This window comes from Apium graveolens, chromosome 7 (assembly GCF_009905375.1).
Source record: "Apium graveolens cultivar Ventura chromosome 7, ASM990537v1, whole genome shotgun sequence".
Lineage (NCBI taxonomy): Eukaryota > Viridiplantae > Streptophyta > Magnoliopsida > Apiales > Apiaceae > Apium > Apium graveolens.
The window spans coordinates 176,122,503-176,194,591 of record NC_133653.1 but is presented as its reverse complement, the minus strand read 5'-3'; the positions used below and the strand labels follow the sequence as shown (position 1 = coordinate 176,194,591).

General features: G+C 35.4%; 3 protein-coding genes and 1 non-coding gene across 5 annotated transcripts; 2 read left to right on the top strand and 2 right to left on the bottom strand.

The window, feature by feature from the left end:
• Positions 1-32,278: 32,278 nt before the first annotated feature.
• On the top strand, positions 32,279-32,385 carry LOC141675747 (small nucleolar RNA R71). The gene has a single exon (XR_012556382.1). It is a non-coding gene; the product is annotated as a small nucleolar RNA R71 (small nucleolar RNA).
• A 14,973-nt stretch (positions 32,386-47,358) lies between these two features.
• Positions 47,359-49,236, bottom strand: LOC141672362 (uncharacterized). Its single transcript, XM_074478939.1, has 3 exons — positions 48,756-49,236; positions 48,418-48,485; positions 47,359-48,311 (listed from the first exon to the last, which is right to left on the bottom strand). Exons 1-3 carry the CDS (start codon positions 49,197-49,199, stop codon positions 47,870-47,872), a joined length of 954 nt encoding a protein of 317 aa, XP_074335040.1. The 5' UTR covers positions 49,200-49,236; the 3' UTR covers positions 47,359-47,869.
• A 584-nt stretch (positions 49,237-49,820) lies between these two features.
• LOC141671815 (pentatricopeptide repeat-containing protein At4g39952, mitochondrial) lies at positions 49,821-53,669 on the bottom strand. The gene is made up of 2 exons (XM_074478182.1): positions 50,307-53,669; positions 49,821-49,972 (listed from the first exon to the last, which is right to left on the bottom strand). Exon 1 carries the CDS (start codon positions 53,532-53,534, stop codon positions 51,555-51,557), a length of 1,980 nt encoding a protein of 659 aa, XP_074334283.1. The 5' UTR covers positions 53,535-53,669; the 3' UTR covers positions 49,821-49,972; positions 50,307-51,554.
• A 3,339-nt stretch (positions 53,670-57,008) lies between these two features.
• On the top strand, positions 57,009-67,540 carry LOC141671816 (putative LRR receptor-like serine/threonine-protein kinase At5g10290). Of its 2 annotated transcripts, XM_074478183.1 has the most exons (12): positions 57,010-57,278; positions 59,622-59,764; positions 60,742-60,874; positions 61,044-61,115; positions 61,412-61,555; positions 61,651-61,722; positions 62,122-62,187; positions 62,310-62,374; positions 62,470-62,613; positions 63,526-63,867; positions 65,244-65,638; positions 66,978-67,540. In XM_074478183.1, exons 2-12 carry the CDS (start codon positions 59,698-59,700, stop codon positions 67,290-67,292), a joined length of 1,815 nt encoding a protein of 604 aa, XP_074334284.1. In that variant the 5' UTR covers positions 57,010-57,278; positions 59,622-59,697; the 3' UTR covers positions 67,293-67,540. The 2 variants fall into 2 exon arrangements, with proteins under 2 accessions (XP_074334287.1, XP_074334284.1); XM_074478186.1 differs by lacking the exon at positions 61,044-61,115 and having other exon boundaries at positions 57,009-57,278.
• The last annotated feature ends 4,549 nt before the right edge of the window (positions 67,541-72,089 follow it).

Genomic DNA, 72,089 nt, shown 5'->3' with positions numbered 1-72,089 from the left:
GGAACTTTGTGTATATTATGCATGGAAGAGGACTTCCAAGATTTTGAAAAGTATATATGTATATATACTAAATATTTTGCGACTTCATCACATTAAAATATCAAACTTGGTTCATTTCTTTTGACCAAGACTTTCATGAGTACTATGAGAAGGCTCATATATTGTTAATCATTATACATATTATTTTGGTGGGCTTGTTGCTCACCCTTGCTTTCTTCTTTCATCACACAACATCAGATAGGCAAGATGAACAGGACCAAGCTCCCAATTCGTGAGCGGATAGGAAACATTCCGCAGTTTCCTATAGGCGTTGATGTCGCTGTAGCTGAGGTAGGAACTACCAATAGGCTAGGCTTTCAACTTTTGATGTACCAGATTTATGTATATTTATGAATTGTAATAATGGCAAAGAAATGTAAATTTATTCAGAAAACCTTTTAAGGTGTATTGGCAGATAATTGTGGAATAAAATGACTTGTGGTTATTTTTGGATGTTCATCTCTGAGACTATAACGTGTGGTGTGTGTGTTTATTGTGGGGTCACAGTACAGAGTAGTTGAGTAATTATTAAGATTGGGTGTTATTAAGGGAAATGGAACTTGTTACAACCCGGATCCCCGACCCCGGATTTGGGGGTGTTACAGAAATGGTATCAGAGCTAAGCGTTATAAACCTCAGAGATGATGTGACGTTAAGATAATAAGTTCGTTAAGATAATAAGAACTCTTGCCAAGTTCATAGTCGGGCTACCTAACGTAGCACCGACAGTTAAAACCCTTATGGGAACCCTTATAAATATCGTGATAGAAGCGTAGTTCGTTATCGTATATGGTAGCGGGACTCCGAACCCTGAGGTTGCGGAGCAACAACGCGATGATGTTTTATTACTTATTGGAGATTAGATTGTGGATCCGATGGAGCGTCCTAATGCAGGACCGGATAATGTTGATATTGAGGATATAGCGGTTGAGGATGTTGTTCTAGAAGGGATAGTTGCTGAGGAGGATCCCATGGAGGATCCTGACAAGAATGAATAAAGGACCACTGATGAATTGATGACCATGGTTAGGTCGACTACCAGAGGTAGGATTGGTCGATCACTACCGGAGGTTCGTTCAAGTTTGTAAAGATAGTAGCCCCCTTTAACGTGGCTTACTCGTAAGACTGAGAAGTTCGAATGGACAGAGAAATACGAGAACAACTTTCAAGAACTGAAGCAAAGGTTGGTGACGGCCCCTATGCTGGCGTTGCCGGATGGAAAAGGAGATTTTGTGAAGTGTAGTGACGCTTCGCACAAGGGCGTGCTTATGCAGCACGGTAAGGTAATCGCGTACACGTCAAGACAATTAAGGTAATATGAAATTCGATATCCCCACCCATGAGCTTGGGCTCGTGGCAATAATTTTGCCCTAAATATTGGAGGCACTACTTGTATGGAGAGAAGTGCGAGATTTACCTAAGCCATAAGTGCTCTAGTACATTTTCCCGTAGAGAGAGCTCAACATACGCCAGAGGAGGCGGTTAGAGCTAATCAAGAATTATGATTGAGAGATTCTTTATCATTCGGGGAAAGCCGATGTGGTGGCTGATGCCCTTAGTAGAAAGGAGAGACTCAAGATGATAATGTCCTTGGGAGAGTTATAAGAGATTTTGAGAAAATGGAAATAGAAGTGAAGGTAACCGGAGCCGGTACCGAAAAGCTGTTTGAGATTGCAATACAGACCGAATTATCGGAAAAGAACATATTGTGCCAGAAAAAGTGATGAATGAAGGCAGAGAGCCAACAAATAGATATGAGATTAATACCGAGAAAGATGATAAGGGAATAATGAGGTATTCCTATAGAATTTGGGTTCCAAATGTTCAAGAGCTTAAAGATGAGATCTTAGATGAAAGTCATAGTTCAAGGAATAAGATTAAGGGCAAACCCTGAATGTGATAGTCAGGGAGGACGCCATCAAGATAGAAGGAACCCATAACATAATGAAGTGGAAAATGAGGATTTTAACGTATAAGATAACCCCAAGTATGGGAGAAGGTTGAAACATTTCATACTAAGGAAACAGAAAGTCGAGTAAGGAAAGGAGACCCGAGACGGTACTCCTATACGGCAATTTATGGACCTGTCTAGACAGAACTTACACTATTATCCCCAACCACCACCTTGAGGAAACAATGTAGTGGGAAATTCTTTCAGGACCTTTAAGTCGCTAAGCTCTCAGAGTTCCAAGGAACAAGCTGACCCAGCCGAGGTAAGAGCCTGGCTAAAGGAAATAGAGGAATCATTTGAGATTCTGAATGATTGACGAATCACAAAAGACTGTTTTTGTCACTTACCCTCCTAAGAGAGAGACCACCCGCTGGTGAAAGGCCAAGGAAGGCACGGAGCAAGAGATTATAATAAACTGATTTAAGTTCAGTCAATTGTTTTCAGGAAAGTACTTCCCAAGGTTATGGAGATAGTGTAAAAGCTTTAGAGCCAGAACAAAGGCAGACGAGTATGATGAATTATGAATCTAAGATGTAAAAGTTGTCAAGATTCGTTCTGAAGACACGAATCCAGAATGACGGGATGTTTGAAATCAATGCTTATGTTGTGTTGGTTCATGAAATAATGATAAGAGAAAGGAATATAACGGCAATAGAGTTTGAGGAATGATAAGGGAGTTGGGTATGAGGAAACCCTAAAGACTCGTAGAAATAGAAATAGAAGAGTATATAATCGTCAGGATGAGGGTGATTCACCATGAGTTAAAATTGATGGTTGAGGGCATAAGAGATACATATATTTTATCCCCTGTAAGTTGGGAAGATTCGAGGAAACCTTGAGATAATTCGAAGAATAAATAATGAGACGCGGATAGACTGAGGAGACAAGAAAGTAAGAAATTAAGAAAATTGGATGAAGGAAGTGACCTTCAAGAAGGTGAAGTGTAAGACCAGTGGCATGATACCCAGAAAGGGAGACGCCAGATATGAAAGATATCCCAACATTGAGGTGACTGTTGAGATAAACAACAAAAGTAAATAAGGAATTATTAAGAAGAAGTTCACGTTGAACACGACCAATATCTTCCAGAACATCCTTGTTATCGTTACCAGATTAGGCAAGAAAAGCGGATAACCGTTGTTATCTTTAGGAGGCCATTTTGATTAACCTCATTTTGTATACAGATGTTATTGTGAAATTAGGCATATACTATCGAGGTGGGAATGATTGAATAAGACACCCTTATCAGGGATATATGACTTGATTTATCCATGGAAGGATGCAGGTACCTTTTAAAGGTGGAATTAAGAATAGAACATCGGTAACTTAAAATGAATCCTAGGGGAATGCATAAAGGTTGGCATTTCACCCTTAATAGGGACAGTATGAGTTTTGACAGTATGATTTGGAAAGGATTAAGGTAATAACGACCTTTAAGGATCAGTGGAGAAATTTTTCAGAAGTATATAGACAATAGTTTTAGTATTAGTAAATGGTATTTTGATATGCCCTGTATCTAGGGAATACAGGAGGAACGATTCAAGGATAACCTTAGAGGTTTTACAAGGAGAAAGGTAATATTCAAAATTCTCCAGAATAGAAATGTTGATAAAGGAAATGTGTCGTAATTATAATGATGCCAAGTGGGGTACGTGTTACACCACGAGAAAGTATGGATCGAACCAGTAATGGTCGAAATTGTTCAGGGCAATTAGGGCCTAGGATAAAAAATGTTCTAAGTATGATTGAGAGTCAGTCTTGACAGTGATTAGCCTCTAAAGACTGAGGCAATAACTTATGGAAAAATGGTGATATTTTTTTTTACCCATCTGATTTTAAGGAAAACATCTTCACATAAGTTGTGATTGAAATGAGGTAGAAAATTTATTTGGAGGTGGTTAAAATGACATTGACTGTAGGGAAATTTTACTATCAGGAAAGGCCAAAGAGGTGGCCGACACTTTAAAGGTAAGAGGATAATTATAGGCGCTTGTGCCAAAGGAATATAGTGATGATGGTTGAAGCCGTAAAGGTTGTATTATGGTTTGGAAGATTGACATTCCTTCTGATGACTGTGCAATACCCAACCGTAATAGTAGTTGGTAAAGGTTTAATTCGTGTAATTGCCATGAACGGGCTATCTATCTTAGAAGGTCCTATCTTGAGAATAATCCAGGACCATATTTCAAAAAGGACTAAACGAACCTTTGAGTTAAGTCTTCAATTGAAGGCATACGATTAAGAATGGTATTAACCTGCTATCGTTGCTTTGATTGAAACTCTTCTGCAATTTTATCTGCTTCATGTCATGAATGTATTTCAGGATCAGGAGTGTTCTTCATGAATCAGGAATGGTGATTATGTTACCTCCGTAGAAGGATTTGATACGACATGTATGGACTCCGTATGGTTAGATATTAAGATTTCATGGAAAATGAATGACGACAGTAAGTCAGTGGTGGACCATAGTAGTGCAGCAATGATTCTGCGAGTAATGAGTCGATTACAACCATGAGAGTTGTATTGGAATGGATGTTGAGATTAAGTACCACTAATCGGGTCATGGTGATGTATAAGTTATCATTGAATAGACTAATTAGGTAGATTATTTACCTATTGAATATTTATTCCTCCTTATCAATTGAGGGTCGTATGACTATACGAGGAAGGTTGCGATGCAAGCATAGAATTCTAGTAACGATGATGTCTAGAATGAGATCCCAGATTCGATTTTCAATGTCGAGGGAGTTTCAAAGGTGATTGTGTATAAGCTCGAGGAAGAGCATGGGTCCATAGAATGATGGACGGGATAGCGAAAATATTTAGGCATGTGAAATACGATGCTATAATACTTGATGTTGATATAAATACATATATGTTTTGTTCTCCTATGACAAACCTCTATAGTTCAGAGGTAGATTCTAAGCCAGATATTTTATGGCAATACTTTTTTTCATATATACAATTCTCTTTAGTTCGTTCTTTTCTCTTCTTTTCATTTCATGTAAGCTGAGAAGAACGACCCTTCCAGAAGGGGAGGTATTGCCGAATGACTATCTATCTTTGTGATAGAAGCCTAGTAGGATACCACATGTTGTTTAATTGCTTGTCAAGTACTAAAGGCTGGCCACCTTCTGTACTAACTATGCAATAGAACAAGTGTTCATGATCATAGTGATCTCTCAACAAATTCCTTTACTTCTATATGATTGATCAAACTTTGGGAAATAGAAACATCTGAAAAAGGAGTAGTAAAGTTATGGTGGTATTCAGAATGGAAGCACATTCATGATACTAAGGTTGACGTGGTTATTAAAAGGTTATAGAGCGCTAACAAGCAAAAGTATAACCAGTATAATATTAGGAACGGAAGGTAGTAGCGATTACGAGGTGAAAAAGAATAGGTATTAAGATGCAAAAGCTCTAATGCTAAAAGCTATAATAAGAGTCTGTGCAATAGACTTGAAAGAATTTGGAATGATCACTTAACACGGATTAAGTTTTCTTACGACAATAGATCATATGTCATTATCGAGATGTCGCCTTATGAGATCCTTGAGGGAAGACAATGTCGATCTCCCTTATGTTAGGATGAAGTTGTAGAGCGCAAGATGCTCAGACCCGCAGTAGCCCAAAGGGCCATGGATATAATAGATCTAATCAGAGGACGGCTGGTAGTAACCCAAGATGGACATAAGAGGTATGCTGATTTGACTCGAAAGGACAAAGAGTATGAAATAGGGGACCTAGAAATGTTATAGGTATCCCTTGGAAAGGATTGATGAGGTTCGGAAAGAAAGGAAAGCTAAGTCCACAAATTGTTGGACCCTTGGATATATTGAGACATTTTGGGAAGTTAGCATATGAGCTAGCCCTACCCCCGAACATGTAGTAAGTTCATAGCGTGTTCCACATATCAATGTTAAGGAAGTGTAATTCGGATGCCAGACAAATAGGGGCATATGAGTGCATAGACATGCAACCAGACGTAACCTATATGGAGCAACCAGGAAGGGTTATAGAGTGAAAAGGAACAAGTGCTTAGGAGAAGGATTATCAAACTAGGCAGAGTTTGGTGGTAGGACCACAATGTGGGAAAATTTACTCGAGAGTTAGAAAGTGCAATGCTAAGAGAGTATCCCTATTCATTTTCTATCTGATTCCGGGACGGAATCCTTTTAAGGAGGGGAGACTGTAATAACCCCAATTTTTGGAAATTTTTGAAACCCTTATGAATAGTGTTTTTGCTGAATGAGAAAACTTTTCATGCCACACTATGTAGGGGTTCTGTTATGGATATTCTAAGATCGTATTAGTATTCCATAAAGTAAATAAGTGTATGTAAAGATCGTCAGAATCCAATTCCGAACACTTTGATTTTTCTCGAAAATCCACCAGATACCGAAAGAATTGAGTATAAGGTAACATGATTAAAGGGATTTAAATTCAAGGATTATAAGAGAGGATTATAAAAAGGAATATAATGTATTGAGAAAGGTTAAGGGAACCCAAGTAATAAGATCCCGGGTATGATCCCTCAAACGATCAACGAGAAAGAGAGTTAAGCGAACCGTAAAACAAATAAACGTCCATGGGGCAAGCACATGCAAGTAACATGAGAAGGAAGCTTCTAATATAAGCTAAAACATGTGGTTAGAAGCAAGGTGACATCATCACACCACAAGAATGAGACATGTGGCAAAGTAGTGATGCAAGCAATGACATAAGCAAGTGAAAACAAGATATTTAGCCAATAATTAACCACAACCATGCATTCTTTGCACAAATATCAAGGCAAGACAAGCAAGCAAAAGCTCTCCCCCATTTCTTTCTTCTTCCATTCGACCTTTTCAAGAAATGAAGAAATATATTTTCAAAACTCAAGTTCTAGGCCATGGAAAATTACAAGGTTTGTTTCCTTGGATCCTATATTTCATAACTTAGTTATACCATGAGTTTAAGATCAAGATTCCATGGTTTGCATAGCTAATCCACTCATCAAAGATGATGATGAATAGTAGTGAATAGTAACTTACTTTGATTTTCTTGATTTTCATGAAAGCTTAAGGTTGATTAAGCATAGATCAAGGTTCCTAGAGGCTTGTTAGTGACTACCCACTCTCCAAGGAAGGTATAAACTCTTGAACCCTTAGTTTTAAGTTTGGTTTGTTTGGATGATAATAGTGCTTAGATGAATGGGTTTAGTTTGATGTTGATGGATGTTGGATTGTTGTTGAATTGGTGATGATTTGGTGTAGTTTAAACTTTGGAAATCGTTAGGTTATAGCTGTCGTAATGCCCGATTTTCTATAAACTGTTTTGTGATTAACTGTTGGACCCGAACACCCACTTCTATAAACTAACCACTTCCATTCTTAGATAGGTTATGTTTCAAGCTTCGTTTTGATATGTGGTTTGCTTGAATCCGATGTACGGTTTAGGAGAAACGACCGTTTTAAGTAACGGTGTTTCGCGAATGAACCTTTACCCCTCGCCTTACTTTGAAACCTTGGTTAAGGCCCTTAAATGACTAATTGGAGCATGAAACATTTATGTAGAGTGTGTTAGGCAGTTGATAAGACGCTCGCGAAAGAATCGCCTTAAAACTCGTAATGGGTAAATTATTAAAAATGGTGGAGCCGAGGGTACTCGAGCAACTTAAGTAAATCGTTAAGCGCAAAACGAGCGTTAGAGTCTGAGTTGGTTAGAGTATAGATTTACAAGTGACTTTGGTTTAATTCCAACTTACTTGTTGCTTATAGGTTACCAGACTCGTCCCGAGCCATTCGTAACCCCCAGTCGCTCAGGCAAGTATTCTATCCGTTATACTGTTGTTGTGATGTATACATTTGTATATGCATGATCTTGCGATAAATGCATGTTGGTTATTTAGCAAATTCTTGCGATATATTGTAGCATGTGATATGGTATATATGCATGCATGTTTCATATTCTTGAAATATATATCTGTTGGTTCAGTTGATAATACCTATGCTAGAGGATAGCGGTAACTTGCATATACCCTTAGTATAGGGACCCAAAGGTGAAAATATTTTCTAAAACCGGGAGTCGAGGATCCCGAGTAGATTTTGTATATATGGATATGGATATATATATATATTTATATATATATATGGTCATAGTTTTCAAAACTATTAATCGAATAAGGTTTATTCGATAACTTTAACTTTATTTTATTATTGAATATTATTTCGAATATTATTCGAAGGCGTATGACTCCTTTTATTTATTTATTTGAATATTATTTGAATATTCATTCGAGGGCTTATGACTCTTTTATATTATTTATTGAATATTATTTGAATATTCATTCGAGGACTTATGACTCTTTTATATTATTTATTGAATATTATTTGAATATTCATTCGAGGGCTTATGACTCTTTTATATTATTTATTGAATATTATTTGAATATTCATTCGAAGGCTTATGACTCAGTTTATATTATTTAATGAATATTATTTGAATATTCATTTGAGGATCTATGACTCCGATTATTTGCTGAAATATATTCTTTATTTTATTAAAGAATAAGGTGTTAATAATCAAACTTATTTTCGATTATTCAAATAAAGATAATACTTTCATATAAGTATATCTTTGGTTATTTAATACTCGTTTCAAGTATAAGTTTTAATACTTCTACTTCAATTATTTTTATAAAGATTATTCTTTATGGGAATATTATTTAAATAATAATATTCAGTCATTTTCTAAATATTCTGGGGACTGATTTACTTCATTAAATCAGCTTTACTCCAAACACTCTTTAAAATGTTTTCGAGTCTTCAAAATGATTTTTAAAGTCAGAGCGGATCCCAAAACTCATTTTTATATTTAAGATCTTCCTTTTTAAGGGGATTTAAATACTCGCTCAAAACCTGGGGAATCTGGCTCTGTGGTGTATTTTATATTCGCAACGAGGTTGCAGTTTTGGTAAATGAATTGATTACTTGCCCAACGTTCGGGAAGTAAGCCCATCTAATTGAGTCGGCATAAGCGACAGGCCGGGGTACGGTCTATGAAAGTGTAAGTGGCTGGGTGGCAGTCCATCAACGCGTGAGGGGCCGGGTAACGGTCTAGCGCGAGGTCCTAATGCGGCCAGGGTGATGACCGGTGAGGAATTCATCCATCTACAGTAGAAAAGGTTACTTATTGGTATCTTTGCCTGATCAGCAAGATATCAGGTTTATGCCAAAATTCTTTCCTTTCCAAATTTATTGGATATTGCAATTCTGTTCATACTTTACATGACAGAGGTTTTCAGGAAACGTATATATATATATAGGTGTATATATATATATCGGGACTTAATGAAGTATATCATAACTTCATTTTCTTCAAAATATTTCAAAGATTGAATCTATTCAAGTCTTATCTTGTAGTCTCATCAGTGTGATGAACTTTGGAAGTTAATTATAACTTGAACGGTGGTAGTTCAAGTAGTATGTGGTAGTTCAAGTTGTATTTGGAAAAAGATATAAGTATATTGGAGTATCTTGTAACTTCATCTTTTAAACTTATATCTAGTAAATGATTATCTTATGTATGACAAAGATTTTCAGAAAAACGTTGAGACAAGGTTAGATATATTAGATCACCTTGCAACGATATTTTTATACAGTTATAAACTGGAACTTTGTGTATATTATGCATGGAAGAGGACTTCCAAGATTTTGAAAAGTATATATGTATATATACTAAATATTTTGCGACTTCATCACATTAAAATATCAAACTTGGTTCATTTCTTTTGACCAAGACTTTCATGAGTACTATGAGAAGGCTCATATATTGTTAATCATTATACATATTATTTTGGTGGGCTTGTTGCTCACCCTTGCTTTCTTCTTTCATCACACAACATCAGATAGGCAAGATGAACAGGACCAAGCTCCCAATTCGTGAGCGGATAGGAAACATTCCGCAGTTTCCTATAGGCGTTGATGTCGCTGTAGCTGAGGTAGGAACTACCAATAGGCTAGGCTTTCAACTTTTGATGTACCAGATTTATGTATATTTATGAATTGTAATAATGGCAAAGAAATGTAAATTTATTCAGAAAACCTTTTAAGGTGTATTGGCAGATAATTGTGGAATAAAATGACTTGTGGTTATTTTTGGATGTTCATCTCTGAGACTATAACGTGTGGTGTGTGTGTTTATTGTGGGGTCACAGTACAGAGTAGTTGAGTAATTATTAAGATTGGGTGTTATTAAGGGAAATGGAACTTGTTACAACCCGGATCCCCGACCCCGGATTTGGGGGTGTTACAACCTTTTAGATGTTTAGTACTCAATGCAGTGACTCTAAGCTGGGTTTTGAAATGATCAGAATTTAACATTTCATCAGCTTTAGTCAAGTGCTCAGCAAGATGCTTTTCAGTTGGAACACAGGAAACTGAATTCCATTCCTTAGTCCACTCCTGTCCTGCAGGAGTTTCACTCCAAAGAACTGGTGCTTCTCCGGTAACAAACTTCTTAACAAGTTCAGACTTAAGAATAATTTGTTGAGGAGCATGTCCTGAAGGACCTGCTTCATCAGCATCTGCAGTTGGAGCAGCATTACCAGTATCTCCAGCATTTGCAGCATCAGAACTTACAGAATCAGTATCCTCTGATAAAACAACAGTGTGAGTAGCAATGGAGGCTTCAGCATCCTCTAATTGCTGATCTGGTTCTAAGTTCTGATCAACAGCCATATCCTGATGCTCACCTAAAGTCTGATCATCAGCATCTAGATGCGGAGAAGGTGTTGTAGATAACTCTGGAGTTTGAACAGCATCAGTTGCAGGTGTTGTTAAAGGATTAGTTGATGTTGGAGCTTCTAAGAGAATTACTTCAGGCACAACCAAGTTTTGAACATCAATATCAGCACTTGTGCCTGGATCAACAGGAGATACAGATGGTGTGATGACCTTTTCAGAAACAGCTTCCTTAGATGGAGTTGATGGAGAAGAAGTAACTTTAGCAAATTTCTTTTCTTGTGAGATCAGAGATTCCTGATCCCCTTCCTTAGCTGCTTCCTCTTCATCATCTGAAACTGGCCTATTTGCCCTCTGTTTCTTGTATCTCTTTGTAGATTTGGATTCCTTGGGAGTTTCAGGAACTGTCATTCTTCTAAGCCTCTTGAGAAGCCTAGATCCCCCAATTCCAGAATCCTTCTGAGAAATCTATTTTTCAGCTTCATAAACAACAGGTTCTGAAGAAGGAACATGTTCCTCAGTATCAGATTCATCTCTCAAAGCAATCCTCCTTCTCTTTTGAGGTGTTTGAGGAACAGTCTTTGTCCTCTTAGGTTTGGAAGAGGAAGGCTTCACAGTAGGTGCTGAGGATGAGGGTTGAACAGTCTGTGAAGTGGAGAGATAGGATTTGATATATTTCCTGAGGGTAGGTTGAGTAGAATGAGTGGTAGGTGCTGATGGTTGTTGTGATGTTTGGGAGGTTGTTGTTGGTTGGACATCAGAATAAACAGATCTATAAGTATCAGGATCAGCATTTACTAAGATCTGTTTTACAGACTGAGGAATCTGTAAAGGTCTAACCACTGATTTCTTAGTGTCAACATTTATTAGGTCATTAAAGTAGCGTTTTGCAACCTTAAAAGGTGGAGTTGAGGAACTGACTAATTGAGGTTCATCAGTACAAAAAGTATATATAAGTTGACATAATCTAGCAAAGTAAACAACATTCCTATCCTCTGTCATCCTATCCCCAATAAAACCAATTATAGCAGTTGCAAAATCAAAATGAGTTTGGTTTATAACAGCATACCCGATATGCTGACTCATAATTGGGATAGCATCAAAATTTGAACACTTGTTTCCAAAAGCTTTAGTGATGCAGTCGAAGAAGAAGCTCCATTCTCTTCTGATATGAGCCTGTTTCAACTGCCCAAGTTTTGTCAAACTGTTCATACCCCAAAGTGGCCATTAACTCCTGAAGAGCTGATTCCTCCGGAATTGAAAAGGTACATCCTTCTGGGAGATGTAGAGCCCTGCGTATTGTACCAGGAGTAACTGCATATGAAGAATCACCCACTTCGAAAACAATACTAGGAGTGCCATGTGTACCACCATTATCAAAGTGCCCACTCCGCCAAAATGTCAGAACTTGTTGGCTCGAAAAGACTGAAGGCTGGGTTAATGCATACCCAATCTCACTGTGTGCAAGAAGATCTTGCACAAAATGCAATTCAGATGGAGCTTCAACATGATCAAGAATTGCAGCATAGTTGTTTGGAACAAATTTAGCTCCATCAATGATTAAATCCTTAGGTGCCATGTGAAAAATTGAGATGTAAGAGTGCCTGTTAGGTATTTGATAAAATGTCTGTATGAAAAACAACGTTAGAAGAAGAAGGAGAGTAAAAACAAGTAGAGAGAAAAAGTATGAAGGGAAATAAAAGATAAAAAAAATCCTCTCTCTTTCTTATTTATACTCTGGAAAAAAATTGTTACCGTTGGACACCTGTCAGACATGCAGTAATAACGGATAGTTACTGGGCTCAAGAAAACAGTAATCATTACTTACCCACTTGCCTTTTTTCAAGGAAAAACCGTTCCACTTACCCAGATATTCCATTAATCAAGGTGAGACAGTTTTAATTCAAAATTGAAATCGTTCCCACTTGTTTAATTATTTTTCACTGCAACATTAATATTTTGAAAATAAATCAAGTGAAAATGACCAAGATAAATCAGATGAGTAAGTACTGATAAAGGAAAATCAGAACTTAAATTAAAACAGAATTTATATGGTTATTAGAATATGAAAATTTATCAGGATTTATCAATGCATTACAAAATATCTCAGAGACAAAATCTTGAAACAAAAACAAATTTCATTAATATATCAAGAGAATACATTCATGAAATTGAAATTACATCAGAATTTATACAAGATTTCCCTAAGCTGCTAAACCTAACATCAACAGCCTTAGTCCTAGCTCAAGAAGCAGGGCAAGGCTGACGATGAAGAAAAATAGGAAGAAGAAAATAAATCATTTCTTCTTCCTACTCTCGACAAACAGAATGGCGAGTCGAATGATTCGCTCTTGCTGGTGGAGAGCTTCTAGCCTTTCCTCCTCCAATCGCTCCAGATGGCGATGGTAATCCATAGAGAAGAACAGGAGGTGGGTGAGTACCTCCTGTGGGACAGAGTCCCATATCTCATCAGGAATGGCAGTGAGGTGCCATTCCTGCTGCCAATCGGCACAGCTTAGCTCCATATTGAATGTTTCGTAGTTCAAAAACATGTTGTATCTGACCATGGTGTTTTTGAAAGAAAAAGGATGAAGGTAAGATGAGTTTGTGAGAAAGGATTTGATGGGAAGGTTGATGTGAAGTGGTTGCTTATATAGGCAAGAGAATGCCAGGAGACGCAAAGAAATTTAATGCTGACAGGTAGAATTAATTCTACCTCGTCTCCCCAGACTTGGAAAAAGAAAAACATTCATTGGAAAGAGAAAACATGGTTTAATGCGCACAAGAAGCAAGTAAAAGTTGACTGTTCAAGTACGAATACCATTAACCCTAACCATAGTGACTATTAATCTTCCACTTCAACATATTCTAGTTTGAACCGAAACTGTTATCAAATTTTATCCACAGATAAGTCAAGTAAAGAATTAGACTGTAATATCAGAACTTAGACTTATATCAGAACTTAACAGTCATCAGAACATAATTTCTTAACTCGAAAAAGGAATGTCTATCTTAGTAAGTCCTCATACAAGTTCTGAGTTATATTCTTCAGAACTTAATCATTAGAACATGCAATCAGAACTTGTCCTCAGAATTTGTGCAAAGTGACACAATGACTGTTTATCTAAAACAACATAGACCACCACAGTAATTTTCATCATTCATATGGAGTGATTAGTGTGTGCATTAAGCTAAATGTCAGACAAAGAGTAAAGTCTAATTTACTTCAGTACATCTTAGAAATAAGGCATAACTAAAACTTTGCTAAAGAGCTGTCATAATTCTGAAACCTACTGTTGAATAAGTTCATGCTTGAGTCCACCTCAACTATTTTGTGCTAATTTTATGCATCTTTTTAAATTCCATTTCACAGTGGCTTCTCAGTGTAAGTGAGTCACGACTGCTTATCAGAATTTATGTTATTATCAGAGTATTTCTCCAGTAATCATAGAGTGTGAAAAGTCACCAAGAAAATATTTTGCTTTTCTAATGCATATTTACTTAATACCAGCAATGCACTTGGGTCATCCCTTCCACATTTTTACTCTAGATCTCAAAGGAGTACCTGGTTTTATTCTTTGATCCTTTTGTTTTTTCTTTTGATAAGTGAGGTTTATCAGCACTTAGTGCATTTAGCAGATTTACTAGTATCAGAACTTAACAGATGAGTAGCATTATTCTAATTTGTGACTTAGTAATAAGATAAACAAAGTAAACTCAACTAAGCTCAATTATCAGAATTTGCTTGTGTCAATAGATTTCCACAGAAATAATTACTTCTTACATGAGATCATTTGTTTATTGAAGACTACTAGGTCAGCATCTAGCACAGTTATCCTCATAGAATTGAATAGTTACTTAAACAGACATATCACTTATCAGAGTTTAGAAACATATATCAGACAACAGTCAGTACTTAAACACATTTATCAATTAAGCACAAAATACACAAAAAGATTAAATTCTGTAAATACTGATCATAAAGTCTGATATAACAGAACAAGACTAAGCAGATTTAGAGAAAGAACCTGAAACCATTCCAAGTTCATTTACCAATCTTGTAAAAGTGACTTCACACAATGGTTTTGTGAAGATATCTGCTAGTTGTTGATCTGTTGGAACAAAGTGCAATTCCACTGTACCTTCATCCACATGTTCCCTTATGAAGTGGTACCTGATGCTGATGTGCTTTGTCATAGAGTGTTGAACTGGATTACCTGTCATAGCAATAGTACTTTGATTATCACAGTAAATAGGGATTTTGAAATATGTTAACCCATAATCCAGTAACTGATTCTTCATCCAAAGAATTTGTGCACAACAGCTTCCTGCAGCAATATACTCTGTTTCTGCAGTTGATATGGAAATTGACTTTTGTTTCTTGCTGAACCAAGAAACCAATCTGCCTCCAAGAAATTGGCAGCTTCCACTTGTGCTTTTTCTGTCAATTTTGCAACCTGCAAAATCCTATTAGTTTTAAATCTGATTCTCTAGGATACCACAATCTCAGATCAACTGTTCCTTTAAGATACTTAAAAATTCTTTTCACAACTGTTAAGTGAGGTTCTCTTGCATCTGCTTGAAATCTTGCACAAAGACAGGTAGCATACATGATATCAGGTCTACTAGCAGTTAGATAGAGTAGAGAGCTAATCATACCTCTGTAATCAGTAATATCTACTGATTTTCCAGTATCCTTATCTAGTTTTTTTGCAGTGGCCATGGGAGTGGATGCACTTGAACAATCTTGCATTCCAAATTTCTTCAGCAAGTTTCTGGTGTACTTAGTTTGACAAATAAAAGTGCCTTCTTCATTCTTCTTGACTTGAAGGCCCAGAAAATAGCTAAGTTCCCCTATCATACTCATCTGATACCTTGACTGCATCAGTTTGGCAAACTTCTTGCAAAGTCTGTCATTTGTAGACCCAAAAATGATATCATCAACATAAATCTGGACCAGAAGTAAGTCTTTTCCATGTTTGAGGTAGAACAGTGTTTTGTCTATTGTTCCTCTGTTGAATCCACTTTCCAGAAGAAACTGAGCTAAAGTCTCATACCATGCTCTAGGAGCTTGCTTAAGTCCATAAAGTGCTTTATCAAGCCTGTAGACATAATCTGGATGTTTGGAGTCTACAAAGCCTGGAGGTTGTTCAACATATATTTCCTCCTCCAATTCTCCATTGAGCAAAGCACTTTTCACATCCATTTGAAAGACAGTAAACTTTTTGTGAGCAGCATAAGCCAAAAATATCCTTATGGCTTCTAACCTAGCAACTGGTGCAAACGTTTCATCATAATCAATTCCCTCATGTTGAGAATATCCTTTTGCAACCAGCCTTGCCTTATTCCTTGTAATTATGCCATCACTGTCAGTTTTGTTTCTGAATACCCACTTTGTACCAACAACAGATCTATTCTTTGGTCTTGGCACTAGGGTCCAGACTTTGTTTCTTTCAAATTCATTTAACTTTTCCTGCATTGCTTGCACCCAATCAGCATCTTGAAGAGCTTCTTCCACTTTCTTTGGCTCAGTCTGAGAGAGAAAAGAATTGTAAAGACATTCGTTTGAAGTACCTGTTCTAGATCTGACACCTGCATCAGGATTTCTAATTATCAAATCAGGTGTATGTGATTTTTTCCACTTCCTTGCAGATGGAAGGTTTTCTCTAGAACTGGATGCTCCCCCATGATCCATGCTGTCTTCATTTTCATTTTCTGATGCTCCCCCTGAAACTCTGCTCTCTGAGTTGGATTCTTCAGAATTTAGATTTTCAGCACTGTCAGAACTTGGCTTATCAGAACTTGACGAATCAGAACTTGAAGTTCCAAACGTATGTTCTGATGTTTCTTGAGATGTGGTAAGATCTTGAGTATGCTCCCCCTGCACAGGTGCATCTTCTTTTGGCGTAGTCACCATAGTTTCAATAACATCAGAGTTTAATCCATCAGAATTTACAGTATCAGGACTTAGACTGTCAGGATTTTCAGCATCAGAATTTGAGTCTTCATTTTCAAATCTCAGCTGATCATGGTCAATAAAATCTTCAAGACCAGTAATCTTCTTGTCATCAAAGGAGACATTGATAGATTCCATGACCACTTTTGTTCTCAAATTATAGACTCTGAAGGCTTTTGTGGAAAGTGGATATCCAACAAAGATTCCTTCATTAACTTTTAGATCAAACTTTGATAGCTGTTCAGGATGAGTCTTGAGAACAAAACACTTGCATCCAAATATATGAAAGTACTTCAGATTTGGCTTCTTTTTCTTCACCATCTCATATGGTTTTTTTCCTTGCTTGTTAATGAGTGTTACATTTTGAGTAAAACAAGCAGTCTGCACAGCTTCAGCCCAGAAATAGGTTGGAAGCTTTGCTTCTTCAAGCATTGTACGTGCAGCTTCAATGAGAGTTCTATTCTTCCTTTCAACAACTCCATTTTGCTGTGGAGTTCCAGGAGCAGAAAATTCCTGCTTTATTCCATGGTTTTTGCAGAACTCTTCCATTATCAAATTCTTGAACTCAGTTCCATTATCACTCCTTAAGGTTTTCACAGAATCTTTGACCAATTTATCCAGATGTTTGACATGATCAATCAAGATAGATGCAGTTTCACTTTTTGTGTGCAAGAAATACACCCATGTGTATCTAGTGAACTCATCCACTATGACCAATGCATATTTCTTCTTTGCAATAGACATGACATTTACTGGACCAAATAGATCAACATGTAGTAGATGATAAGGCTCAAGAATTGATGATTCAGTCTTGCTCTTGAATGAAGATTTTCTTTGTTTGGCCTTCTGACAAGAATCACAAAGGCCATCAGGAGCAAATACTGACTTTGGAAGTCCTCTCACAAGATCTTTCTTGACAAGTTCATTTATATTGTTGAAATTTAAATGAGAGAGTTTCTTGTGCCAATTCCAGCTTTCTTCAATTGATGCTCTACTCATCAGACAGATTGTAGAACCATAAGTACTTGTTGAAAGCTTAGCTTCATAAATGTTACCACGCCTGTATCCTTTCAGAACAACTTTGCCTTTAGATTTACTCACAACTTCACATTGTTCTTCAAAGAAATCAACATGATAACCTCTGTCACAGATTTGACTTATACTCAGCAGATTGTGTTTAAGTCCTGAGACCAGAGCTACTTCTTTAATGATGACATTCCCAAGATTGATATTGCCATATCCCAATATTTTTCCAATGTTGCCATCTCCATAAGAAACACTTGGGCCAGCTTTCTCCACAAAGTCTGATAGCAGGGCCTTATTTCCAGTCATATGTCCTGAACATCCACTGTCCAGAACTAGAATATTTTTCCTGTTGCCCTGCAATCACAAAGACCACTAATTATTAGTTTTAAGGACCCAGACTTGCTTGGATCCTTTGGCCTTATTAAGTTTGTTAACATTTGCAGCGGATTTAGCATCAGAGTTTATGTTAACATTTTTCTTATCAGAACTTACACTATCAGACTTTGAATCAGAATTTACACTAAAAGGAACAATGGAAAATTTCTTCAAAGAAGGTTTTAATTGATAATAATCAAAGTACAAACTATGATATTCCTTACAAGTATAAATGGAATGTCATAAACTACCACAATGAAAACAAGGATTTTGTGGTTTATATCTAACAGACTGACTCTTAACTCCTGATTTTGAAGGGTAAGGAGTTAATGTTCTTATTCTTCCTGCAAAAAGAAGCCAGATGGTTAGAACTTCCACAGTTATGACATGTTTTCCTAGGAGCATCAGGAACAGGTTTATAATCATTGCTTTTATTCACACCTTCCTTTCCATTCCTATTTTTCCTAGGTGATTTTACCTTGTTTGCATTCTTAACATCTTTCAGCTTATGCTTAAGCTGCTTCTTAGTCATTAAGCCTATGTTTACTTCAGCTGTCTTTTCCTATTTTAGTTTGTCAGAAGTTAATCCCTCTCTAACTTCTGATTTATCATTATCAGACTTTTCAGTTACAAACTTAACAGATTTTAACTTTGGCTTTTTCTTAACAACAGGCTTAATTTCTACAGTTCCTTTATCATTCTTATCCTCTCCATAACCTAAACCCTCTTTCCAATTTTCACTACTTAGCAAATTTTGAGTTGTTCTGCCGGAGTTAGTCCAAGTCCTGATTATTTCTCTTTCCTTTTCTAACTCAGTTTTTAGAGATTCATTCATTTTTAGCACTTCATCCCTAACAAAAAGAGCATCATCTCTATCCTTCTGAGTTTGATGGAACATAACTAACTCTTTTTCTAAGAAATCATTTCTTTTCTTAAAAGCAAGATTTTCAGAAGTTAATCTTTCACATGTTAAAGTTTGATCTCTATAACTAACAAACATGGTTTTAAGATATCTTCTCAACTCATTAATATCATCAGTATGAAAAGCATAAGTAGTCTGAGGTACCTTTGTTTCAGCAGTTTCAGAACTGCTCTCAGCACTTTCTTTATCAGCATTTGCCATCAATGCATAGTTCTCCTCACTTTCAGAGTCTGAGGTGTCTGTCCAGCTTTTCTGCTTTGTGACAAGAGCCTTGCCTTTGTCACCCTTTACCTTCTTACAGTCAGGAGATATGTGGCCTTTCTCACCACAGTTATAACATTTGACATTGGTATAATCTCCTCTATCAGACTTTCCTCCTCTGCCTTCAGATCTTCTGAAATTCTTCTTATCAGAACTTATGCCTTTCCTGGAAAACTTCTTTCCCTTCCTGAACTTCCTGTATGCAATCTTTGTGATCCCTTTCACCATAAGAGCACACAGCTTCATCATCTCTTCATCAGCATCAGTCTCAGGCAAGCTTTCAGAATCTGAGTCATCATCACTTTCAGAACTTGATGACTCAGTATCAGACTTTGTTAAAAGAGCTTTACCCTTGTCTTTCCTTGAGGTAGCTGCCTTGGGGGATTCTTCTTCAGCCTTAAGAGCAACTGTTCTTGACTTTCCTCCTTTTCTCTTGCTTCTTTGTTCCATCTCAAGTTCATGAGTCTTGAGCATTCCATAAATTTCATCAAGAGTTGTTTCATCAAGATTGTAATTGTCTCTTATTGTTATTGCCTTCAAATCCCAACATTCAGGAGGAGCTAACAGGAATTTAAGGTTTGAATCTTCAAGATCATACTCCTTATTAACCAGTGACAGATCATTCAAGAGTTTGACAAATCTATCATATAAATCAGTCAATGATTCATTAGCCTTTGAATCAAAGTGTTCATACTCTTGAGTGAGTATTGTCTTCCTGTTCTTTTTAATCGTATCAGTTCCCTGATACCTTGTTTCCAGGGCATCCCATATCTCTTTAGCAGTCTTGCAGTTAATTACCATGTTTGACATTACATTATCAATGGCACTATGCAGTAAGTGTCGTACCTGAGCATCCATAGCAATTGATGCGATATCTTCAGCAGTATAATCACTCCTTTCCTTTGGTACCTTTTTGTTGCTTCACCTGCAACTGCAACAGCGAGCTTGGTTGGTTTGTGAGGCCCTTCCTTGATTCTATCAAGATATTCTGGATCTGTAGCTTCCAGAAACATGGTCATCCTCACCTTCCATATGGCATATTCAGATGGTCTCAGTATGGGAACTCTGATGGTTTCATACCGACTTTGAATTTGTGTCTTTGGAGGTTCTTCAGTTTTGGTAGGCTTAGTTGGAGTTTCTATGTCAGACATGATTGTGTTTGGATCTTTAACTGTATGTGTGTTAACAGATAGGCTTTGATACCACTTGTTAGGTCACACACACTGTAGAGGGGGTGAATATAGTGTATAATACAATCAAATCGAACTTTAATATCTTGAGTAACAGAAAACAAAATTTATTGAAACAATAAACTCTGTTACAGTATGGAATTGTTACCTCTCAGTGATGAACAAATATCACGAGAGCTGCTAGGGTTACAATGAATAATCTTATCGAATATGATAAAACTTGTAGTGTAAACCCTATGTCTGTGTTTATATACTACACAGTTACAAGATAATCGCTAATTGATATGGAATATAATTCTGCTTCCTAAAATATATCAATCAGATATCTTTTCTTCCAAGTATTCCATTCTTCACGGAACTCCTTCTTCATGCATATCTCTTCTTATGTTTATCTCGATCTTCTTTCCTTTAATCAGCTACTTTCCTTATCTAATCGTCCTTCAGCACTTAAGTTCTGATATCCAACTTCTGATCATTATCTCCTGATAATATAAGTACTGATATCCTTAAGTCATGACTTCCAGTATAAGTACTGATTCCCAGTTAAGTACTGATTTGTCCTGTTAAGTAAGATCTGAAAACTAAACATAAATCGTATTAGCCATGACATTATCAAATATATCTAACAACACCAGATATATATATATATATATATATATATATCAAATGAGAACCCTGTGAAAATAGGCTTGCTTAGTTAATTGTTCTAAACTACTAAACTAAACTAAACTACAGAGAAATGCTTACTGAATACAGCTTAATATGTTTCTCTGAAAATAGGCTTGCTTAGTTAATTGTTCTACTTGCTACACTTGGTTTATATATCACCAAGTTTACATGACAATAAGACAAGATAATAAAACAAAACATATCTAGTCTAACTCTATGCTGCTTCACTACTATATTCCAGCATCTTTGAATATCTTCACAATTGCATGGAAATGGTAATGCTTCTTTGTTCTCAAATTCCTGCTTAACAGAATGCCACATTCCTTTTCCAAACACCCAATGCATGTGACTGTGTTGTCACTGTTAACAGCTATTTGAATTTGATCATCCGTCAGGACTATGCTTGTCATCCGTCAGGAGCTTTGTTGATCATCCGTCGGGAGTCTTGTAGATCATCATTCGGGAGTCTATCTGCCATTTGACTCTATTTCACTTATACAGAATTATAAGACATCTCATATTTATAATTAATCAACTTATTCTGCATATCAATCTAGTAGTCAACATGACTTACAAAACCCTAAGCAATCTACTTGACTAATACATGTTGTTTGCAGAAATCAGCTACAGTTCTTATTTGTTACATAAGCTACTCACTCGAAGGATGTCAATTTGTCATCCGTCGGGACCATAAAGTTTATCCATCGGGACTATATTATATCATCCGTCGAGTGCTACAAAATTCACTAAGTTAAATCCACTAAGGTATTTTGTTTAACTTATCATCAAGTTCACAACATATTCCTAACAATTAGAGAACTCGACAAGCCAAATTCTCTTATAAAGTACTCAGAGACTTCGATAAGTCAAAACAACTATAGAGTAATAAGAGATCTTGATAAGCCATTACACTTATCGAGATGTCAAGTTCTCTATATAACAAACTGGAGATCTCGATGTAAAACTCAAGTATAGAATGCAGATCAGCTAAATATCCAAGATTATCAATCAACAAAAAAATCAATTACTGATTTGAAAAGTCTACAAAAAGCAGCTTGAAGAGTACAAGATCAAAGGCCAAGATTAACTGACAAAGTAAAGTCACAGACATGCATAATTTGCAAAGATACATTAAGTCAGGAAATAGAAAGTTTTAGTTAACTTAAAGTAGGGTTTAGTACATGCTATTGTATGTTGTGTAAAACATGTGTTTATTGTTCAATAAAGTAAACACCGGATGCTTTGTTTTAGTTGTAACAAAATATATCTAAAAATCTTGTAACTCTCAAGAGAGAAGCTGAGTTCTTTATCAACAAAGAACCCAGAAATTTATAGCAAGACATACTTGATTTTAATATAAAATTAAGTGAGTTTTGAAAGATAGTGTGTTCATGTACATGTTTTATTATTCCTGTTAAAGCATATTATCTCTACAAGACATATTACTTTCTTAACCATTCATAACTGTTCAAAAAGCTAAAAATTAACCTAAAACACATTAACCCCCCCCCCCCCGTGTTGTATTCATTACCTAACAGACAAGATATCACCAGTTGAAAATCAAACCTGAAGTTATACCAAAGACTGCCTTTCGCACTAGGTATGGACATTATGAGTTCTTAGTCATGTCGTCCGGGTTAACAAATGCACCTGCAATCTTTATGGATTTGATGAACAGAGTGTTCAAGAAGTACCTAGACATATGTGGGATAGTCTTCACAGATTATATTCTAATCTACTCAAATATAGAGCAAGAACATGCAGAACATTTGAGGATAGTCTTAAAAATCTTGACAAATGAGAAGTTGTATGCCAAGTTCTCAAAATGTGAGTTTTGGTTAAAGGAAGTTCAGTTCTTAGGGAATGTGGTGAGTAGCAAAGGAGTTTTAGTCAACCCCTCCAAGATAGAGGTGGTATCCAATTGGGAAGACCGACTACCCCAACCGAGGTTAGGAGTTTTGTGGGCTTAGCAGGATATTACCGAAGATTCATGCAAGACTTTGCCAAGATAGTTGTTAGACACTAAAACACGCGCTAAAATTTACGCAAGTATACACGATCGCAAGTAATATAAAATAAATTCTAGTTTGTTCCCACAAGAATAGGTTTAGGTTAATTTCAATCAATGTATCTATGCAACACTAGTATGGTTATTATCCAATGCTAAGACGAGTAACAATTTGTGGTTCTTTATACTAAGATTAACTAAAATATTATACTAAAGTACATAAACTAAGAGATTAAAAAGAATTCAATAATATATGACACAAACATGGAATTCTAACTTCATTAAATACTTCATTCAATAGCCTTTTCGTTCTTAACCTTAACATCTAATGGTGATGACACTAATCTAGATAACATGAAACTGATAAACGCCAACTTTCGTTGTACGAATACCATACTACCAGACATCCACAAAAGACATAGAAGCTTAATAGACACCAATTATATTGAGACCCTATATGTCTATAGAATTTGACAACATAACGGTTTAATGCACAAGTTATCCCTTGTGATTACATAAAACAAGTAAGATGGTTAAAATTACCTACAAATCATGCATAACGAATACATGAACCTATGCTAGCATGGCAAGTTCTAAACCCTTAATTTCACTTTCGTTTCATTAAAGATTAACACACTATCTTATAAGTTCGCGACGCTCATAAGACGAATAAGCACCACCAAAACTAGGTTATCATACAATCACCACACACTAAGGCATCGAAACAAATTAACTAAATAAATCCATAAATAAATCCGTTATAACCCCATAATAATGATTTGCACATGATCGGACTCATCATCAACGTGGGTTCCAATGAAAGCATGGTATAATAAACGTAGTCTTTATTCTTAATAAAACCAAGTACGAAACAAAAGTAAAGGTTCAAGAATAAGAAAACTAGCATCCAAAGTTACAACTTAAAACAAAGAATCACAAGAATAAACTAGATCTTCTTCGCCTTGGTTGAATTGTGCTCTACGGTCTTCTTACACCTTCTCCTTAGCTCCGATACGTCTCTTCCTTTAAAACGTCCTTTATTTATGTATATATAGGCTGTAAAATTAACCAGGGCTTCAAACTCTCAAAATCCCAATAGAAACAGAATTCTGTCACCCCGACTTGGCGCGACCGCGCGCTGCTTCAGCGCAGGCGTGCTGAGTTTTTGCTTCTTGGGCGCGGCCGCGCGCTACTTCAGCGCGGGCGCGCCATCCTTCTGAATAAAACTCTAATCTTTTTTCTTCTTGTTAATTTGAGCTGGTCTTTTCACGAGCCTTTATTCTAGACACCATCCTAACACCAAATTAGCACTAAAATCATGCTAATTCATCTGATTACCTGGTAAATGCCTGAAATGCAAAAACACTACTAAAACACGTTAAAACACTAAAAACTTGAGTACAAAACACTAATTCAAGCTTTACGGAGCATAATAAAGTGTCATAAATGCCACTCAACATACCCCCAAACTTGAATCAATGCTTTTTCTCAAACATAAACAGACTCAAAGAACAAGAAATAAAAATGCATGAATGCAAACTATATGAATGCAATGATCCCCATAGAATAACTAAACAAATCAACAAGCAATATCTTAAAAAATGCAATTATTCGCACAAAGATCAATCAAACCCCACAAATCAACTAATAAGCCAGAAACGTGTGTGTGTGCAAATGCTTACAGATATATTATCACAACTAGATCAATAATCATGACTCACTACTCATAAAAGCAATTATAAAGTTATAAATAGAATGGAAGCTAGACTCAAAATAACTTATAACACTTCAATTCTTATATCGGAGGTTTACATGGATTCATACTTTTATTCACAACACAAAAACAACACAAATATGCTTATTTGATCGTGCAATTAGTGAGGTCCACAAAAGACTTATACAATAATACCCATGTAACGAGCGTTAGGTTAGTGGATCCCAGACTATAAAAACCCTTAGGTCACTAGGCACAAAGTCTCCTAAGAACTTAATAACTCGAGTATTAAAGAGCCCACCCGTGATCAATTATGCATAAACACATATATATTTTTTCTTTTTTTTAATTTTTTTTTCTTTTTCTATATCTTCTTTTTTTCACAAATTTCTGAACGAGTGCGTTTCGCTCCATCTCGTTCAACCTTAGACTACTTATATAAAATGAGCTGGCTACTAGACATTTGACACCTAGCCATAACAACTAGCAATGAAATCCAATTTTCTCCAATTTTTAAATATCCATGTTAATTTATTATTAAGAGAATATCCTAAATTCAAAATATAACAAGCGATTAAACCTCGACAAACAAATAAACCATGACTATGATTTAACACTCAAGCAACCTATAAGACTTAGTGAAATACAATTGTCTCTAGCATGCAAATTAACTCGATAAGACTTAACAGCACTAAATACAACATCACTACACTAGCATCAATATCACAAATCAATCGGAAAAATCATCTAAGGGATCATGTTATAATACAAATGCATGAACTATATGAACAAATTATCATAAAAACTACAAAAATAAAAAAAACTACTACATGGAAAATATGCAACTATATAAACTGAACTAGCATGAATATGCAAACTACATGCGACTCACACAAAACACATACTCCTTAACTACTAACCCCAAACTTAAAATATTCACTATCCTCAGTGAAGGTAATAGCAAGGAATCAGGCATACCTAATCCGAACCAGGATCATCACCCTCAAGGGATGGAGTGTCAGGAGTGTCTGGAGGTGGATACACCGAGTCCTCACTGAATACTGGCCACTGGATGTCAACTCCTGCGGCTTTAAAAGCAGTCCCCAATGCCTGGGTGAGATCATATGCAAACCTACTTTGAATGTCATGCATAACATCCATCCTCCTAGCTAGACGCCTATACTGCGTCGAATTCAAACCAACAATACCGTGTGCTTCCTCCTGCTACTGCTGTTGCGATCCCGAAGGACCAGCCTTCACTCTCAACTGAGCTCTCCAAGCTGCTCTCCTTGCCTGCTGCGTCTCACCAGCAAAAGTATGATCCGCTAGCCTACCACCTAGCAGATGATCATATGAATAACCAAGCCCATTAGGATCGAGCTTTCCGCCATACCACTTAGTCTTGTTCAACAATATCGAACTGTCAATCGGAGCACTAGGGAGCTGCAGCTGCTCATGTGCGGGCCAACGAACTCCAACCGCCACACACAACTTCGTCACAATGGATGCATAGGGTATCGAACCCGTATTACTCCCTCGCAAGAACCTCAGAATACCTTAATGGATAACCATCCCAAGATCAACATTATCTCCCTGTAAAATACACCACGGTAAATGAGCACGCTTAACAGTAATCTCATGCATGTGAGAAGATGGCATGATGTTAGCACAAATAAAAGCATTACATGCACGTGCAAACCTGTTCATGCACGATGCCGGAAACGTGGTATACTCGTTTGTTCCCTTCATGAACTTCCAATGAGTCTCAGGCATACAAAGGGTCGTAACAATAAAATCCAAGTTAAACTCCTACAGAGTCTTCTCGTTCCAGTTCTCCTGATCATCCCTCCTCTCGGGCTGCTCAATCACCCTACGAATCACCTTCGCACTGTAATCCACTATCATCCCCCTCACCACCATGAAGTCGTTCTTCTCCGCCTTAGCATTAGCATAGAACTCACGCACCACACTCATGGGCACAGCAACGGGTGTCTCGCGGAAAATCACCCAACCCATCTCCAAGATCATCTCCAACAACTTACCATCTTTCCCCGATGGCAGAAAACCATGCTCCTTGGCTATAGACTTCGAAAGTGCCTCACATACTGTGCCTCCGCATCGGGAGTTGAAAACCTTGGCCTCAAACCACCCGTACTCGAAGAATCGGTGGTATTGCTGCTAACTAGAGTTCGTTGTCTTTTTGGTGCCATTGAGATTGAAAGAGATTGAGAGAATATGAGTTTATAAGAGAGATTGTGTGTTTGAGAGTTTTGAGAAGTGATGGAGAAGTTTGTGTATAAGTATGTATATATATAAGAGATTGGGAGAGAATTAATTATGGAAAAGGAGTAGGAATTGATTATGGGAACAATGGGAATAATGGGTTTGATTTGGAGAGGGAAATTTGGGATGTGGAAGAGTAAAAATCGGGTGGGAATTGATTTTGTATTAAAACCCCGATTTTCTCTTCAAAATCTGACTTATATTTTTTTCTGAATCCGGACCCCAGCGCGGCCGCGCGCTGTCTTGGCGTGGGCACGCCCAGTTTCTGGAGTTTCAGCGCGGGCGCGCCCAGTTACTGGAAAAACAGTGCGGTTGCCCCGCTTTTAAGCGCAGGCGCGCCGTGCTACTGAAGTTGACCCTGAATTTTTTTGTTTTTCTGATTTTTTTTATATTTTTCTCTTTTCTTTCTGCTTCCTCTACCTACTAATGTACAACAAACTTGGGTTGCCTCCCAAAAAGCGCTTGGTTTACGTCGTTAGCTCGATGTAGAATCTCGAGATCAAGTAGTCAATAAAACGGCACTAACCACCACACGGTTTTCCGTATCCCCATAGTAGTGCTTCAACCTTTCCCCATTTACCTTAAATGCTTGGCCTGGATCATTCTAAAAAATCTCCACAGCTCCATGCGTAAACACAGTTTTGATTATGAAAGGCCCTGACCATCTCGAATGACTTAAGCACTAAACCTCTATCGTGCCATCTCTTGACTTTCTCCTTGTACATTTTATTGTTTTCATACGCTTGAAGCCAAAACTCTTCGAGTTCATTCAATTGAAGCATTCTCTTCTTACCAGCTGCATCCCAATCAAGGTTCAACTTTTTCAAAGCCCAATATGCTTTATGCTCGAGCTCTACCAGCAAATGAAACCCCTTACAATAAACTAACTGAAACGGCGACATTCCCAATGGAGTCTTGTATAATGTTCTATATGCCCAAACAGGTTCATCAAGCTTCAAAGACCAATCCTTCCTTGATGGACACACAACTTTCTCTAAGATATGCTTGATCTCTCTGATAGACACCTCTGCTTGACCATTAGTCTACGAATGGTAGGCTGTTGCAATGCGATAATTCACATTATACCTTTTTATCATGGCAGTGAATTTGTAATTGTAAAAATGCAATCCCTAATCACTGATTATGACTCTTGGAGTCCCAAATCTTGTGAATATCTGCGTATGAAAAAAATTAAGCACCACCTTCGCATCGTTTGTCGGCAAAACCTTGACTTCAAACCATTTCGACACATAATCGACCGCCAACGAGATATACTGATTATTGCAAGATGAGACAAACGGCCCCATGAAGTCGATTCCCCTAACATTGAAGACTTCAACCTCGAGAAGCACATTAAGAGGCATCTCATCCCTCTTTGACATATTACCCATACGATGGCATCGATCACACTTCAAAACAAAGTGATGCACATCCTTAAACAATGTAGGCCAGAAGAATCCCGCTTGAAGGAAATGAGTTGATGTCTTCTCTCCACCATAGTGGCCTCCATAAACAGTTGAATGACAGTCTCGCAAGATCCCCCCCCTCTATTTCGCTGTACGGAATACATCTCCTGATGATTTGGTCAGCTCCTTGCCTAAATAGATATGGTTCATCCCATATGTACCACTTCACCTCATGAAGAAACTTCTTCCTTTGAGCATAGGACAAGTCGGGAGGCATGATATTACTCACAAGGTAGTTCACAATGTCTGCAAACCACGGTTCTTCCTCTTGCACTCCAAACAGCTGCTTATCGAGAAAAGACTCATTTATTAATGTCTTATCCAGTGAAGTTGCACTTGGATCTTCTAAACGAGAGAGATGATTAGCAACTTGATTCTCAATACCTTTTCTTTCCTTGATCTCCAACTCAAATTCCTGAAGCAAAAAAACCCATCTAATCAATCTAGGCTTCGAGTCCTTTTTCGAGACGAGATATCGGATTGCAGCGTGATTAGTGAAAGCTGTCACCTTCGTCCCAAGTAGATAAGATCGAAATTTCTTGAAATCGTAGACAAAAGCCAAAAGTTCTTTCTCAGTAGTAGTATAGTTCAGTTGAGCACCATTTAGGGTCTTACTAGCATAGTAGACCACATGAAATATGTTGTTCTTTCTTTGCCCAAGAATTGCTCCAGCTGCATAGTCACTTGCATCGCACATCATCTCAAAAAGTTCATTCCAATCAGGTGCAGTTATGACAGGTGCCGTGATTAAAATCTTCTTCAAGCACTCAAAAGCAGTTAGGCACTCATCATCAAACTTGAACGGGACATCCTTCTCCAGAAGATTGCACAAAGGTTTAGAAATTTTTGAGAAGTCTTTGATGAACCGCCTGTAGAAGCCCGCATGACCAAGGAAACTGCGAACTCCCTTAACAGAAATTGGTGGAGGAAGATTTTCAATGACCCCCACTTTGGCTTTGTCCACCTCAAGACCCTTATTAGAGACCTTGTGCCCAAGAATAATGCCCTGTCGCACCATAAAGTGACATTTCTCCCAGTTGAGAACCAGATTGGTCTCAACACACCTTTTAAGAATGTCGCCAAGATTCTGCAAGCACTCATCAAATGAATCGCCAAACATAGAGAAATCGTTCATGAACACCTCCACATTCTAACCAATCATGTGTGAGAAGATAGCCATCATACATCTCTGAAATGTGGTAGGTGTCCCACATAAACCAAAAGAAACCCTTCTAAAGGCAAAAGTACTGAATGGACAAGTGAAAGTAGTCTTCTCCTAATCTTCTGGGGCAATGTAAATCTGATTATACCCCAAATAGCCATCCAGAAGACAGTAGTACTCATGCCCAGCCAATCTGTCAAGCATCTGATCAATAAACGACAGAGGGAAGTGATCTTTTCTCGTGGCCTTGTTCAGCTTCCTGTAATCCATGCAAACTCTCCACACCAAGACTGTTCGAGTAGGAATTAATTCATTCTTCTCATTAGCAACAACTGTGATACCTCTTTTCTTTGGTACACACTGAACTGGACTTACCCAAGAACTATCAGAAATGGGATAGATGATCCCTGCATCCAACCACTTAAGAATTTCCTTCTTCACAACTTCCTTCATAATGGGATTGAGCCTTCTTTGTTGCTCAATGGTAGGTTTGCTACTTTCCTCTAGCAGAATTTTATGCATACAATAAGAAGGGCTGATTCCCTTAATATCGGCTATCGTCCATCCAATTGCCGATTTGAACTCTCTCAGAATTCTTAAGAGTTTTTCCTCACCACTACCTGAAAGGTCAGATACAATAATAACAGGAAACCTAGATGCATCACCTAAAAAATCATACCTTAAGTGTTCAGGCAATGGTTTAAGCTCAAGTGTAGGAGCTTCCTCAATAGATGGCTTGAGGCGCTTAGGAGATTTGTTCAGCTCCTTCATTCCAAGAGATTCAAATGGCATATCCATGTTCCTCTTCCAGGGAGAAGCATTCAGATATTGTAACTGCTCATCACCTTCATCATCTTCGCTATCAGAATTCCCCAACAAGGCCTTTTCTAAGGCATCAAACCTTAGCAATTGATCAAGTTCTGAAGTAACCTCATAATCGACCAACTCCACCTTTAAGCACTCCTCATTTTCCGTAGGGAACTTCATAGCATTGAACATATTAAAAGTTACATCCTGATCCAACACTCACATGGTGAGCTCACCTTTCTGCACATCTATCAAGGTTCAGCCAGTAGCCAAAAAAGGTCTTCCCAAGATTATGGGAATCTTTTTATCCTCCTCGAAATCAAGAATTACAAATCAGCAGGAAAGATGAGTTTATCCACCTTGACCAAAACATCCTCAACAATGCATCGTGGATAAGTAATAGAATGATTGGCCAACTGCAAAGTCATATAAGTAGGCTTTGGATCCGGTAAGTCCAACTTCTTGAAGATTGACAAAGGAATCATATTGATGCTAGCTCCCAAGTTACATAAGTATTTGTCAAATGACACATTTCCAATGGTGCAAGGAATAGTGAAGCTTTCAGGATCTTTAAGCTGCGGAGGCAACTTCTGTTGCAGCACAATAGTGCATTCCTCCGTGAGAACAACTGTCTCTAAGTCATCAAGCTTTACCTTCCGAGAGAGAATACCTTTCATAAACTTCACATAACTAGGCATCTGCTCAAGAGCTTCAGCGAAAGGTATTTTGATGTGAAGTTTCTTGAACACCTCCATAAACATCTCAAACTGCTTATCCAGCTTTTTCTTCTGTAGCCTCCTAGGAAGGGGAGGTGGAGGATAGATTTGTTTCTCCCCTGTATTACCCTCAGGAGGAGTGTGTTCAACATTAATCTTCCTTGGTTCCACTTCAGCTTCCTTTTGCACCTTTTCTTCAGCCACAGCTTCTTCATCCGAACCATGAGTATGTTCAGGGTTTGCAACCTTCCCAGACCTTAATGTAATTGTCTTTACCTGCTCCTTTGTTTCCCTCTTTCCTGGTACTTCAGTGTCACTAGGAAGTGTACCAGGTTGACGATTTAATAAGGCATTGGCAATTTGCCCAATTTGATTTTCCAAGGTCTTGATAGAAACCGCTTGGCTCCGCACATGAGCCTCAACTCCTCCAATTCAGATTTTGCATTCGACTGTTGCAGCTGGAGTTGTTGCCTTGGTGCATATTGCGGTTGCTGAAAGCCAGGGGGTTGTACTGCTTTGCTGGGTACTGCTGATAAAGCTGCTGAACTGCATTCTGAGTGTTTCTCCAGCTAAAGTTAGAATGATTGTGGTTGTTAGGATGATAGGTGGCTGGTACAGGTTGCTGCGACCTCTGAAAGTTGCTCACGAACTGAGCTAATTCACTAGAAATGGCACACTGATCAATCTCGTGGGCACCAGCATAAAGCTCACACACACTAGTGATCTGATTAACTCCATAATTAGATAGAGAATCCACCTTCATCGTTAAAGCCTTAAGTTGAGCAGCTATAGCAGTAGCTGCATCCAAATCCAGAATTCCTGCTACCTTACCCTGAGATATTCGCTGAGTAGGATTCCGGTATTCATTAGCAGCCATCAGTTCAATCAATTCATAAGCTTCATCGTAGCTTTTAGCCCACAAGGTTCCTCCTGATGCTACATCAAGCATGGGTCTAGAAGTAGCACCCAAACTATTATAGAAATAGTTAATGATCATCCAGTCAGGCATCCCATGATGAGAACACTTCCTAAGCATCTCCTTATATCGATCCCAAGTCTCGCATAAAGATTCTCCAGATTGCTGAGCAAATTGAGTACGTGCGTTTCTGATTATAGCAGTCTTCGCCATAGGAAAGAATTTGGTTAAGAACTTTTGAGCAAGATCCTCCCATTTGGTGATAGAACCTGGTGGTAAAGAGTAACCAGCACTTAGCTTTATCTCGCAGAGAGAATGGGAAAAGCCTCAACTTAATAGCATCTTCTGAAACTCCATTGAACTTGAAAGTGTCGCAGATCTCGATGAAATCTCTGATGTGCATGTTGGGGTCTTCTATCGGAGAACCCCCAAACTGAACTGAGTTCTATATAATCTGAATCGTGCTCGACTTGATCTCAAAGATATTAGCCGAGATGGCTGGGCGAACAATGCTAGACTGAATATCATCGATCTTCGGTTGAGAATAGTCCATCAAAGCCTTTGGATTTGCTTCTGGTTCTCCCATTGCAACAAGAGCTTCCTCTTCCTTTTAAAATAAGATTTCTTCTTCAACTTTCTCCTCGACTACAACTTCTTCCTCAGCTTGATCCAGTGTCCTCTTACGAGACCGAGAACGCGTATGCATACACGCTCGCTAGAGTACCTGAAACACGACAAGGAATTAAGTAAGTGACAATGTCTGAGTCACTGAACTTTAACGACCAATGATGATAAACACATAAACTAAAAATTAACACTGAATTCCCCGGCAGCGGTGCCAAAAACTTGTTAGTCGCTAAAACACGCACTAAAATTCACGCAAGTATACGCTATCGCAAGTAATATAGAATAAATTCTAGTTCGTTCCCACAGGAATAGGTTTAGATTAATTTCAATCAATGTATTTATGCAATACTAGTATGATTATTATACAATGCTAAGATGAGTAACAATTTGTGGTTGTTTATACTAAAATTTAACTAAGAGATTATACTAAAGAACATAAACTAAGAGATTGAAAAGAATTGAATAATATATGACACAAACATGGGATTCTAACTTCATTAAATACTTTATTCAATAGCCTTTTCATTCTTGATCTTAGCATGTAATGGTGATGACACTAATCAGATAACACGAAACTGATAAATGTCAACTTTCGTTGTACGAATACCATACTACCAGACACCCATAAAAGAGATAGAAGCTGAATAGACACCAATTATATTGAGACACTATATGTCTATAGAATTTGACAACATAACGGTTTAATACACAAGTTATCCCTCGTGATTACATAGGGCAAGTAAGATGGTTAAAATTACCTACAAATTATGCATAATGAATATATGAACCTATGCTAGCATGGCAAGTTCTAAACCCTTAATTTTACTTTCATTTTATTAAAGATTAACACACTATCTTATAAGTTCGCGACGCTCATAAGATGAATAAGCACCACCAAAACTAGGTTATCATACAATCACCACACACTAAGGCATCGAAACAAATTAACTAAAGAAATCCATAAATAAATCCGTTAGAACCCCACGGTAACGATTAGCCCATGATCGGACTCATCATCAACGTGGGTTCCAATGAAAGCATGGTATAAAAAACATAGTCTTTATACTTAATAAAACCAAGTACGAAACAAAAGCAAAGGTACAAGAATAAGAAAACTAGCATCCAAAGTTACAACTTAAAACAAAGAATCATAAGAATAAACTAGATCTTCTTCGCCTTGGTTAAATTGTGCTCTACGGTCTTCTTATGCCTTCTTCTTAGCTCTGGTACGTCTCTTCCTTTAAAACGACCTTTATTTATGTATATATATTTTTAGAATTAACCAGGTCTTCAAACTCTCAAAATCCCAATAGAAACAAAATTCTGCCATCCGGACCTGTCGTGGCCGCACGCTACTTCAGCGCGGGCGCGCTGAGTTTCTGCTTATTGGGCGCGGCCGCGCGCCACTTTCGCGTGGGCGCGCCATCCTTCTGGATAAAACTCTGATTTTTTTCTTCTTGTTGAATTGAGCTGGTCTTTTCACGAGCCTTTATTCTAGACACCATCCTAACACCAAATTAGCACTTAAACCATGCTAATTCACCTGATTACCTGGTAAATGCCTGAAATGCATAAACACTACAAAAACACATTAAAAACACTAACAACTTGAGTACAAAACAATAATTCAAAGCTTTATGGAGCATAATAAAGTGTCATAAATGCCACTCAACAATAGCCGCCCCATTGACTAGGCTTACCGGAAAATGAAAAAGTTTGTGTGGACAGAGAAATGTGAGGAAAGCTTTCAAGAGCTAAAAAGGAGACTGGTGTTAGCACTAGTACTCGCTCTTCCCGATGGAAAGGGAGAGTTTGTGATATACAACGATGCCTCGCACAAGAGGCTAGGATGTGTGCTTATGCAGCACGGAAAGGTTATTGCGTATGCCTCTCGGCATCTAAAAGAATATGAGATAAGGTACCATACCCGCGATCTAGAATTAGTAGCCATAGTGTTTGCCCTAAATATGAGACAGAGGAGATGGTTAGAGATGATTAAGGACTATGATTGTGAAATCTTGTATCACCCGAGTAAAGCCAATGTGGTGGCTGACGCCCTCAGTAGGAAAGAAAGACTCAAGATGATGATGACATCTGAGGAGTTAGTAAAAGAATTTGAGGAGACGGAGATCTATGTGAGAATAACCGGTAAATGATCAGAAGGACTATTTGAAATCAGATTCGTACCGGAACTAGCTGAGAAAATATGAGTATGTCAGGAAAACAAAATGGATGAAGAAAGAGAAACCTTGACTGGTGAGGAGGTCATATATGAGAAAGATGAGAGAGGGATCTTGAGGTATGCATCCCGGATTTGGGTTCCGAATGTGCAAGAACTAAGAGAGGAGCTGCTACACGAAGGGCACAACTCCAGATATTCAATCCACCCAGGAAGTAATGAAAATGTACCGTGACCTTAAGGAATATTATTGGTGGCCTAACATGAAAATAGATTAGCAGAGTGGGTCAGCAAATGCTTGACATGTTAGAGAGTGAAGGCTGAAAATCAGCGACCGAGTGGACTATTAAGGCCCCTGGAAATTTCGGAATGGAAATGGGAGCATATAGCCATGGATTTTGTGATAGGCCTACCAAGGACTAAAACCAATCACGATGCCATATGGGTTATCATAGATAGACTGACCAAGCCTATGCACTTCTTGCCAATTAACGAAAGGTACACCGTAGACAAGTTAGTGGATATTTACCTGAGAGAAATCTTAGTGAAGCACGGGATTCTCGTTGTCATAGTGTCATTGACTTTAAAGGAAATTGGAATGATCACTTACCCCTGATCAATTTTTCCTACAATTATAGCTATCACGCTAGCATAGGAATGCCCGCGTATGAAGCTCTTTACGGAAGAAGATGTCGTTGTCCCTTACGTTGGGATGAAGTTGGAGAACATAAGATAATAAGACCTGAGTTGGTCCAGCAAACCCAAGAGATGGTGGGACTCATCAGAGAGAGGCTGGTAGCGGCTCAATACAGACAGAAGAAGTACGCCGACCAGACCAGGAAAGATAGAGAGTATGAAGTGGGAGATTCAATGTTGTTGAAAGTATCTCCATGGAAAAGAGTGATGAGATTTGGGAAGAAAGGGAAACTGAGTCCCAGATTCATAGGATCCTTTGAGATCTTGAGGAGGATAGGACCTCTAGCTTACGAGCTCACCTTGCCTCCTAATATGTAACAAGTGCACAACGTGTTCCATGTGTCAATGATAAGAAAGTACCATACCGATGTGCGACATGTGATAGAGTATGAACAGGTAGACTTACAACCAGACCTGACTTATGTTGAGCAACCAGTAAGAGTAATGGACCAGAAGGATCAAGTGTTGAGGAACAAGACTGTAAAGCTGGTCAGAATCTTGTGGAGAAATCAGAATATTGAAGAGTTAACTTGGGAACTAGAGGACGCAATGAAGGAAAGATATCCCCACTTGTTTTCTATTTGATTCCGGGACATAATCCTTTTTAGAGGGGAATACTGTAATAACTCGAATTTTTGAGACTTTGTAAAATATTTGATGAATAGTAACGCTGACAATCGGGGAAAACTTTTTAGTCCACACTATGTTGTGCATGGGAAAATTAGTTTCCGAGTCGATAACATGATTATACGTACCAAATAAGTGTATGTAAACGCTATTAGTTTTCAAAGAAAATGAACTTTGAAAAACGACTGTATCTACGAACCGTCAAGGAATACGAGAATCACAATATAATTAAAAATCTAAAATCCTTCAAATTCAAACCCAAGTACGAGGTTTCAAAATGTAAAGGACGTATAAGAAAGGATTTACCCCTCGAACCGCTTATGAAGATTTATTACGAAAATGAATAAGCGACAGAGCGAACGCATAAGCGAATAAATAAAGCGTATCAAGCCATGCTAACCATGAAATATAACTAAGTTAATAAATTAACCATGGTTAATAACCAAATGGTAGCCTACATAGAGAACATGATGACCTAGCTAGTAAATAGTGACATGAATAGTAATCAAGGTACTAAGCTAGCAAGGTAGCTTGGAAAATAGTTTGGATAGCAAGATTTTTACAAGATTTGACAGGAATATATAAAAAGAAAGATTTTTACAAGATTTGACAGGAATATATAAAACGATTATACATCATTATACAAGAAGCATCCAAGCAAGAACCATAAAAACACTCTCTTCTCTATCTTAAAAGCTCTATTCGACAATTTCAAGAAAGGAGAAGAAATCAAATTCAAAAACTCCACTTCAAGCTATGAAAAAATTCTATAATTAATTCCTAAGCTTCCTACATACTAAACTAAGGTAAGATAAATTTTTTAGAGCATTTCATTAAGGTTTGAATGGTGAAATAATTTCATGAAAGTGATGATGAATATTGTAGAATAATAACTTTTCTTGGTTTCTTGATTTTCATGGATTGATTTAGGGTTCTTAAGCTCACCCAAGCATCCCCAAGATTCCACCATCAAGGAGAACACATCCTAAGCTTTCAAGAAAGGTATAAATCTTTGACCAAACTTTATTTAAGGTTTAAGTTTCAAGAAAATTTAAGATCTTAGTTGTAAACCTAGTTTTGATGGTTAATATGTTATTATCTTGATGTTTAGCTAGTTAGTACTAAGGTTGATGATTTTTGCCTCAAGAACATGATGTTCTTGAGAGGAGTTAGTGTTGAGACGATAATATGATGGTTGTTGGTTCTTGATTTATGATTTAGAGCGAAAACAAAACTCGGATCGTAGTTGTAACTTTGTTAAAATGAACAAATCGCAACCTTTAGTTTTCTGCAGAATTATAGAAAGTATAAATTATAGATTATTGAGAAATAAGACTTTATTATGATATACAATGTTATGAGGATTTTTTAGGCGCTTGAACCGCTTAATTTCGATTTACGGATCCAAAGTTATGACAGTTTTAGTACAAATGATTTACGCGATAAAAACTGCTACGAATTACGAACTTTGGAAATATAAATGACCGACTTAGGAATATTCAAAAATCATGAAATTTTTAAAGAGAGTAAGAAATAGATTTTATTAATTGCGATTAAAATTTTAAGTGAAATTATGGACTTTTCAATTTTATAAAAATGTTGGAGCCGAGACCGCGCAAATAGAAACCCTTAAGAATCGAGAGGGGAGCCGAGGCACGAAATGTGAAAGATATTAACGGACATAAGGGATTTCGAAAAGAAAGCGAATATGATAAGTACTTGTTCTTATTGGAATAATAAGAGTAAAGTGAGTTGCGTGAACGATTAATAAGTATCATGTATGTACACGTAACGATAAATATGAACGGAATCTAACGAAACAATAATTATTTATAATTATAGATTTCCGGGCGGACCCTAGAGCACCCTCCACTTCAAAGTACCCAGGCAAGTTTACAAACCCGACTCCATATACTGTTGTGTTATTATTTTACTGTTTTCGTATAAATGTCATGTTTTCCATGTTAATAATGATTGAGTTATGATGTATATATCGTAGAATATTTTAGCGCTACCCTACAGCGTGATGTATAAATCATAAGACCGAGAGTCGGTCGGAGATATAAAATAAAAACCCGGGAAACATCCCGGTGATATTTTGGATGATCAAAAGTCCGTACTTATTTTATTCTAAGGGGCTTGATATAACGACTCGTATATTTTCTATTATTCTTATTATTTTAAAGTGTAATATTTGAATAAATAATTAAATAAAATATGTGTATTGGTTTTGGCAGCAGTGTGTTGATTTTTATTATTTATCTGTGATCTATTGGTATATATTGGATTGTGTGATTTATTATTGAGTTATATGGTTTTGTCTCGCTTTTAAAAAGTGATTTTATTACAGTTTTAATTCCATAAATATTTGGATGGTCTCTAAAATTAGTTTTATGATTTTATAATTTCAATAATTATTTTTAGGATTATATAAAATTGAGAAATCAATATTTCATTAATTATTTATCTTTAAATGATTTTCTGATTGTGTTTATTTGTAAAATCCATATCTAAATCTAGAATTCTTCAAAAATCACGAAACTCATTTTTTATTAAGTTTATAATATTCTAAGAATTTTAAAATTATTTTGGAATTTTTTGGGATTGATTTTATCCGCGCGTTGATTCGTTTAATTGCTAAAAAGCGGGTATAAATTGCACTTCAAAAATTGTTTTAAAATTTTGAAATTTATGTTTTTGTTAACTTCGGGATATTTAAAATATTTTAAGACTATTATCGTAATTTTTCGAATTTGTTTTAAAAAGATGTCTCGGTTCGTTAATCTCAAGTTCGGGATAAAAATCCGGTCCCCTGGTATTCAGGGACACGTGTTAATAACTTATAATAAGAAGTTACCACGTATCCAATTTTGCAGGACACGTGTTGGCTGCATTATCACTTCCCCTAAACATCAATTTCCCTTTATTTTTGGCTGTGTCTCTCGATCAATCTCAATTCTCTCTCTGTTCTCTCTCTTGCTATTCGTTTTTCTTGTTTTCTTATCTCCTCCTCCTTCTTCGGCTCTTCTCGGTGCCGTCTGGTTGCCGCCGTGGTTCCATTACCGCCTTTTCCCGGTGAGCTTGGTGGTTTGTTAGTTGTATGTATATATATATATTCATATATATGTGCGTGCTGTGAGTGTTGTGGTGTGTTGCCTTCCTTGTGTCTCTGAGTTCCTGTGCAGCCTTGTTTTTGGGCCGTTTTTCCAGCTGCCCTATGTTTTCCCATTGTGTCTGTGTTGTGCGCGTGCTTGTGCGCGTGTGTTGTTGATTTTTATTTATTAATTTAATTATTCTCTGCAGGAATTTTCTTGATTGGATTTCGTGAAATAAAATACATAATTTCGTGCGGAAAATATTCCAAATAATCGGTTAAATTTATTTTAAATACGAGAAACGTACTATATATTACGAAACATATTACCCTTATTTGAATATGGACTATGTGATTATGTGATTGTGTGCATTTATATTATATACGAGTCGGGTTATCGAATTGGGATAATTGGGATTGAGGATATCAAGCATGTCGATATAACTGACTAAGATGTTCTGTTATTGTAGATCCCCGTCGAGTATCGCCAGGACCGAAGTCAGCGTAAAAGCTACTTAGGGTTTCCGAAAGCGTTGCAAGGCAAGTACCCTGACCATTCTTTTATGGTTTAGTACGTATGAATAGATTATTGTTTTATTCTCGTAAAGGAACATAAACGTTTTAAGTTACGTATCCCCTAAAGTTATAAATCATTGTTTTAAACCTGTTTTGGGGAAAAGTAACTTCAAAAAAGGGTACCTATCTCGAATGAAAATGTTTTGTGCACCAGTTTTATGTGTGTTGTTAAAATGAATGGTTTTGAAATGAGATAGGTACAAGTATTTTGAAAATTGGATAAAACGGTCAGATATGGGATACATAAGGGCCAGAGTAGGCTTATTGAGGTGGCGTAGAGGCTAATTCGGTTGCGTGCAATTCATAATCGATTAGTCCAGCAGGTCAGATACCTAGCTAGTCTCTGAGTTCTGGAACAGGTATATGGGATGGTAGTTGGAGCCGTCTGGTGTTGATAGCCTGATCAACTGTCTTCACATATCCGTTACCTCTCTGATTTGGCTTTGTGATTCCCGTAAGGGTATAAGTAATTGATACAGTGGATTTATAAATGTGAATAGCATGCTAAAATTGGACTCTGGTACTTGCACATCACACAACTACATTTGTTTTGTTAAAGGCATGCTAGTCAGTGATATCCAGTTATCTCAACTTTCCTTTATAAACTGTTGTTCAAAATGATTTACAGATTCAGATTTTATGTTGATTATAGTTCTGTTCCTATAACTGATTACATTACTGTTTTTATCTTGATATTCATATTTTGGTACTGCTGAGCGATTATGCTCACCCTTGTAACCTGTTATATATATATATATATATCGCAGATGCCTAGAAGATCAATCAGACCTTGGCAGAACCGTGTCTCCGCCCCTTCAGGACCCGACTCCTCAAAGGTAGTTAGTATCAGACCACATGTGGTCTGATGAGTTGCTGAATAAGTTAGTTTGTGTCAGACTTTTGAATAAATGAGTTGTAATAATGTGTAGCTTAGATCATACTTGAACCTGGATCGGATCTTGGTTCGGGGTCGAGTTAGTATATTATAATAATAATTTTGTTATTTATATTTCTAGTAATTGTGTTTAGTGACGTCAACTCCTGACCCCGGGATTGAGGCCGTCACACTCGATGTCCACTTGCGAAGTATTAAATACCTCGAATTTGATTTAAAGCGATTTCCAAAGATCATATTCCCTCAACTATATTTAACTACTCGAACAATGAATATTATTTCGGATATTCATTTTAATAGAAGAAGTATTCTCCAATAGTTATTTATTTCAAACTCAATTATTTATATTTATTAAAGATTACTTTAGTTATTTAAACATAATTAGTTGAGGAATATTATTTCAAATATTCTTTTAAAATATAATTATTCGAGGTTTAATTATTTTATAATTATTATTTAATTACTAAAAATTTATTAAATAATTTAATATGATTTAAAATTCATAAAACCTATTTTAAAATATTTTCCGAGTTTCAAAAAATCATTTTAATCCTTTCGGATCGGCGAAAATATTATCTCGACATATTTTAAATAATTTGATTATAATTTCAAAAGGAACTCCCCCTTATTTATTTATCTGTTGACAACGGTCAACTCACATTATCTTAGTACTTCCTCCGAAAATCCTCGAAAGTACTTATATACATATATGAGATTTGTTTCTATCACCAAGCAAAACGCTTGAGGAACTTCGACATGATTCGAGTTCCATTTTTATAATAAGATTCTTCAAAGGACATGAAGGGGTAGACTTTGGTACTTTGTGTACTGGAGCGACTACTAGTGTGCCACATGTAAACATGTGAAGTATGTGGAAAGCCTGTATGTATGTGCCACACATAATATGCCTGAATGCGGTAAGGGTGACAACTGGATGTGTGGGAGTCGTCCTTCTACTAGTAGAAAAGATTACAGATTTCCGTTATACGACTGATCATCGTATGTGATGGCTCCGGTGAATGTCCTATATTCTTCCAATTAAAATTGAGATGCAATATCATAACCCAAGCCTAGGTGCTCACTACTAGAAATATGGGATCAGACATCGGTTCTAAACCGATGTTAAAAAAAATCTGAACCGATGTCTTCGCGTGTGATGTTAAATTTCATAAGCCTTTGACATCGGTTAACAGCCGATATCTATTACAGTGCTATACATCGGTTTTAAGATTAAATGTGATGTCTTTGCAACAAATTTCACCTTATATTACACTATTTTTAGGTGAATATGAGCATATTATGAGGTATTTATTCATTAAAACATGAAACCTACAAGCTCTAAAAGTCATTTATTAAAATTCTTTCGAACAAACTGATGTGAAATGCTATATTAGACATCGGTTAGATTAGTTGGCCAATGTGAAATGTTTGATCAGACATCGGTTAAATTAGCCCACCAATGTGAAATGATGGATAAGACACAGGTGTTCTTCACGAAACCGATGTTAAATCTTTTTATTTAACATCAGCCAGTTTTTTTAACTGATGTTATTTGACTTAAAATACATTGAGTTTCTTTTCTATACTGATGTTAAATGACTATTTCACATCGGTTTTTTTAGTTCTTTTTCGTTTAATATTATTTTACCTGATGTTTTTTTATATTTTTTACATCGTTTTATATTTACCAATGTGATGTTAATGTTTTGTTAATTGTATGTCATCCTGATATTGTTCACATCCACATGAACCAATTATATTTACAAACAAAAAACTACCAAACAATGCAACATAAACATAAAGCTACTAATATCTACACTGCAGTGAACACCAGACTTAGAGTCTCGATTATTAGCTTCAGCTAAAAATTTATTAACGTAAAGTTACTATTATAATTTAGAGACATAATCTAAGGGGATATGACATCGAAGAATATAATCTGCATCCAGCATGCAAGCTTAATTTCTGAGTTTGTGAACTCAGTAACAAGAACTAAATATTGATGTGGCTCATGATCTTGTGTCAGTGAATAGGCTTGCGGTTGAGACATCCGATAGTAAGGTTCTTTAAGATCAAGATTGCAAGATGATGTTTGCAGAATTCCTCCTTGTTCAGCACCAGGGCCCCACATTTTAACTAATCAAAGATATTTGATAACACATCAGATTAGATCAAGTATATTGATCACACAAATACAGAAAATACCAACCTGGCATAGTTAGATTGATTGTGTAACTCTGAGCACTGTGAGCAATCATATGAAGATGACCAACTATTTCTTGTCCTGGCATGACATACAGTGGTTGAGAAAGAACGCAGTGTAGTTGGTACCAGTGGGTTGTAGGTGCACCAGGAGCAGTGGTCAGCTACCTCTGAACCGTGCTGTGGATCAAATATTTCAACTTCCGTAAGGAATTACAACTTTACGAAGTCCAATGACATGAAAAAGAATAGTAATCATGGAGAGAACCTTCCATCAAACAATATATCAAACCAGCAGGCCAATATGTGAATCCTGGTACCCGCGGATGAAGTATACTTTAATGGTACATTAATTTCATACAAATCTCCCTCCTGTAAGATGAAAACAAGTAATATAATTCATCATCTTTAACAAAGACGTTAATAATTCATTATTAACAATAAAACTAAATATGATTTACTTGTATTTCCAACAATAAAACAATACTACTTGAGGAAACTAAAGAATAAGAACACTCCTAATTTCCAATACTTAATCAGAATCTAAAACAATAAAACCAACCAAGATTTAATCAATTTGTAAAATATAAATTACCCAGATGCTAAAAATTCTATCTTTACATCTCAAAAGTTCTAAAAATCAATTATTTACCAAAACCAAGAAACCCCATATGAGTAAACATAAAACCACAGTCAAAAAACAATATTTAACAAGAGTTTAAACGTTTTGAGGCGTAAAATACAATTCATTTTCAGATATATATTACAAAATATAATTAATAGTACAATAGAAGAGCATGGATTTCAACTAAAAATTAACACTAAAAAAATACCAGAAGGATATCAGAAACACTAGTATAAATTATGACAATGGTTTAAGTGAGCCTTAAGCTATCACATGGAACATCTTATAGAATTTGCTTTAAAGATAAATATCAATAAATTTAAATTATATGGTTAATCATAAAAGACTGTCCCTGATTACCTGATTCAATATCCCCGCCAGTTTATTTTTCTACTTTTTAAACAAAGCTAACGGCATTCTTACATTTGCTCAATATAACATCTTCATCCAGTTGATTGCCATACACAGTTTGATATTCAGAAACTATTTTGTCCAATACATTTTAAGTTTAACTATAAATATAAATACACCTAAAGAGAGAACATCTTACGATATGTCAAGTGGAAAGCTAAATACACCTAAATATACCTATACATAGCACAGAGTATTACAATAGCCTGTGACAACTGACAAGCTAAAAAACCACGCAGTAATGATCACTAAAGAGAAATGTATACCCCTGAGGCCCTAGAGGAGGTGTGACTCTTATCATCCTGAGGTCCGAACTTAGCTAGTCGGAGATGTGAGATTTTTGGTGTATTGTCCTGAACATTTTGGTAATTAGTAAAAATAAAAATTTGCGCATTAACTAAAGAACATGTACATCAAACCAAAGCAAGTTTATTGGAGAATCGAAGTTATAGATTACTGACATTGTCGAGAAGAATGTTAGAAGACTTCATATCACGGTGAATGACTGATGAGCTTGTTCCGTGCAGATACTCTAAACCTTTGGCAGAGCCAACTGCTATTTTGAGTCTTGTTCTCCAGTTCAGGTCATTGTCTCTTCCTGGCTTGTGCCAAATAACACTTCTTTACTTATTCCAGTTTTTGTGCCTAAGTTATTGTATTTCACCTTAAGACTTACCTTCGAGTAGAAATTCCTCTAAGCTTCCTTCAACAATTCGTAAAGAAAACTATCAAAATAATAATTTAGTTCCGAAAAATAAGGTACAAATCATTACACCCTCCTTCCAAAAAGTAACAAGTCTATATACCAACATAATTGATAAACCAAGATAGTAAATCAAACAACATCTAAGTTTTGTCAAAGGCAGCACAAGCAAAAGAAACCCCCAAAACAAAGTAGTATGTATGAGCAACCCCCAAAAAACACATACTAAAACACCCAAAAAACACTTACTTATTGAAAACACATAATTAAGAACACATTATGATAAAAACCCCCAAGAAGAAACCACCCAAAAGAAACAAACCAGAACAAAATAAACCCCCAAAAACAAAATATAAAACCCCCCAAAAGACGTTTCTTATATACATGCACAGAGAATATAAACAGGATATAAATTGTAAAAAAGGGGGAGATAAACCATAAGAAGAATATACCTCCAGATGCTCTTGAGTGTTACAACACTCGAGATGCTCGAAAACCTCAATGTTTAATTTGCTCCAACTTCCAGATGCTCGAAAGCCTTTACCTCTACTTAATTCGAAGCTTAATTTGCTCTAATTTGAAGCTCCAACGCTTGAATTTGAATTGGGACTGAAATTAGGGTTTAGGAGAAAGGAGAGAAAGAGACGGGGAGAAGATGAGAGATGAGATGAGAGGTGAGAAGACGGTAAGAAAGAAAGAGGGGAGAGATGAGAGAGATATGAGAGGTGAGAGAGACGAGAGAGACGAGAGAGATGAGGGTAGTGGGAGAGACGAGGGTCGCGGGAGAGATATTTTGGAAAAATGGGGAATAAAGATAAAGTGAATAATTTGTTAAAATTAAAGGGGGAAAGTGTACTAAAACCGGGGAATAAAAGACAAGTAATTTTTTTTTTAAATGGCCAGAGATAACGGTTAACAAAATCAACTGATGTCATAGTTAAAAGCATATATTTGGCCTTTTTAATTTCTGAACATAGACAACGCTTACTATGTGAAACCGATGTCAGTATTCGTATTTAACATCGTTTTTTTCTAAACCGATGTTAAATAGGATTTTAACATCGGGTGCATTACATGCCGATGTCTAAGCACCGATATCGTATCTACTATTTCTAGTAGTGGCTTGGTTTACCATTAAGGTATTTGTAGACTAATAAGTCAGTAAAGGTATTATTTTGGAAAAAGGTGTGTATCACCGAGAATAACTATTTTTTTAAAACAAACATATTTATTGTATATGGAATCAGACATGAATTTCTCATACAGTCTTTTCATACTGTACAATATTATGCCGGGCATTATAGCTCACACTTATTTTCTTAAATTGACACAACACAACAGTGAACCAAGATGCCTATCATGAAACTCACGGCCAGGAAACGGGTAAGAAACGACCAGGTGTTCCGTAGGATGTTCAATGCAGTACCCCAGGTAGACCGTATAAGCTGGATTGGTTTTCAGTTGTTTTTAGTCCGGCTTATTTACAAGTATGACTTATGTAAGATAATAATGAAAAACGTATATTTGGCCGCTGGTCTAACCTTTAATAAAGGTTACACCCGTGGTAAGACTTATCCACTTTTGAGACTATAATAACTATCACTTTGTGGATTGATACACTTTAGTAATGAATTGTTCGTTTCCAAGACAATAACTTGTAAGTGTGTGTTGATAAATGTGAGGTCATAAATGTGTGATTATTTATATATTGTTGCACGAGATAAGTGTTATACATGATTCAAGATGGCGTGGCCTCCCAGATCCCTGACCCCGGATTTTGGGGCGTCACATGTTGGGTCGGTTTCGACAATTTAGTGACCCAACCCGTTTAGTTCGGGTTTGAAAATTTTCAACCCATTAATATCAAAAAATATTATAACCTAACCCTATTAAATGAGTGATGGTTTGGGTCGGGTAGGGTCGGGTTGAATGGGTTGAATCTATACTATACTATAATAGCCGGAATAGAGAAAATTTGGTTCAACGGTTTGGTTCAACGATAATTCCCTAATTTTGATTATTACAAAAATAGATAAATAGTGTTATATATCTAATAAACTACTAAATTATTAAACTACTACTAAATATAGTATACTTATCATACTAAACTACGAATACAAATTATCATATTATTAAAAGATATAAATTATAGTGTTACATATCTGCTAAACTACTAAATTGTTAAATTGCTAGAAATAGTCTATTTATTCTACTAAATTACGACCACAGGTGATTCTATTATTTTTATCAAAAATTTATAATCATTATATATTTATATAAATATTTTAAAAATATAATATAACTTGATAAATAAAAATTTAAAATATTAATGGAAACCCGTGCATCGCAGGGGATTTATGCTAGTAAAAATAATAGTAGACAATACAAAAAATGCTACATACAAGAAATAAATGATTGTTCAAATTATTACAGGTATATTAAAACAAGTATAAAGATATTTTATACCGCGAGTGTGAAGTTAAAGATAAACACAATTCTCGGATAAACAAGTGAAACGTTAAAGATACTGTCCCGATTCAAGAAATATAAATTCTTAATTTCACAACCTATCGTAATTTAATTTTGCTCTGCATAAATAAATGATAAGCATAAATACTATAACCAAACAAATTGGTTTAACATAATAGTTGGTTAAAATACCTTGTCATGGTGCAACTCATAGTCTGCTTCATATTACCCAAATTTAATGAAAATGAGCTGGTTCTTAACAATTAGACCGTGTTGGGTTGGGTTAGGGTTTTAAAGAGTTAAAATCTGAACCAACCCAATATAATCGGCCCAACGGAAATTTAACCCAACTAAACACAGATTTGGATGGTTCACTTTGATCGGCCCAATTAAGGGTTGGGTTGGATTGATTTGAACTGGTTCGCTAACCCACGAGCAGCCCTAATCATCCCACACCATAAACAGAAGGTTGCAAATGACATATCACACAACATAAACAGAAAGGTGCATGCATGCACAGTAGTACTATGATAGCTTCCCTTTGCGCCACACAAGGGTCGTGCATTACATGCTAAGTACTATGGTCTTTTCCCATAGCGCCTGTTTCGTTCTTGATATGATTTCAAGGCCCTTATGAAATCTTCTTCTTCAAAATCAGGGGAAAGAGTTTTTGTGAAGTATAGTTCAGCATAAGCTGATTGATACAAAAAGAAATTGCTTAACCTGAACTCCCCAGCAGGTCTTATCAGCAAATCCAAAGGATACTGAGCAATACTTGTCTCTAGTTCTTGTTCAAATATTTTTTCATCAATTTCTTCCTCTCCAATCAAACCATCTTTTACTCTTTTACACACGTTTTTGCAGGCTCGTACGATTTCATTTCGTCCGCCATATCCAATAGCAAGAATCAGATGGAGTCTTGAATTGACTTTTGTTATCTCCTCAGCTTCCGTGATCGCTTCAAGAAGTGATTCAGGCAGCTTTGTCCTATCACCAATTATTGATATCCGTATGCCCTCCCTGTATACATTGTGTCACGGACTCACGGTTATAGTATAAAAAAGATGAAATAGTTATTTTAAGAGATGGTATAAACATTTTTATAAAGTTTGGAATAATGACAAACTTGATGGATTTTTCGAGGTTTGATCTCATTCCCTCCTCAAACAAAATCATCAAATAGTCAACCTCATCCTGCAACAAGAAAAAAATCCAGTAAAAACAGTGTAAAAGTTACCAGTTACTTCAAATCCTCAAGTTGTTAAGAGGGGTTAACAGGATCCCGAGTAGTACGTCTTAACTAACAAACAGTTAACAGGGGGTGAACCTAGATAGGAGTCCTGGTTAAGCGAAAAAATTTAGTGGAAATCTAGATTTTTAGTTAAAAACTAGTAGAAAATTTGAAATCCTAGTTCCCTCACCCGCATATATGTACTCGAATAAAATGAAAATGCATGCACTAACTTTTGATCGATGCCAAGTTTCAGTAGAGGAAAGGTAAGAAGTCAGAACTTTGATTCCAAATTTGCAACAAAGACGACAAATAACTTCATTAACTGGTGCAAGTGTCTCATGTCCGAACTGTACTGGTTGACCTCTCTGCTTAGCCCATCGGCTATGGCCATCAGGAAGTATGGCCACGTGTTTAGGCATTGCTTCTTCTCTCAGACCAGCTGCTAACATGAGTTCCTCATCCACTTCTTGCTGCTGCATTATATCATGATCAATTGTGTCTGCAGGTTCTGTTGCTGCTTCCATTTGTATGTTGTTCCCCCGTATCTGTGTAATCACAGGAGATGATGAGACTGGAACAAATGCCGAGTTTCTTTGGCCTAAACAATTAGGAAAAGTACTTGATCTGTTTTTCAAACCAGCAAATATGAAATTTGTACTTCCCATAAGTGCCATGTTTCTTAATATTTTCTTTTGTTGAACTATCAAGTAGTAGTTCTATGCCTTATATATAGCATTTCGTGTGGAATGCAATTAGAATGCGTGGTGTTCTAAGGATCGAGACAATTATGTGCTCTCTTAGTAGTCTCTTTGGGAAACTGCATCGTAATTATTAAGGAAACAGAGGGAGTAGTTTTGTTTTGACTTAATTGCGATATTGTATACCCGAACAATAATTTTATTGCGCGGACTTGGCTAAATTATTAATATACGGCTAAATTATTATTTTTATATATCCAAGGGGCTCTGTATAATCTCTTTCATGCTGTGCTTAACGACAGTAACTTATCTAGTTGTGTTACTATAATTGACTGGATCACCCACTCAATAAGGGGTTGCTCCAGAAAGCTTACCTAGTGGTCTCTGCTGTTTTTAGTGTAATTTTCAAAGTATTATTAAACTAGTACAATTCTAATTATAAAAACTAATTTATTCATCAAAATTTTAATTTTTTTTAATGTGGAAAGATCTCTGTAAACCAATAATTATAATGGATTAAACAAAATATCTGTACATAAAATTTTAGAAGTTTTTACAGCTTGAGAGCTTCTGCGATGATCTGACATGTTTGATGCTTTAGAGTATGAAGAAGTGCAAGCAATTTCCTTGGAATATACACTTTAGTCCATCCGGACATCCTCAGCAAGGGCATCCTTCAAAGCCCTCTAGATAACTGAATGTAGTAAGACTTTAGGCCTCCCGGCAACATTTGCAGCAGAAGAACTCACCTAATCAAGAAAGGGGTTTCTCCGTTAAGCTTGTCTTAGATTAGGATTATTAGTTGCAATAGTTTTGATGAGAAAGAATTAAGAACTCCGTCAACCAGAGATTTATCATGCTTCGACTTGGAACATTTCCGCCCTAAAAGAAATACTTAAAAAAATGACAGAGAGAACACATTAAGTAAACAGAACTACTATAATAAGATCACTGGCCGTGCAACTATGCAAGCCTTATTCTAAATTCCTAATTAAAGGTGAGGCTTTATTTTACGAACAGGGCCTAATTTAACTGCTGCCTATAAAACACAAACTCACGGTTGCATCTTTTCACTTGGAATACCTTTGTTTGTATGGAATATTTTCTGAATGTTGGAGATATCTGAAGATGCAGTGATCTGATATGTTTGACTCTATTTTATGAAAGATATAGTCATAAGCTTGTGCAGTGATCTGACATGTTTGATGCTATAGAGCATAAAGTACTGAAAGCAATTTCCACCACTTCACCTCTCCAACATACACTTTACACCCTCTGAACATCCTCAGCAAGAGCATCCCTGACAGCACCCTAGATTCATTTTAGGCCAAGCTTATGGAAAGAAAGCATGAAATTTTTTAAATGGCTAGACAAAACAGAGCCCAACTTAGTAATCTGTGTCAATCATGGAGTGGAAGAAACTGGCTGCAGAGCTACCAGCATTGGAGGTTCACCTTTTACCAACATTGACAGAGTTATCAACGAAGTCTTCCTAGAACAGAAAGTTGAAGTGCATATTTCCGCGCTTCAATAACAGTTGCAGAGCATCACAAGGCCATACCAAACGAATGGGGAGTTTGCTGAACTGCTAATAATCTGGTATGAATTGCATTTAGCATGGTTGAAGCTTGAGGATGGACTAGGACACTTTCATAGATCCAGACCATATTTCATTATTCAGTCAAGTTAAACAATAAATCCAGACCATATTTCATTGTAGAGTGAAAAGAGGCCTGCAGTGAACAGTGGGGAACATTTGAAATTCATCATCGACCATGACCAATTTGTGGCAGTAAAGGTAGTCATTCTATACATTTACATTATGAACCAAAGGAAAAAAAGGAGTTAGCAGGTGACAACAAAATTAGAGAATATATCCTCACAAAATATAAGATCCTCTATGAGTAATAAAAAGATACTGTGAGTGCTATCTATTTACATTACTAGCTTAATTAGTAATCTGCACTTTCTTATGAACTACATCGCCAAAACATCTGCAATAACCTGATTTCTGTTACGACAGGTCATCATAGACCCCTCTCATTTTTGCAATTTTCGCTGATGCATGGCCAAAGTCCATTTAATCAACTTTTTCCAGCTAGTAGTATCCATCCGTCTCCTTAATTCTTTCAAGCAAGATCCACAAATCAAATATCTCATTGTAGGCTTGTGGCAAGTAGCAATCACTGTCTCTGAGATTTCCATATCAGATCCCCAGAAGTTTGAAGCCTCCTGCAGTTAATGTTCTTAGGACCTGAAACTCAAGTAACCACACTTGTAAAGAATCTTAAAATTTCAGACCAGAATACCGGGAACGCAATTTCACGTAAATTACACCATACTCCAACCAGCTTTCTTCTTCGAACCTTTTTCCTTTATGATCATTCTCATCCTCTCTGCGTCTTCGCCCATCCCTAAAGAGTTATAGAGGTCTGAAATAATGATATAGTATCCATCGTTGTCTGGATCAAGATTTATAGCATGTTTAGCAATTCTTATACCCATCTCTGCATTGTTGTGAATTTTACATGCACTTAGTAAAGCACCCCATAAACCCCCATCAGCAGCAATAGGCATAGAAAGAGCCAGATCTTCCGCTTCATGCAAATCGCCTGACCTAGCAAGAAGATCTACCATGCACGTATAGTGCTTTAATGTCGGTCTGAGAAAGTAATCTCTCATTCTACCAAAGACAATCTTCCCTTCTTCAACAAGCCCAGCATGATTACATGCTATAAGACCAGAAAGAAATGTAAGCTCATTCGGTCTTACATCTGACAGCTCCATCTGTGAGAAAAGCTCTAGTGCGGACTTTGCATCTCCATGCATTCCATATCCTAAGATCATGGCATTCCACAAAACAACATCCTTTTCTTTAATTAAATTAAAAATATCTCTTGATATTTCAAGTTTTCCACATTTCGCATACATATCTACCAATGCGGTAGCTAACGGTAGGTTTAATTCCACTTTCTCTTTCTTAATATAAGTATAGATACTTTCTCCTTTCTCTAAGGATGCAATATGAGAACAAGCAGAGAGCACGATTACCAAAGTAGCTGAATTAGGTTTTATGCCTTCTGAAACCATACGATCATAAAGGGATAAACTCTCAGCATAATGCCCTGAATGTGCATATGAAGAAATTAAAGTGTTCCATGTGACAGTATCCCTATGGCTTCTATTGAAAACATTCCACGCTTTGTTTAATTTACCAACTTTACCATACATATCTATGAGGGAATTAGCAATTGAGATATTCTCATGCATTACGTTCTTGATCACGTAGCAATGAAGATATTGCCCTTGATAAATTGCTCGCAACTCTGCGCACGAAGAAATAACAGATACTAAAGTGTTTAAGCTAGAGTGAATGCCTACAAGTTGCATTTCTCTAAACAGTTCTAAGCACTTGGCCAAACGTCCTACCTTAAAATAACCCTGAACTATCAAATTCCACACCTCATCATCTCTTTCACAAATTCTATCAACAAACTTCTCCGCAAGAGCTACAAGTCCAAACTTACAATACATTGATACCAATGCATTATGGACCATCTCATCATTTTTAAAGTCTGCCTTTATTATGAAAGCATGGAATGCCTTTCCTGCTAAGACACTCGTAGAATTACCGAAACATGAAAGCATGCAGCTAATAATCATCCCATCAGGATCTATACTGGCATTCTGCATTTCAAAAAACAAACCTAAACAGTCCCTAAAACATCCCACTCTAGCATAAACTCCAATAATCGAAGTCCATGACATGAGATCCTTACAACGAACTTCACCGAACGAAAGATAAGCTTCTTCACATGTCCCAAACTTACAATACATCGAAAAAATTGAAGATAAAATACTTTCAAAGCACCCAATCCCAGATTTTACAGCCAACCCATGTAAGCATTTACCTTCTAACATTGCCCCAGTATTGCCACAAGCCAAAAACCCACCTTCCAACGTCCGAAAATTGGGTCTCTCCTCGTAACCACCAACCCTATGCATTTCACACAAAACTTCCAACCCTTTTTCACATTCACCATTCTGCACATACCCAATTACAAGTGCAGTCCAAGACACCAAATCCTTAACACACATTTCATCAAACACTAAACCAGCATCACCCATACACCCACATTTCGAGTACATATACACATAAGAAGACCCAATAGCAGCATTGCTCTTAAAAAGATTGATTTTTGAGACCAACCCATGAATCTTTTTTCCAAAAAACAAAACCCCACGTTCAGCACAAGCAGAAACAACCATGGGAATAGTAAATTCATTAGGCAAAATATTAGACACACACATTTGTGTGTAATATTCCAATGCTTGTGCATAAAACCCATTTGAATAATGAGCTTTAATAATAGAATTCCAAAGAAAAGGGTCCTTAAATTTAACTAAATTGAAGACTTTAGTACAAGAATTGGGTTGATCAAAAGTAGCATATAAAGAAATGAGCTTTGCAGCTATAAAGATGTTATCTTTATGACCAAATGTAATAATGTAAGCATGGGATTGTAATAAAGTTTGTTTATTTGTGATTTCGTTGGAGAGAAAGTGGTTGATTTGAGTATGGAGGTAGTTATTAGAACATGAGGTTGAATATGTATACAAGCGTTTGTTTAGAGAGTTCTTGATTCTAAGCATAGCTGATCATCTGTCACAGCATGTTTTTTGCAATATATATATATATTTTCTCCGTCTCTTTAGTATTTCCTTTTACAAAAGTCAAATTTAGTAATTTTTGACTAACCATTAAATATTACTAGTATATTATTTCAAAAAAAATTATATTTTAAAGTAGATTAAATCTACTTTTCGGTAATGTAATTTTTTTATTTTCTTTAATTATAAATTATTAATAAATTTCAGTCAAACTTAAGTTAATTTAACTAGCACAAATTCAAAAAAGACACAAGTATACTATATGTATGCTGGAAAATGGAATCTAAATTTCATATTTATTTCACAAATTTAGCAACTCTAGTTTTTAGACACGTGAGTTGATAATAAAAAAGTTTAGCAAATATTTAAGAGAAAGAATTGAATATAAATCAAAATGTTTTTATCGGTTAAAACACATCTTAGTTAGTTGTTTAAAATATTTTTATTAACAGAATTTATGTGAATTTTAAAGGTTTTGTTATTATAAGTTAATTAAAGGGTTATTTTATATTTATGTCCCATTTTAAAAGTTGGTTTGTAAATCTATCCCATTTATAATTATATTTATAAACATTACCTATATTCAATTTTTTTGGCAATTTCAAACTAATTATGATTAATTTAACTATTTCAAATATCTAAATTACATATATAACCTTATACTCTCTTGAGATTATAAGTGAACCTGAATGTTTGATTTTTCGGACTGCCCTTGTAAACTTTTTTAAAGAAAGTTTAATTAAAAAAGAAAAGAAGTATTTATTTTTAAGAGTAAAATAGTATTAATTCTAAAATATCTATTAATTTTTTAATAAAAATAAAATACATTTTAATTTTTAATACTAATATGGCATTATTACTAAAATATGTAATGACTTTTAATAGAAATAAAGTATATATTAATTTAATTGAGAAACTGAATTTATACATATAATTAAATGGTAAATACAGGACTACAATCCAACTTCAGTGTTTTTGTAGTTCAAAAAATAAATTCACTACTTCTCTAAAAAGAAGAGAGGCATATAAAGAATATAGATATCACATTTATCATAAGAATATGATATTTGGTATAATGTTATCTACTTGGTTAAAGTTTTATCTACTTCAACTCATAATAAATATAATAATTATTTTCTAATTAGGTGATTTAGGTGTTTATTTCAAACAGACTCAATATTAAATTTTTTTTATGTTAATGACATCTTCTAAATTACTCTTTGATAGATAAGTTAATAGATATATAAAAAAACATACATAACAAGAATCATCTTAAATTTATTATTAATTTCTCAGGGTTATTCTTGTAATATTTGATAAATATATATTATTCTTATAACTAAAAAATTTATACTATGGTTATATATAAGTTAGATTTTAACCGTACGATATACTGATAAATTTTAATTAAAATAGAATATAATTATAAAGTGACCCATTAAAGTGATATATATTATACAAATTTTCTTAATTAAATTATAATTAATTATAAAAGATTCTGAGATCATTTTTGAAACCAATTAGAGACGGGGGCAAGTGAGAGGACGTGCAAATAGAGATGCACAAAAAACTCATCGGACGGGTTTTATCCGGGCTTTAAAAAGTCCGTTTTTTTTAAAAACGGATCGGGCCGGGCTTTTTTAAAAATCGGGCCGGGCCGGGCTTCCTAAGAAATATAAGGCCCGTTTTAGGCCCGCGAGCCGGGCCGGATCGGGCCGAACCGGGTTTTATCCGGGTTTTTTATTTATATATTAAAAAAATATTTTAATATTTTAAAACTTGAATTATGAGTAGTTTAAATACCAGAGAAAATAATATCTTGATATATTAGATAGAGTAGTTTAGATACCGAAATAAATAATTATTTTTAATATAATATATAAATAATCATATATATTTTAGTTGTTTCTAATATTATGATATATTATTTTAAAAATCATAAAAAGTATTGTATATTTTCAAATTCTATATAAAAAATCGGTTTTTTAACCGGACTTTTAAAAAAGCCCGGGCTTTTATCCTGGATTTTTCCGATCCGGACTTTTATCCGGACTTTTTTAAATCCGGACTTTTATCCGGGCTTTTCGGGCTTCGGGCCGGACCGAATTTTCAAGAAAAAAGGAGGCCCATTTAAGGCCCGCGGGCTGGGCCAAACCGGACCGGGCTTTTACCGGATCGGGCTTTTCGGGTTTTTTTACGGATCGGATCGGATTTCGGACTTCGGATTTTTTGAACATCTCTACGTGCAAATGCAATGATCTCTAAACAGTGTACAATTCTAGTATAGTACAGAAAGTGTAATTTGATAATTGAATATTGGGATAAATTTTTTGTGTTAAACTGCATAATTTCCCGCTAAAGATAATAATGTGCTGCATTTTTCACATCACATAGAGTTCAAAAAGTGGCTTTGAAAAAGTAAAAATTGAATAAAATCTATTCTATTTATTGTCATAAATACGAATGCTTGATTAAACGTTATATATAGAACTTGGTGACCTGATATACTTTTTGCATAAAAAATCAAATTTTAGGTTGTAAACAGGAACAGCTCCCCCTATTTTTACAATACTCAAATTCAATTGTCGTCTGTTTAGTAGCTTTCTCATGGGATAAAATTTGAAAATGATGCATATTATCCTCAATAGAACACGTTTCATTTACTAATTTCTTTATTTTTTAAACATGTAATTTAACAATTACAAACAATTAATAGACAAACAAGAAATAAAATAAAACCAACTGGTTCCATGGTGCCCTCTATCAATAAGAATCTTCCATATCTGTAGTAATTAGAGGTGCCCAAATGTGCGGGTTTGAACCGCACATTCGGAACCGCTTCGTACGGAAACCCGTAATTATTCGGCCCGAAACGGGCCGGTTCAAACCCGCACAATTTGTTAAATTAACCGAGCCGATTACAAATTCAATATTAAAAAACCGAGCCCGGACCGCACGTTCACCGTGTAAATTGTGAAATTTATGCAAAGTAAAAACATGAAAAAAGTAGTAGTAAAAGAAACAGCTTTAAACAAACAAGTTGGCTGATTTAAGCAGCCGTTTGGGATGACCACAAGTTTTGGTGCTACCCAAAAAGACATTTCTTGACTGAAATAAATGCTCCCCTTTTTAATTACTTAATCCTTTTTATCATGCCACCATTTGACTACTGAGTGGAGAGAGAGAGACTCTACTACTACTTGAGAGAGAGAGAGAGAGGAGAGAGGAGAGAGGAGAGAGATTGATATATAGTACTTATTAGTTGGACTGGACTTGTGGTAGTTAGATACAAACTATACAAGATACATATGAAAGCTTCTTTCTTGATTTGAAACACACTTTTGCTCTCATCAAGTACTTTCAACTGCAGTTTCCAAATCTCAGGTATAAAAATGTCAACTTTCTTGCATATTTCTTGGTGGGCTGTTGATATTTTGTTTTGTATGTATATATATCTGGTTATTATTTGTTTTGTTTTTTTCTGGGTAATTAGGTTATGCGCTTATAACTGTTTTTGTTTTTTTCTGGGTAATTGAATTCTGTGCTTCTTTCTTGTGGATATTGTAATGATTTTAAGTTAGTGTGTTCTTGAAACCTAGGTTTTTTCTTAGGTTTTGCTATGATGTATCTGTAAAAAATGAATTTTTAATCTGGGGAATTGGAGAACAAGTAGATGAGCTTTTTTGAAGTGAGAGTGGGTAAGGATATGTCATTTGTAACATGTTTACTTAATGTAGATTTAGTTGTAGAAGATTGGAAATTTGTCGGTTTTGTGTTGCTTGATTTATATGTAGAAGATTGGGACTTTTTTGCTTGATTTATATGTACAAGATTGGAAATTTACGGGTATTTTGTTGCTTGATGAGTGAGGTAGAAGTACGAGTGTCAGCGTGACACTTGGAAACAAGTAATATAGGCAGTTTATCTAGTTGACACTTAGGTGGAGAGTGCCAAAGCTACTGTGTGTCGGATATAACTTAATTTATGATGACCTAATTCACTGAGATCGAGGAGTTTGGATCAGATTTTTATAAATTAGGAATATTATACAAATCTTGCAAAAGTGTTGGGACTATTGATTGAATGGATTAACAACCTTTCACTTTACCCAACATATGAAGGGTGTATATATAAAGTCCATGATAGCATGTTGTCGAGAAAGAGGTCTGCTGATCCAATTTTTGAATGCTTGGATAGTGATATCCCATTTTAGTTTGGAGTATATTCAGGTCATTCCTCTCCAGAAAAAAAAGAAAAAAAAATCCTCACCTTACATGATGATTATTGCAAGCAACAGCCTATTGGAGGGTTGGGGTTTGAGTTGCTCAGGAAGAAAATGGCTACTAAACAATACAAGAAAGAGAGATTCTACAAGGTTCTTTATCTAGATCAACAAGTAGCATGTAGCCACCCTTCTAAGGGTTAATTTTAGGAAATTAGGCTGCCTTAAGTCGAGTTATGCTCGGGCGTGGGTGGGTTGAAGGATTCACTAAACAAGACAAGCAAGAGAGCTTCGACAAAGACCCAAAGTAAAAATAGCTCAAACTAGCAAGTTCAGGTCATTTATGGCCACACTAGCATATTTGGAAATTGCTGCTCATAATGGAATTCTAATAACACATGAAAGACATGCAGTACCCAAGAGGAAACAATAGGCAACCTCTGTTCCTAGATTGATGAAGGGGTAACATATTTCCTTTATGGGTTAACAACATTCTGAAAAGGGCCAGCCGCAAAAATTATCGTATATCTGGCAGAAAAGTGATATATTTGTAAAAAGGTCATAGACTACTAAACTGTAAATTTCCTTTCAACTACTTACCAGAGAATGAAATCAACTTTTACAACATTTATGCTGTGAAACAAATAAGTAGATTAATTTCCATCAATCAATCAACTCGGTTCTGAGCAATCCTTGTTAAATCAGTAAAGGTGAAAACAAATGTGTGCTTGTTGTTCATGGATATTAATTACATAGATTTGCTTTGGTCAAGTACTGTATTGGTGCTGTTATTGTGTTAGCTTTTAGATTGTAGGCTAAGAAGCAGGGATCAGTATTGTTGGAGGCTCTAGTAATAATTCAATTATGAATAAACTAGGTAGGAAACTTTAAAGAAGCTATACCTTTTCCGATCATGTTCAGTTAGGCAATGATGATGCGATCAATCAATTGCGTCTTTGTGAAAGAATCATTACATGTTCAGTATTTGTTGAAAAAATGAAAATTGAAGGGCAAAATCATGAAAAACCAACAATTAGAAAGATTAACCTGAGCAAATGAAGTGTAAATCCGATTTAAGACTCATTATTATATTTTCTCTCTTATTCTCCGGCTTCTTTTTTACTCTGGTAATTTTCATTTTTTCTTCTTATTTTACTCGTTGGCTCTTCTGCTTCTTCTGTTACTTCTACTTTGTTAATTAATTTTTATGGACAAAAAATATCATTATTTCTTCTTTTCCTTCTATTAATCTCTGTTAAACTTTTACATTATTTGTTTTCTGCAGATTTTAAAAAAAAAATGAAAGCTCATCATTTCTACATTAGTTGTTGATAATATGCCCCTCCCTCCTTTATTTATGTATTTTCTGGTAGTAGTAATTAATTTCTTTAGTGTACATCTAATTGAAGTACCCCCAAGGAAAACATTAGGGCCAAAATTAGTACTCTGCATCTCTGCCATTATTTTTTATTGAAGCATCCCCTAAATTTTATATTTTGGCGCAGATATGATAATCATTCAGAAGAGATGACACATGGGATTGCAACTTGAATCAGATAAATAGGATTGACATCAAAGAACATGGAACTTCTCCTTGTAATTATAGTATTGGCGTGCTTGAATTCTTTTGTAGTGCCGGATGCTCAAGGTACAGTTCTTACATTTCACTTTTGATGTATTTGGTTTGGGCTGCATATGTATATGCTTGGTTTATCCAAGCATATACCTCTAGTGGTTGGATAGGGTTCATCCAGTTGGCTGTGTCAGTAACAGTCTTTCTATCCTTCTCTCTATATATTATGCTTTCAATGTTAGTATGCTTGGAGTTTATAAGCCTTGATGAAAATATTAATTTATTCAAGAAAGCAAATTAAAATGTGTCCCCTTTTCCTCATTTAAGTTTATATAGCAGATAAATCTAAATAAGCTAGATATGTATATCTATTCTTCTTTCTACGTGTTCTGTTTATCACTCTGTCTAGGCTGGGCTGTAGGCTGCCTCACCGTTGCAGCTTGTTCCTTTTGCATGGTTCAGTTATTGTATACTTTAGTAATTACTTTAACAGCTAGCTATGTTATTAGTCTCTATATTTTTAATACCAGTCCAAGTGACTTTCCTCTGTTATACTATAAAAGAATAAAACCAAGTTAATGTAACATGTCTATAATTTACTATTACTACTGCTCAGACACTAGCAGCAACATATTACAAATACAACAGTCATGATATAGCTGCATCATCAATTTGCTAGTAGATGTGAGATTAATGATTCCATGACACATAAAAGTACAGAACTATATTATAGAAGAAACACTTATATAAAAATTATAGCCAGAAAACCTCTCTCATGATCGTCAACATGCTTATATACTGCATAAGTTTTAACAGAACCTAGTTGCAAAGTTTTTACTAAAGGTTCAAGTATGTGTAATTCATATTAATCTGCATATCTTATATCTATATCTATCTGTGTTTTATGTTTGTATGCAATTATATGCATATCCATACTATTGCTTAATAACTGTTTAATGCTTTCATCTAAATGTTTGTGGATATTAAATTACAGACTCGTTGGCGGTGCTATTATAACTTACGTTCTGGTGAGTTACTTTGTTCTGTTTCAGGGGACGCACTTTTTTCATTGAGGAGTTCACTGAATGCTTCAGCTGATCAGCTAGGAGATTGGAATCAGAATTTAGTGAACCCATGTACTTGGTCAAAAATTATTTGTAATTCTAACTCTGAAGTTACTTCAGTGTATGTAGCTTTACCATGTAGCCTCTTATTAATGTTTAAGTGCTAATATATCATTTTTATTTGATGTTTAGTGTCTCTTCTGTTACTACATTTTGCTTGTAGTGTGATTTGTGTTGTATGATATTTCTTCTTATGTTTTTGTTTTGCTAATTTTTTCAATCAATTTCAGAACATTATCATCCATGGGGTTTTCTGGAGCACTGTCTCCTAAAGTAGGAAGTCTTCACGCTCTCACCACACTGTATGTGCAAGATACTTTAAAAAATAATACTTTAGAATATTAAACTCAGGTCATCTTTAAGCTTTATGAAATATTTGTATAAGAAAAGATGATGATTTTCACTAAACTCGCCGATCTTTCACATTATAAAATTACCAAAACCTGTCAACAATATATGTTTTCTGTGTCTTTACATACCGTAAGGCGTAAGATTGGTAGCTACACCTACATTGTGAAATCCGCTGATGTTCACATTCAAATACTTGGTTACCTGTTATTTTTAAATCATCATCAAGATTTTACTTCTTTATCATCAGTTCTTTGAAAGGTAATCGTATAACGGGTGGGATACCAAAAGAGTTTGAGAATTTGACAAATCTGTCGATGTTGGATTTGGAAGATAATCGTTTGACTGGAGAAATACCATCTTTTCTTGGTAATTTGGAGAAGCTTCAGTTCCTGTAAGTGATACTATCTGCAATTTTTATTTTTTTTTGTAATTTGATTACACTACCTTGCGGTGTTTAAAGTAGTCTTTAACTCACTATTGGAACAGGTTGTTGGGTCAAAACAATTTCACTGGGTCAATTCCTGGGTCATTGGCTGGTCTTTCAAATTTAATAAACATGTAAGTTCTATTTTATGTTATTTTGACTAAGATGCTTTGTGCTTCAATAAAAAAATCATATAAACATGTGAGTTCTATTTTACGTTCTTTCGACTAAGATGCTTCGGTTCTTCAATAAAATAATCGGAATAAAGGGATATGCCCAACGGTTAGTCCTCTTTCCTCCCTCTTTCAACAAAGGGCGACAGGTTCAAGATTGGGGCCCTTTCTGCGAGTATTTATCTACCAACAGAAAAAAGGGGTCTGGGAAGACAGAGACTACAATATGGTCTGTCTATTAAGAATGTAGTAATTGTGTTACAGTGGTCTAATTAAAGATAGAGAAACAATAATATGCATTTGGGAGCTTTGAATAAAACTTATCAGGTTCTGATGAGAATATTTGATCTTCCCTTGCAGTCAGCTTGATTCAAATCATCTTGTAGGCCAGATACCTGATCAGTTGTTTCAAATTGCAAAGTACAAGTACGTAAACATCTCTTTTTAACTTATATCTTGAACTTCTGTTTTATAGTCAAATTTTGCGTCTCTCCCTCTCTCTCTTCCATTGACAATGAAATTAAATTTGCTTTAGTTGCTTGTAACAGTTTTACAGGAAACAATTTAAACTGTGGTTTTAATCACTCTCAGCCTTGTGCATCTGGCCTTGGAGGTAATAAGTCTGGTCATGTTATATAATGTTATGCATGGGCATGTAATACAATTCTTTTTTGGACAAGCTTAACCAGCATGCAACCATCTCCCTAGGTGGTAAAAAGAAATCAAAGACTGGAGTTATAGTTGGCACTGCCGGTGGCCTTCTGGGTCTTCTTGCTGTTGGGTGCTTTTTGTGGTACATGTACAAAGGGAAACACAGAGGCTACAGACAAGAAGTTTATGTCGATGTTTCAGGTATGCATGTTTGTTTTGTAACTAAGAGATGTATTGTTGTTTGTAGGGGCTAGTTATGTATTCTATATATTGAGAAATTTTAGTTATTCTGATAATGTATTATGATAGCGGGGTCCAGCTACAGACAAAAGTAGTTGGTTGTGTGCTTTTGTTTTTAAAACTGATATACTGTACACTATTTAAATAGGATACAAGATTATGATTTTTGCTATTTCAGATCCAAAAAAATAGCAGTTACTCGTTATTGGTTTGTGTGATCTTAACATCTTATTTCTGCATGAGTGAAAGCCTTGAAAGTATGAATTAAATGCAAACACACAAAAAAAAAAAAGAAACTAGGAAACATAGTTAGAGAGTTCCATTCTTCTCTACATAATCCTTTCTTAATCATTTTCTTATAATTTGTTCCTTAACCCAATCTATTATCTCCTATTCCATTTGAAAATGCTATCAAATTCCAAACACATCATTACATTTGAACCAAGTTTTAAACTATGGCAGATTTGATGATAGTAATTATATAAAATCAAGGTAATTTTTTTATGTGCATGACGCCTTTTAGGATCCAGAAATCTGCATGAAACTGGATTATTTCATTTGATTTTCTGCTTTAATTTTAAGTACGGTTTAATTCAAAGTTAACTTACAAAACCTACCTACCGGTGAATTATATTTTTATTATTGGTAAATCTCCTTGTTATGTGTAAAGCTTCTTTTCCTTTTGGATAGTCACCTGGACATTTTTTTTGTTGATGTATTATACATTAAATAGCACGTTCGGAATTCAGTTAAAAGTCTTATCGATATTCTTAATGACTAATGAATCTTGCAGGTTTGTAATATATAATTTTTTTTCTTGATTTCTAGTTTAGAATTCACATTTGCTGATCAGTTTCTCCGTCTTATGCCCAGGGGAAGTTGATCGAAGAATTGCATTTGGTCAATTAAAAAGATTTTCATGGAGAGAGTTACAAATTGCTACCGACAACTTTAGTGAGAAAAATGTCCTGGGACAAGGAGGTTTTGGGAAAGTTTACAAAGGAGTGCTTGTAGATAATACAAAAATTGCTGTTAAGCGATTAACTGATTATGAGAGTCCTGGAGGAGAAACAGCATTTCAGCGTGAGGTTGAGATGATAAGCGTGGCAGTTCACAGGAATCTCTTAAGGCTAATTGGGTTTTGCACGACACCCACAGAACGGCTTTTGGTGTACCCATATATGCAGAACTTAAGTGTTGCCTATCGTCTACGAGGTTATACTCAATCGCTAATAATCAATCTGATAATTACCCTTCTATAGATTTTCATGTATTCATGAGTGGCATTCCTTGTAAGTCGTTTCTTTAAATATAATTGATGCGAATGTCTATAGATGATCTGTATATGAAGTTTGATAGGTTTGTCTACCGATTGCAGGCAATAAATCTACGAAGTAAAGCTATTCGTGTAGGGTGATTCTATGTACAGGATCATTGTTGTAATATAGTTGTTATGTCAGTTTTCAAGTTCTCGGTTGGATCTATATAATGATCTGACCTACGTACGTTTTTCGAAGCATGAGGGAGAGTATACATGAAATTTTTTGGAGGCTCCATACTTGCAGCTTACCTATATTTCCATTGCTTCTAATCTTGAGTCGAAAATACAATGACAGGGTGATTGCTAGGGTTTTATGTTTATATTGTCTCATAAGTGTGAGATCCGATTACAGTGAAGTTCTTTTCTCCTCTCTGGTTTTTTCTGATTTAAATTTTTAGGTTAAATTTGTTTATTCTTGTTTACTTGTCCAAGTTAATTCTGTTCGTTGTAACATATTAAAAATATATGTTTTGTTATCCGGACTTGGCCGGAAGTGTTCAAGCGTCAGATCGGGAACACTTTGAAAATCTCACGTGTCTTTGGCCAGAAGTTCCAAGTGTCAATACCCATGTTCTATTGTTGAGTGTCCGAAATGGGTTTTCAAGGCACAGTGAAGAGTCTGAGTAACAATGTATATGTGTAGAGTGTGCCCTCTGATTCAGAATTCTACTATTCCATGATACCATTGGTCGTTTCAAATCTTCATTTCTATGCAGTTTAGCTTACCAATTACTGAAGAATTGCACCATATAAGAATCTCCTTGAATTTAATTCTGACCTCCCTTGTCTCTGGTTATAGTGTTACCAGTGTTATCCAGCATGAGGACTTTACTATGCCTAATAGCTTAAATTTATTTCTGAAATTGTTGATTGTTGAGCAAGCATACTTTAATTACCATGCTGACTGTGTATATGGTGTATGTGCAGAGTTTGTTTATAAAGATGTTCTTCTAAAAGGAATTATATGTTGTGGTCACGGGACATGTAGTAGGAATTATATGTTGTGGAATTACCATGCTGACTGTGTATATGGTGTATGTGCAGAGTTTGTTTATAAAGATGTTCTTCTAAAAGGAATTATATGTTGTGGTCACGGGACATGTAGTAGGAATTATATGTTGTGGTCAGGGGACATGTAGTAGGAATTATATGTTGTGGTCAGGGGACATGTAGTAGTACACCATGAATAATCATCTTTTTTAAGTTAATACACTTTTGGTTCTTCTTCAAACATATGATAATAGTATGATTGGTTGATATGTGAATGCAGAGCGTAAACCTGAGGAGGCTGTTTTGAATTGGCCAACAAGGAAAAAAATCGCGTTAGGCACTGCACGTGGATTAGAATACCTTCATGAACACTGTAATCCTAAAATTATTCATCGTGATGTAAAAGCTGCAAATGTATTGCTTGATGAGGACTTTGAAGCTGTTGTCGGTGACTTTGGCTTGGCAAAGTTGGTTGATGTGAGAAAAACTAATGTGACTACCCAAGTTCGTGGAACGATGGGTCACATAGCTCCTGAATATTTGTCCACTGGTAAGTCTTCGGAAAGGACAGATGTTTTTGGTTATGGGATTATGCTTCTGGAGATTGTAACAGGTCAACGTGCAATAGACTTTTCGCGCCTGGAAGAGGAAGATGACGTCTTGTTGCTTGACCATGTAAGATGAGCTTTACATCTGACTTTCTGATTTATAAATATGCTTGGTAGAAATGTATATTTGAACCCTATATAAATAAACCATTACAAATTTTAGGATAATATGCTTTATTAAAATAACTAAGCAGCAGGGAAATAGGGGTTACTGTTTCTATTTTTTTTATTTATTATAATTCTAAAATGATGTTTAACATATTACAAAGTTCAACATACAATAATCAAATGTTTCAACCTCGTTTTGAGATGGAGGTGGAACGATGAACTTATATTGCATTGTAATGTTCCAAATAAAAATAAATATATCACATATTACTAATATATTTATTGCTCTGATTTAAAAAAAAATCTTATAACTTGCTGTAGATGCAGTGGGTATTAAATATTCTTGATATTCATTAAACTGAAGCATGAGCTTCAGTCAAGAATTTGTAGCATCACAGTGGACTTTTAATATATACTTGTTTTTTTCTTGTTTCATACAACTGTGAAATGTAAGTAAATTCTTTTTCCTGAACAATTTCTTTTCTGGTACTGAGATTAATATATAAGCATATTAATATAGTGTTAACCTGACAATTAAAACCTGATCAGTTTAAGTTCTGCCAACACAAATTTCAAAGCAAACATAAATAAAATATTACTTCGGTTTGATTGTTAGGTTATACAATGTACACCATTACCATGTCTTCACGGAACTCATTATTAGGTTGCCGCAATCCAGTCTTCTGGCTGCTGCTGATTTTGTGATTGTTGCATTCTGTAGATATATACACATGTAATTTTTACATTTAATGTTACTTTAGTTTGACCTTTTTTCTTCCTAATATTATAACTTTCTTCCCTGTCGTGTCTGTTGTATAGCTATATCCGGCTATATAGTACCTGCATGTTAATTCCCAACTCTTTTGCACTCATATATCCTCTTTGTACATATAAGAGCATCTCCGGTGGGAAAAATCCTTAGCTAAAAATCCACGAGACATTTCATAAATGAAATTATAGGGATAATGGAAAAACAATTTGCACTCCAAGGGGACATTCCCCTTGTTTAAAATTTTAGCCAACCCCGTGATGTTGGCTATATTTGCTGAACCTCTAGAGATCTCTAGCAAAATTTCACATCATTTATTACCATATTGAAATAATAGATTTTATTTATAACAACTTGAAATAATTATAACATGCCCAATCATTATAGCAAACTTCGTTGAAAGACAATCCTTACACGTTCAACAAATTTTAGATTATCATAATTTTAGATTATTTTAGCCAACACCATTTGGTATATCCACAATTTTCATTCTTTAAAATTGTTATAAATGGTTGTCTATTTAATGAAGGTCAAGAAGCTGGAGAGGGAGAAACGGCTAGATGCTATCGTTGACAGGAACTTGCAAAGGGATTATGTTATCCAAGAAGTGGAGATGATGATTCAGGTAGCATTACTTTGCACTCAAGGCTCACCAGAGGATAGGCCGGCAATGTCAGAGGTTGTCCGGATGCTTGAAGGAGAGGGACTTGCCGAGAGATGGGAGGAATGGCAGAATGTAGAAGTTACAAGAAGGCAAGAGTATGAGAGACTACAAAGAAGATTTGACTGGGGGGAAGATTCAATTCATAATCAAAATGCTATTGAATTGTCTGGTGGAAGATAAAAAAGGAAGCTTTAAGATTATGGTACATACATTTTCGTATAAGTTTAGTTTGATAAATATTTCCAGCGAGTAATGTATTCATATGTAACTGTGTCACGTGAGGTAGCATTTCATATTAATTTCTTTAAACTAGTTTTATAATGATTCTGTTCCGTGCAAGTGTCTTCACATGAGAAACTCAGAAAGGACAGACCTTAACATTTCGTATCAAACATTTATCAATTTGATTGTGTATGATTGATGATAAACTGTCTAGCATACATGCCAGTTTTTTTTTTAACTTATCAATTACTCATAAACCTCAAAAGAGGCCAGTATTGTATTACTGTGAGTTGAAAACGTGATTTTATATGTGTGTGGATAGAAATGAAATGGACTTTTTAATTGTGTGCATGGCAATTGCAATGCTATCACCTAAAATTTTCCGTCCATGGCAAGAATGTGCACTAAACTCGCAACAATGTCGAACAAAAGTTGAGCTAATTATGCAGTGCTCGTTATACAACTCTTATTTTTGTTTTGCTTAGTAAATTCAATTTACAAATGGGAGTGTTCTTACCAGTTTGTAGGTTGTGTGCGCCTTGGCTAAACCATTAGCATCAAGCATCATAAACACCATATCATTCTAACTGTACAAAAACATTTTTATCTTTATCTGAAAACATAAATTTGAAAGAAGCACAACGTACTAGATTGATCAAATAAACTTAAGAGATTTAATGTAAAAATTACTAAAAAAAAACTCAGTAAACATTTCATTTTAAGTAAACATTGGACCCCAACCTCACCCCTTCAAGGCTTCAAACCCCTGCAAAACTCATAAAAAAAAGAGGAGGGGAAAAAAGTCCAACATATAAAAAATTAGCAAGATGTATCACTTACGCTAAAAAAAGTTATTATTAAAAGAAATAGGTAGTAATTAATAGGATAGTCATAATAATGACTCCGGAACCGTTTGAAATTGCAATCTCAGTGAATTTCGCTTCTTATTGGAAAAATAAATTCATACCCACAGACACGTAGTTAATCTTGTTTTTGGAAGGTAAAACTACAATTCACTTAGTCACATGCATAATCTATGATTTGTATGACATTATCATCAAGCATTTCAAGTTTAAAAACGCACCAAGCAATATGATCCAATAAAAAAGTACTTACTAATCAAATTATGTTGTGATTGGACTCACTTTGCAAAAAAAATATTAATATAAAGCTGATAATACTTGTTGAGCGGGCTATCGAACAAGCTGTTACTACAAATGAGATGCCCACCTAGTAAAATATGATACTAATTATTATCAACAATTTTTTTTTTATAAATAATATTTTTGGGGGTAAAGAACTTACAATAAACATATAAAATGATCAATAAACATAAGACCGTCGCATACAATCAATCTTCTAAAGTTGTTTATATCTGTTAAAAATATCCAATTTAAATGAATGAATTACAATACACTCGTATAAAAAGAAATCTTGATATAACTGTATAAAATTATAAATTATAAGTTATCATGTTTCTTTTCTTGTATGCTTCCATTAGTTGGAACTCAATGATTTCGGTTGTCCTCTTCCTCTTTTATGCATCATTGGTAGCCATGAATTTCTTGATAATCAGTAGCATAAAATTGTAAGAATTAACAAAAAATAATCAATAGTGATTCATATGCACTATTAATAACAATCTAATTTATATAATAAATATAATTAAGTAGCAATGGTTCGGCACATTCCTGCAAATATAACAAACAATATATGTGTTATGTATGCATACATATTTTTATTGAACTCATACTCATAGATTTGTTGACCAGAAAACAGAATCAAGAAAAAGCTTCAATATTAATTCTTGTTCATGGAGGATAATATTGCAGAATCTCTTGTGGAAGAAAGAGAAAAAATGTGTTGATTATGCCTTATTCAAGGTTATGCGACAAGAATAATCTTCGGCTGAAATAATAAATTGGACTAACAAATTATGCAGTTACGAGTTCCGAGGATAACATTGTCAAACATAGTAGATCTTGTTCTGAAACGGTAAGAAAATGAAATTTTTAGAAGAGCGTGCAGTTATAAGTTGAAAGGATAACATGATCAATGTTGCAGAAGAAAGCTGTAATGATACTACATTCAAAACTTGAATGTATTATAAATATGATTAAAGCAGAAAAATGTTCTAGTTCTACATGACCATCTACAAAAGTAGTTCTCAATAATCTGTTTTAAGGCTGTTTTGGTTTCAGAGTGTGCAGACAAATATTTCCAGAGCAGTGATTTAATTTACGAGCAGTGTTTTTTTTCTTTTGTAATGTCCTCCTTTTTGCTGTTGAATGTCTGTTGCTTTCTAGTTCTTTCCTCTTGTTTTGATTTTATAGTTCATGTCTAGGTTTATTTCCAAGTGTTAATGGTTCCCTCTACACCTGAAGAGTGTATTTAAATACTGTACGAAAAAAATTAAACCATTGTTTAACATTCACAATTTATTCATCTATATTCCTCTTTGAGGATTATGCAAATAGATGTCTATAATTCATGTATCCATTATATAAGATGGAACTCCTTTGCTTAAAATCTTTTAATCTTCCTAGTATGTCATAATTCACAAGTTTTGTCATTGTTTTTTTATGCTAAAGCCATTATATGGATGTAATATTCTGGTGTTACGATTAGTGGAGTTTAACAACATTAGCAACATTTATACAACCGTTATAAGTTCGAGTAAACCAAAAAATTTATTAAGTACATGTTTAAAGATGGCTGGGAAACAAATTCTTGTCTACTCTCCGAGATACAATAGATGTGTGAATTAGAAATTAGAAAGGTTATGTTTAATCTTAAATTGGTAACTTCATTGACTAATTCTAATCTCGTATTTTATTAAATAAATTTATAATCCGCACATATTTTGCACAATTTTCGTACCGCTAAGCAATATGATTTGTAGTGAAAGAAAATAAAAATATATGGGGTTGATTAATTTTACCGAATAGCAATCTGTACACTTAACTTTAACAACGATAAATACGTGAATCGGTTACGTGAGTTTTAATTTAAAGGTACCCGCAAATAAAATTTAGTTTTCATGAAAAAGATGATCATGGCGACGGTGACGGCATAAGTCTCTCTCTCTTATGTTGTGTTGATGGTTATGTTGCAAATTAGTTTGCAAAATAATTTAGGGTTGTGTTGCAAACTAGTTTAGAGTGTTAGTTATTTTTCTAATGATATATGGGGACATTTTTTCCTTTTCTAGTATGTGATTTCTTGTTTATTTATTGGGGTATGTCTCTTTAAATGTTGTAGTTTATTTCTATTATAATTAACAAGAGAGGGAGATTGAATTTCCAATAATACCATGGCACAAAGAAAATAACGACATAGAATACAATTTTCTATTACTGTTAAAGAGAGAGATGTTGGGTTTTCTATTGAAAAATGATAGGTTCTCCAAATTTTTTTTCCAAAAACTTTCCCAAATGCTGATATGACGTATAATAAATAGAAATTTTTCAAAATATAATATGATACCCACGTACATTAATATGTGCTCACAAATTAAAATATGTCATGTGTTTACCACATCATTTAGTTAAAATTTTGGGGCAGAATTTTGGACAACCTAGCATTACTCTTTTCTATTACAATCTTCGCACTGCCAAACAATACGGTTTGTAGTGAAAGAAAACAAAGACACCGTGGGGTTGCAGATTGATGAAATTTGTAGAATCTGGTACAGCACACTTAAGTTTAACAATGATAAAGACGAGAATTGGTTACCTGAGTCTTAATTATAAACAAATGTGGATAAACGGAGCTTCCATGTCCTAGAAATTCAAAAAGAAGTAATCAATTGATAAGCTTTTACAAGTTATTATTCTATTTAAAAAAAAATCTATTTCTCAAAACTTAATAAAATTTAGTTGGATTGTTATGAACAACTACATCCGACCCACTGAAATCAGTCTCATCCGTTGCCTTCCTCCTTTTGACTCCGTCTGTTTTATGGCACATTTGAGTGCCTTTTTCATTTTTATGGCACATCTAAACACAATTTAACAAAAATGGCATAGATTGCCAGTATTTGTGAGGTTCTGAGGTTCTGACACAGAGACCCAGAAGTACTGGCGTTCTCGGGTATATAATTTTTTTTTCTTTTTTTTTTCCTTTTCCTCCCCATTTGTGCCTTTGTGTATTGTTTTCTAAGTTTAAAAATCATGTGAAAGGCATGTTTTGAACTCTCATATTAAATTAAAAAATTATTTTGATATTTTTTTGTTGGATAGTGATGTAAACCTATTTTTTAGTGTATATTTTTTTAACAAAAATTTATATATATATATATGACTTTTGTAGTTTCAAAAAGGGTGTCATACTAGTCGAGTGTGCATTTTTAATGTGAGAGCATGTTTTTGAACGCTCAAATTTAATTCCCAAAAAATTATTCTGGTTTAATTCTTTTTTTGTTGAGTAGTGATGTAAACCTATTTGTAGTATATTTTTTTATTATAATTTTTAAAAAAAATTGTATCGTTATAGTTGCTTGAAAAAGTGTATCATGGAGGAATATATTTTTTCTTGACGATGCCTCATAATCAAGAATTTTAGAAGTGTAGTGGTATATAATTTATAAAAATATACTTTGTTTGATGTAGACGTACATTTAGTGTGTTGTGAGCATTAAAAATAAAATTTTTTTTTTTAAAAAAAGAAAACATAGCAATTTGTACCGTCTGAAAATGGCTGCAAGTGTGTGAAATAGTTCATCCATAAATTGAAAATGAAGCTATGAAATGGGAA

Coding starts and splice junctions, on each gene's coding strand:
- LOC141671816 (XM_074478183.1), top strand. CDS start 59,698: ATGGAACTTCTCCTTGTAATTATAGTATTGGCGTGCTTGAATTCTTTT. Junction 61,116..61,411: donor CTTCACGCTCTCACCACACT/GTATGTGCAAGA, acceptor CTTTATCATCAG/TTCTTTGAAAGGTAATCGTA. Junction 61,723..62,121: donor CTTTCAAATTTAATAAACAT/GTAAGTTCTATT, acceptor CTTCCCTTGCAG/TCAGCTTGATTCAAATCATC.
- LOC141671815 (XM_074478182.1), bottom strand. CDS start 53,534: ATGTGTGTGTCTAATATTTTGCCTAATGAATTTACTATTCCCATGGTT.
- LOC141672362 (XM_074478939.1), bottom strand. CDS start 49,199: ATGGCACTTATGGGAAGTACAAATTTCATATTTGCTGGTTTGAAAAAC. Junction 48,486..48,755: donor AAACTTGGCATCGATCAAAA/GTTAGTGCATGC, acceptor TTCTTGTTGCAG/GATGAGGTTGACTATTTGAT. Junction 48,312..48,417: donor AACCTCGAAAAATCCATCAA/GTTTGTCATTAT, acceptor CAATGTATACAG/GGAGGGCATACGGATATCAA.